Here is a 72,089-nt window from a genome sequence, read left to right as displayed (position 1 = left end):
CCACCCGCCGTGCGTCGTCCACCTCCGCCGCTCGTCACCGTCGTCCCAGCTGCCCGGGCGCCACCGCCCCAGCCCTCGTTTCCGGCTGTTCTCCCAGCAAGGCTCGAGCAGCGCCCCTCGCCGGAGCCGATCGCGCCTCCCGTCGGCCCAGCCGTCATCCTCCCCGCCGCGAGCAACCGTCGCTGCGCCTTCCCCCCAGCCATCGTCGTCCGTCCATCGTCCCGACCGAGCCGTGTCCGCCTTGTCCAGCCGCCGCGGTCAAGCTCCGCTCGCCTCCGTCGCCCGCCACCGCCGTCCAGCTGAGCTTCGCCATGCGTCGCCGTCCACCTCCGACCGTCGCCGCTGCTGTCCCAGTCGACGGGAACAGCCAAGCCACGCCGGAGCAGTCCCCACAGCGGCTGTCTCCCTCGCCGCGCTCGTTCGCCGTCGTCCGCCGGCTGCCGAAACCGAACCGGAAGCCACCGCGGACCGCCTTTGTCGCCGCCGTCGTCCTCGCGTCGTCGCCGGCGTTAGCCGAGTAAGTTAACCCCTAATCCCGTGTTTAGGGTGTTAAACTTGCTTAGGGTAGTTTATGTTAAGTTTAATTAAGGTTTAGATTAAATTAATGTTGAATTATTAGATAACCTTTGGTGATAGGTTATCGTTCGTGTGATAAGTTATCGTGATGTGGTGATAGGTTATCAATTATATTAATATTGTTGATTATTTTATTAAATAAAAATATTTTCGGAATTAAATATTATTTTATTATTTTCGGAAATTTCTAACGTCATATTGTGATGCCAATGTTGGATTTTACCGTATAAATTGGCATTTTTAGGAAATGATTTGAATGATTTCAATTCGAGGAAATATTTTGACATTTTGGAATATTAAATTATTTTCGGATATTAGTAATTAATTAATTCCGAATTTAATTTATTGTTATTTCGGAAAATTTATAATTTCAAATTATGATTTCTAGCTTGAATGTTGGCGATTTTGCCGTGTATTGTCGTATTAAATTGATTTTATGGCAAATTGTTTGATCGAAAGTTTCTGTGGAAAATTTATGAGACTTTTGGAATTAAATTATTTTATTCTGTTATGCCAAGTAATGTTAGTGATACTTTGTGATTGATATTCGTGTTTGATATCGAAGAGTGCAAGAATTGATTGACTGTTTGCATGTGTGACCACTTGGTTTGTTATGCGGCATTGTGGGAGCACTATTCATGGACGCATGGGCTAATTGAAAAGATAATAATTGGCCGGTATGCTTGTGTGCTCGTGTGGTCACACGTTAAAGCCGTCTTGCTGTGTATCGCTTGACGTTGCCCGATTTATCGGATGCCTGGGGATAATCTGGAGTGCCGATACCCCGGATGCCTTGTCGCGGCCCGAGGCCGGACTCGATGCTCCTTACGGGATACCATCTTACTGTGTATCGTTTGATGTTGCCGTATTGGAATGCCGTCATCCTGTGTATCGTTTGACGTAGCCGTGCCCGACGGGGCGGGACGGAGCCCGGTTTTTACCGGTAGACCGCCATCTTGCTGCGTATCGCTTGATGTGTGGTGGCCCCGAGGGGGCGTAATAATTGGAATACGTGTGATGCATAGTGCTTGATTATGGGGTAGAAACTGCTAGGCATGGTATGGGACGTGCCCAAGCGGGTTTTGCCTTATAATCGAGACACGCGCGACTGTGTTGCATTAATGCATGGAAAATCTCGTTAAATGCTTCGAGTATGTGACATATGCATTTCATCAACGTGTGTACCAAGGCGAGGTGAGGATGCCTGTGGTTGTTAATGATGTTGTTGTCGCCGTTTCGCCTGTTTAGGGACCCCCGTGCGAGTTGGCCTCCTAAGCGGGGCTTAGGCCGTTAACTTATTGAGATTTTATCTCATTTGTTGTTGTTAAACCTTTTTCAGGACCTTAGCTTGTCGTTGCTTCTTATGCGGTTTGGAGTACCGCAGTTTTTGGGTTGGTCCTTGAGGGTTAGGCCTGGAAGCTGATCTTTTGGATTGAGTAAATTAACCCTAACCTTTGTCTTTTGCTGGCTTTTGTGAAAACGCCCGGAGTGGGCCTGTAAGTATGTTCCCAGGGGTTAATCAAGTGAATATTAAAATGGCTTTTGTTATGTCTGGTTTTCCTCTGCTATCCCTGATTTAATTATTGTCTGGGGATTGTTGTGTTGGTTATCGTTTCCGCTTGCGTAATTCAAAGATAAAAAGAAAAGGGTCGGCGACGAGTCCTGGGTCGTCGCATCATAACGACCATAGCGGGATGTCGTGCGCCCGCGGGGTTCGGGGCGTGACACTTGTGCTTTTACAGTAAGTCTCGATGCCTTTTATTCCAAAATTCGTATAGAAATGCAACGCCATCATAATGTCTATTTAGAATCATAGAATTTAGAGTATGTCATTATTATGTCTATTTGACTAATAGAAAATTGCATGTTCTTAGATCGTCATAATGTAAGTAGGAAAATTCGAAAGCCTAGAATACGTCATTCTGCTTGATGAATAGTTGATAAACACATGTTTTAAGGACATCGTAATGTCGAAATAAGATCTCGAGTTATATAATTTGTCATCTTTTAGAAGAATGTGTGGTTTAATATTTAATTACTTTAACACTCCCATTCACGCTTAGTCTGGTCTTTTGATCTAGTATTAAGTGTTGACATATTTATCTGATGAGGCAAATAGGGTCTGGAAAGATTTGAACCCAGGACCTTGAACTCTGATATTGTAAAAGAACAAAGGTGTTTGACTCTTGATCTCCACGTACAATTGTTGAGATCTCACACATTGCACAGCCAAAATGCTGATAGAATTATGCATGTTAGTAGGTTGTCATAATGGCTGTATAGATATGGAATTAAATCGTTATGATGTTGGCTGTGATAAAAATACAATAGAATGCATGTTGTTGTTGTTGGTAATGTATAAATGGTGCTCCTAGAATGGGATATAAGGTGGTGGTCATATTGAAGTGATGTATTAGAACTCCCATTGATCTAAAAACCAATCCATTGGCCATATACCGAAAGAATTGGGTTCGAGTGTAAAATAGGCTATGACACTGCAGTTGGAAGTCAAAAGTTAATGTACATGGCGATTAAAACCCATAAAATAAGACACGATGCATGTATTTATCTTAGAATTTTAATTAGAAAAATGATTTTAAAATCAAATCACGTGGCCGGCCTAGTGTAAGGCGGGTCAACCTTGCGCAGAGTTGGCCTTGTACCGCCACGTGGCAATCGCAAGTTGGCCATTGCAACTCGCAGCAGTAAACTTTTTTTTTTAAGGGATAAATGCACTAGAAATCCTAAAATTTGTCACAAAAGTGTAATCAAGTCCTCAAACTTTCAAAAAGTGCAAGTCAATTGAGATATAAAACTTTCAAAAATGCACTTTTGTTTTATTATTTATCTCACCTAAATTTGACCATATCTTGATCCGGTATAACTTTTCTATCCAGTGTGCAATTGAGCCGATTCTTACACCTACCGAAAGCTCGCAACTCGAACTTTCTAGAAATTGGACTCAATCTTCGAAAAAGCATCAGATCGCAAATTTTCGGAAATCCAGCTAAAGAATGGTTGGGAAAATTCATGATATGTCCCCTGTTAAAATTCCATCATCCATTATTTTGGGAGCGTTAGAAAGCTTATGACTTGATCTGTATGATGGAATTAATCACACTTGCCCAATCATAAAATTCCAAACACCTCATGATCGAACTGCCGTGATTAGAAAATATTATAATTTGAGTATCTAGAAATATAATTGGACAAATTGGGTATAAGGTGGAAAGATCTTGATGAGTATGACTTAATTGTACTATTTGATCGAACTTTTTATGAAGTACCTTTTTAGGTCAATCTCGAACTGAACTTTGGTTGAAAATTAGGGAAAAAAGAACACAATAAATGTCATAACTTTCATACGATGCTAACTTTAATATCAAAACTTTGCGAACGATCATGTGAGTGCTACTTTGATAGAAAAAAAGATCACTTTGATGTTATCAGGGATTTGTGTAGCTTGAAAATATGACGTGGCAATACTTAAATACAAATCCTTCCAACATGGCTCGCCGATAAAGTGAATTAGCATAATTAGACATAAACGATGTCATTGGGTCATATATTTGCCCCAAATTAACGAAATGAATCAAAATTCATATGTTTTTAAAGAAACCTAACCCTAATTCCTCAAATTGGGGCAAATTACCTTCTGAAATTTTGGGGGCATTAAACAGATGCCGTAAATTTTGGGGGCATTACACGCACACATCCGAATATCAACAACTCGCATGAAACACTTCGTCGCGGTAAAGTGAGCCCAAATTGATGGCCTTGTATTGATTTTTGGGCTTCATGTGAGTTGATATTTGTGGAGAGAGAGAGAGAGAGAGAGAGAGAGAGAGAGAGAGAGAGAGAGAGAGAGAGAGAGAGAGAGAGAGAGAGAGAGAGAGAGAGAGAGAGAGAGTAATATTATGCGCATTATGAAATGAAGAATACATGAGTCTATTTATAAGCTTTACGGGATGATTATCTAAAATAGCATAATATCAATTACAATCAATCAGGACCAATCAAGAGAAATATACAGAATTTCCTAGATATATCTCTAACATCCTCCCTCAAACTCAAGGTTGTTATGGCTAATGATATAATCAAGAGGGGATAAGTAGGCTATATATTGCAATATGATAAATTTTTCGCAGAATAATAAAATCAGTTAATATATGCAGGAGCAGATTAATATAGAAGACTGAATTGCAAGTTACCTATGTGGTGCATCTATCAAACCGTTAAAACAACAAGTAAAGGAATAGAGATAGATGCACACAGATTTGTAGGGGTTCGGTTTAGATCAAGCCTAGATCCACTCTCTCTACTTACAGCCATCAACAAGATTGGATTTCAATAGTAATTCTTTGAATCATTACAATTGCAGCATGCGCTACTTCTATCCAACGTTGGTAGATCACGCACTATTAAAAGCGCTTGTACACTCCTCTAAAAATTTACAATTAGCGTTAAACTCTCAGTAAGTGAATCACTTGATCACAAAATAAATAAAGTGTTCTTGTAATTGTCAGAGCTCGTCTCTCTCTAATTTGGCTTGCATTGATCTCTTTTATAGTTGTCAATATTCAAGTTGACAGTTGAATGATCTTCAAGATAATCAATTTAGCTGTTGTAGATAACAATAAAATCACCAGAGATCCGTTCACCTATACAAACAAATCTTCCAGCAATCTTGTTGCTTCTACGAATAGAGACTCCATTAAGGAAATAATCCTTGTCTATCAGTGTAATGGATAACTGATTGGATTCTCCTGAAAGTGAATGAATTCGCAATTCCATTCTTGTGATTATCTATCAAATTCCTTTACAGGCATAATAGCGGTCAAAGGAATATATGGATCTTCAATCATTATATCAGAGGACCAATAACCATCTTCTCAACTTGATATAAGCAATAGCTTCTGTTAATTCTCTGCGGTTTTGCCATTTCATTCAACTTATAATATTCCATCGATTTTCTTGAGCACATAAGTGAATGAAGCTTCCACAGGCTTGTTCACCTATTGGTTCTCTAAGTTCTCGCGAACTTCCCGTTCTCTTGACTTATTCACCCTTAAGGTCCATTCGTCTTTTAAATCATTTCACTCATTGCTTATGATAGATTCAATGATATTGGATTATCAATTGATACCACCTACGTAGAGACAACACTCGCATCTATCAGATTATAAGTTACCAAAATCCTTAGAGGTTTTCTCAACAATCTTTCTCTTTTTGATAATGATAAACTATCTACTTAGATGCAAATGCGATATAAATAAAAGATTTGAGATTTGAAGGCAATAAAGTAAAATGTCGATTGCTTTGAATATTTGAGATAATGATGGTTTAAGTATGAACAAGCAATTGATATGCTCTCACAAAGGATTGATATAGACGAGTACTAGGGAAAATTACCAAAAAAGTCATAAACCTTTTGCAATTGTGCCAATTCAGTCCTAAACCTTTTGCAATTGTGCCAATTCAATCCTAAACTTTTTTTTTGGCCAATTCAGTCCTAAACCTTTTGCAAACCAGCCAATTCAGTCCTTTTGGCCGGCCGGCGCTGACGTGGCCGCCGGGCGGCTAACGTGGTGCCGGGCGGCGTCCACGTGGCAATATTTTAATATTTTTTTATTATTTTCGAATTTTTTTCCTTTTTTCTTTTTTTTTTCTTTTCATTCTCCACCCTGGCCTATCCGGCCAGGGGGAGGCTCGCCGGCGAGGGCCCAGCTCCGGCGAGGTGAGCTGGGCCCTCGCCGCCGCTGGGCAAGCTCGCTCAGCCAAGGCGAGCTCCGCCTCGCCGTAGCCGGGAAGAGCTCGCCATGGTTGGGCGAGCTCGCCATTGCCGGGCGAGGCTCCCCAGCCGGCGGCGAGGGCCCGGCTCGCCATGGCTGGCCGAGCTCCGCCCCCGCCCCCGCCGCCGCTGGGCTAGGGCGGAGCTCGCCTAGCCATGGCGAGCTCGCCCAGCTTCGGCGAGGGCCCAGCGCGCCCCGTCGGCGAGCCTCCCCCCTGGCCGGACAGGCCAGGGGGGAGAAGGAAAAGAAAAAAAAAAGAAAACAGGAAAAAATATTCGAAAATAAAAACAAATTTAAAATATTGCCACGTGGACGCCGGTCGGCGCCACGTCAGCCGACCGGGGGCCACGTCAGCGCCGGCCGGCCAAAAGGACTGAATTGGCTGGTTTGCAAAAAGTTTAGGACTGAATTGGCAAAAAAAAAAAGGTTTAGGACTGAATTGGCACAATTGCAAAAGGTTTAGGATTTTTTTGGTAATTTTCCCACGAGCACTAGGTAGAGACAGTAGAAACAATATATGATTAGAGTTAAGTATATGTTTCTGTATGATGATCTAAAATGTATACTCTGATTTAATCATAAAAATTATAACCAGCTTCAAAGCAGTTGATGTATCAAGGTAATATTTAGGATTTGGTTAAGGCAAAGTTTAAATTCAACTATAATTTGAATAGCTGGTAGCGAATAGATAGAAGCTAGAAGAAGCATTATGCTCCCCCTGTTTCGTTGTTTATCAGCTGCTTCGTCTTATAATTCTTAACCTCTAAACCAAATTTGCTTATTAAACACACCTTTCTCCCTTTTAATGTGATGCGAAATTTATTAGTGGTGCGTTTCTGGACCGATTGGACAAACAGAAGTCCAAACGGAAAGCGAAACGGTGATGCGATTAGATGGTTTTTTTTCTATTATTTTAGTATTTTTTATGAGTTAATTTTAAGGGTCGTTTTTGTAATTTTGCTATTTGATGCTTATTAACTTTCCTATTATGATTAGATTTCCTATTATAATTAGGTTTCCAATTCAGATTAGGTAACTTTCCTATTATGATTAGGTTTCCAATTCAGATTAGGTAACTTTCCTATTATGATTAGGTTTCCTATTGTAATTAGGTTTAACTTCTATAAAAGGGTGTTTAGGGTTTGTTTTGAAGACAGAACATTATTATCATCAATATTGAATTTCGAGATTTTTCTCTCTAAGCAAGGTTTTGCTTGAATTATTCGCTGAACGCTGCGTCAGGTGGTATCAGAGCCTATGGCGACTGGCGATGGTCTTCGTGACGATGCTCAGGAGACTGGAGCCCCAACCCTTGGAGACGACGCGCTGCAACGTTTGGAGCAGCGTTTAATGGAACGCTTGGATCAACGATTCGATCAAAGTGTTCGTCGTTTCGAAGAACGATTTGACGAGTTAACATAACGATTCGAAGGTCTCGGCGTTGATGTGAACCGGAATCGACGGAACGACAGAAGGCCGGGTGTAGATCTTGCTCGCGGTGATCCTGTTGATAGGCATGTTCCTGTCCGCAAGCAGAATAACCCTCTGTTTTCAGAGAGTTCAGAAGAAGAAGAAACTGAAATTTTTTGATGAGGAACGTGCTGATTATGGCGGCAGACATCGTCATGGACGATTTCAAAGAGGATATGATCGGAGAGATGGAAGACGACGTTACGACGATCGTGAAGGTAACGACTTTAAATTGAAAGTCGATATTCCTTATTTTAATGGAAGTCTGGGCATAGAAGAATTTCTGGATTGGCTTGCTGATATAGATAGATTTTTCGACTATATGGAGACCCCTGGTGAGAAAATGGTGCGATTAGTAGCCTGTAGATTAAATGGAGGTGCGTCTGCATGGTGGGAGAGATTGCAGAATAAGAGGGAGCGAGAAGGGAAAGATAGAGTTCGAACTTGGACTAGAATGAGAAGGCTGTTGAAGCAAGAATTCCTTCCACCCGATTATGAACAGATTATGTTCCAGCAGTACCAACATTGCCAGCAGGGTAATCGGACTGTGCATGAGTATACGGTCGAATTTATGAGATTGGCGGAGCGGAATAATTTATCAAAGACGGAGGGACAGCAAGTGGCCAGATATCTCGATGGTTTGAAACCCTTCATTCGAGATAAAATTAGAGTGCAGTTTCTGCGAAATTTAACTGAAGCCAAGAATATGGCGATGAAGGCAGAATTGATGCAGCAAGATAGGGGAAGAAGAGGCTACGAAAATTATCGAGGTAGTAGTTCGAGCAGTTCGGTAGAAAAGACCAGTTTCAATAATCGCTTTAACGCAGGGCGAAATCAAGAAGATAAGGCGGTAGAAAAGTGCCCTATGAACGAGCCGAGGGATAAGGGAACGCAAGCACAGAAAACTGCGAAACCTAACCCTTATATTAAACCAGCGGCGATAAAGTGTTACAGGTGTAATCAGCCTGGGCACCATTCTAATGAATGCCCTCAGAGAAAGACCGTAAACGTAGCAGCAAGAAAAGAGGAGGAAGATGGATATTGCTGTGCGTCGGATGGTGAGGACGATGATTTTGAAAATGAAGAAGAGGAGCAAGTAAACTGTGTAGTGCGTAGAATGATGTTGGCCCCAAAACAAGAAGATGATTCGCAGCGCCGTCAGTTATTCCGAACCAGGTGCACCATTCTGGGAAAGATCTTTGCTGTGGTTATTGATAGTAGAAGTATGGAGAATATCGTTGGGAAGGAGGCAGTGAAGAAGCTGGGGATACCCGTGGAGAAGCATCCTAATCCCTATATGTTAGGATGGATTAAATCTGGAGCGGAAACCATTCAGGTGACTGAACGATGCAAAATTCCATTCTCCATTGGAAAATATCATGATGAGCTGTATTGTGATGTAGTAGACATGGATGTATGTCATGTGTTATTTGGGAGGCCGTGGCAATTTGATGTAGATGCTCAGCATTCGGGAAGAAGCAATCAGTATAACCTTGTGAAGGATGGAGTGAAGTATACATTGCTGCCACTGAAGAACAAAGGAAAACAAGCTGCTGAAAATAATTTCCTTCCCATTACAAGGAAATTTAAAGTTGAGGTTAAGGAGACTCGACAGATTCACGTGCTGGTCGTGAAACAAACAATTGAGACTGAGGCTGAATTACAAGTAGAGGAGCAGCCCGAAGCAGTCAAGCCTTTATTGAAGGAATTTAGCGAACTGATGCCTGAAGAGATTCCATATGGGTTGCCGCCTATGCGTGATATTCAGCACCATATAGACTTAATTCCTGGTGCTAGTCTGCCAAATTTACCGCACTACAGGATGAGTCCAAAAGAGAGCGAGATTCTAAAAGAGAAGGTGGAGGAGTTGTTGCAAAAGGGACACATTCAGAATAGCATGAGCCCATGTGCTGTTCTGGCCTTGTTGACTCCTAAGAAAGATGGGAGTTGGCAGATGTGTGTAGATAGCAGGGCCATTAATAAAATAACCGTGGGTTACAAGTTTTCAATTCCGAGATTGGATGACATGCTGGATAGGTTGCACGGTGTTAAGTGGTTCTCGAAGCTGGATTTGAAGAATGGGTACCATCAGATTCGGATTCGGCCTGGAGATGAGTGAAAGACAGCTTTCAAAACAAAGGAGGGGTTGTACGAATGGTTGGTGATGCCTTTCAGATTTTCCAATGCTCCAAGCACTTTCATGAGGCTTATGAATCAGGTTCTGAAATCTTTTATTGGCAAATTTGTTGTAGTTTATTTTGATGATATCCTGATTTATAGTAAGACCGAGGAGGATCATCTATTGCATTTAAGGGAGGTGTTGACAGCTTTGCAGATTAATAAGATGTATATTAATCTTAAGAAGTGTAGTTTTTTTAACTAATAAGCTATTATTCTTGGGGTTTATTATTACTGCCGAAGGAATAGAGGTAGATGAGGCGAAGGTAAGAGCAATCAGAGAGTGGCCGACTCCTAAAACAGTTTCTGACGTTAGGAGTTTTCATGGGTTGGCTACTTTTTATCGGCGATTTATTAAGAATTTTAGTACTATCGCAGCCCCAATTACTGAATGTATGAAGAAAGGTAAATTTCTATGGGGAGAGGAAACCGAGAATAATTTTGCTATTTTGAAGGAGTAGTTATGTACTGCACATGTTCTTGCTTTACCTGATTTTGATAAACTGTTTGAAGTGGACTGTGATGCTAGTGGAGTGGGTATAGGAGCTGTTTTATCTCAAGAGCGCAGACCAGTTTGCTATTTTAGTGAGAAGCTCAGTGACGCAAGGCAGAAGTGGACCACTTATGATAAAGAATTCTATTCTGTCGTAAGGCCTTTGAAGACCTGGGAGCATTATCTGATTGGGAAAGAATTCGTCCTTTATTCTGATCATGAAGCTTTGAAGTATCTAAATAGTCAGAAGAGGATTAGCAAAGATATGCATGCGCGATGGTGTCAATTTTTGCAAAAATTTCCTTTCAGATTACAGCATAAGTCAGGTGTGCATAATATTGTAGCAGATGCATTGAGTAGGAGAGCTGGCTTGTTGATTACGTTGAGCTAGGAAATTCTAGGGTTCAAGCAGCTGAAAGACTGTTATGCAAATGATGATGACTTTGGAAAAATTTGGGAGTCATGTGCTGCTGGTCAACCTGTACAAGAATTTTATGTGCAGGATGGTTATCTGATGCGTGGCAATCAGCTTTGCCTTCCTCGGACATCATTACGAGAGAAGGTAATTCGCGATTTACATGATGGTGGATTAGCTGCACATCTAGGTCGTGATAAAACTATTGCTGCAGTCCGGGAGCGATTTTACTGGCCCCAGTTGCGTAGAGATGTCAGTAGGTACGTACAAAAGTGTTATGTTTGCCAGACTGCTAAGGGTCAATCTAAGAAGGTCTGTATATGTCTTTACCTGTTCCTAACAATATATGGGAAGATTTGTCCATGGATTTTGTGCTTGGTTTACCACGGACACAAAGAGGCGTGGATTATGTTTTCGTTGTGGTTGACAGATTTTTCAAGATGTCGCACTTTATTCCTTGTAGGAAGACTTCTGATGTAGTAAATGTGGCCAGATTATTCTTTAAGGACGTGGTTCGTTTGCATGGTGTGCCCAAATCTTTTACCTTAGATAGGGATAGTAAATTTCTAAGGCATTTTTGGCGGACTTTATGGAAGCTGTTTGATTCATTTTTGAATTTCAGTAGCACTGCTCACCCGCAGACTGATGGGCAAACAGAGGTGGTTAATAGAACTTTGGGAAACTTGATTCGAAGCATTTGTGGAGATAAGCCGAAGCAATGGGATGTTGCTTTATCACAAGCAGAGTTTGCTTATAATAATGCAGTTCATAGTTCTATTGGCAGGTCGCCTTTTTCTGTTGTTTATACAAAGGCACCTCAGCATACTCTGGATTTGGTACAGTTGCCTAAGTAAGCGGACAAAAGTGTAACAGCGGATCATATGGCTAAACAGATTGTAGAGGTGCATCGTGAAGTCAAACAGAAGCTGGAGGAAGCTAATCAGAAGTATAAAGCTGCAGCAGATAAGCATAGGCGGAAGCAGGTATTTGCGGTAGGTGATCAAGTCATGGTTTTTCTTCGTAAAGAGCGATTACCAGCTGGATCTTACGGTAAATTACAGCCAAAGAAGTATGGACCTTACGCTGTCAGCAAAAAGATCGACGATAATGCTTATGTTATAGACCTTCCACATAGCATAGGCATATCAAACACTTTTAATGTTGCTAATTTGTCACCGTTTCATGAGTCTACAGAGCCGTTATATCCAGATCTTGATTTTAACTCGAGGACGAGTTCTTTTCAAGTGGAGGAGAATGATGCGGAATTTATTAGTGGTGCGTTTCTGGACCGATTGGACAAACAGAAGTCAAAACGGAAAGCGAAACGGTGATGCGATTAGATGGTTTTTTTTCTATTATTTTAGTATTTTTTATGAGTTAATTTTAAGGGTCGTTTTTGTAATTTTGCTATTTGACGCTTATTAACTTTCCTATTATTATTAGATTTCCTATTATGATTAGGTTTCCAATTCAGATTAGGTAACTTTCCTATTATGATTAGGTTTCTTATTGTAATTAGGTTTAACTTCTATAAATGGTGTTTAGGGTTTGTTTTGAAGACAGAACATTATTATCATCAATATTGAATTTCGAGATTTTTCTCTCTAAGCAAGATTTTGCTTGAATTATTCGCTGAACGCTGCGTCATAATGTCATAATAAAACATATTTAAATTTGCAAATAACCACAATGTTATCACCATTATATCATCAAACTTCAAAAATAAACAAACCTAGTCAAAGTACCAATACATCCATCTAAAAAACAGCAAGAATATTCAAACCAACAACAATAAAAACAACAATAACAGACATTGATGGGTCAAGGTTGGCCTCAAGTGCATCATAGCACTTCAAAGAATGCATAATCTACTCGATTCTATACAAATATCCCGCAAAATCATTTCTCATGGTTTAAAACGAATCAATAAGCTCTGTCATTTGTTCCACTAGGCCTTTGACATCCTTCCTCAATTCAGTCAAATCAAGTGAGACTTCCCTCACATTTCCTCCTTTGAAAGACTCTCCCTAGCTTCATTATCCTTGGTCCATTCCCCTTCTCTTTTGGGAACTCCTTTTAAGTTCTTGTAACATCAGTTTCCTCTTCTACTTCCTTTCCTACAGATGATGATAGTGCCTTCTATTGCTAGCTCATAATAATAACTTTCTCAGTCTTTTTCTGAGCATATGTGTTAACATCTAATTTTTGTATATCCGTTTTAGGTTAATTACATATAAAATTAGGGGTTAATTTTTAATTCCTAAACAAAAATTATTTGCATTAAATTGCGTAGCATATAGACATTAGGTGTATTGGCATTAATGTGGTCTATTAGACATATTTTTCTTGTTAAAATAATTTAAAATTAAAATTAATTTAATTTAAAAAGTTTTAAAAAAATCGAAAAATTAATTTAAAAAAAAAATCAAGCCAATTTAGCTCGGCTCGTCAGCCTTGGTCCCATTCCCTCTCGTTTTTATTTGGGCCCAACCCCTTTGTTTATCTTTCTTTCTTTCGTCTTGGGTTTGTTCTTTTCTTTCTCTTCTGCCTCGTCGGCCCAATTTTGGCCTATTTTTGGCCCGGCACCCTGGCCCAACCTGGCCTTTCTTCCGGCCATTCAGCCCGGCCCCTCAACCATTTCCTCCCCTCACGCTCGGCCGCACGAAGACACAACCAGAAGCGACAAACCAAAAGAAAGGGGGTGCAACGAGGAAGGTTTGACAGCGATTTCAGAAAACGGAAGCAATGACATGTTGCTGCAGTGTGGTAGCACCTACGCTGGACAAAACCCCGAGAAGACTTGCAGCCGTTTTAGCCAAAAACGGACCTGATTCAGTCCAAGAAGAGGACCGGTTGCTGGCGTATGGAAAGATAGAGAAGGCGCGCTGATCAATGGCGTCTTTGAGATGGAAATGGAAGGGGAAGGTGGCTGGTATGGTTGACCAGCAAAGGCTGTTTGAAGGAGGAGACATAAAAAACCGGTGTCAATCTTAAAAGGGAGAGAGGAGAGAACACCGAGAGGGGGCAAAACAGAAAAAAACGGAGGAGAAGAGGAGAATCAGAAAGAGCGCGATGGGGGTAGCCGGAGAAAAGAGAGAGAGCAGAGAGCGGAGAGGGGTTTGAGAGAAGAGGAGAGCGCTTCGGTTCCTCTACCAAGGAGGATCGCCGGCAAATCTCCTTCCCCTTTCCAGTCGCTCATTCACCATTGCCGGAGAGTCTCTCCACTTTGCTAGCTATCGATCATACTCAAGTTTCAGAGATTCATCTCACTGCCGCTTGCTATAGTGTTCTCGGCACCTCCGACTTCGTATTCATCGCCGCCATTGACTCCCGCTTGTCTTCGTCGATAGTCATTTTCGCGGCCACAGGCCAGGTGAGACTCTTGGACCTCCCCTGTTTCCCCTCGCATCTCGGTGGGTAGTCTTACCGAGTTCAATCGGTGACGTTGTGGCCCGTCCGCTCGCTAGAAGCCGAGGTGTGATATATATTGTCGATTTGAGTCTTTGCGTATCCCTTCTATGCCGAGAACCCCCCTAAGATCAGATCCGTAGCTCGCCTTCTCAGTTGCCAACAACCTGTTCGATAAAAAAGCCCCAAAGAGATAAAATGCATTTAAGATGCCGAGTTGGGTCCTTTAGATTATGGGCAATCTCTATTGAAAAGAGATAAATTTGTTATGAAATAAGGTTATTCAAGCCTGCTGGCATCGTGGTTGGCCCATAAGACGCGTTAGATCTCACTCTAGAATGCATATTGCAACTCGAGCACCACCCATTCGTCGAAATGCCTGAATGAAGTCCGAAATCAATGTCGTGTAAAACAGTCCATGGGCTCTTCGATTCATGCTTCATTTGTCTTAAGCTTGATGATAGGTGTCTAACTTTGTGCTCCCTCTCCATTTCATGGCATATTGTGCGGTTTTCCCGAGTCGGTCGTGGGCAAATACTTACCAATGCTGCCTTGCGATTTAAAGCTTTCACGGTCAGTCTTATATTTTCTCAACGTTCAATGTTTATTTGCCTATTGGATTTGCTTGGAGGGGCGCGGGTTAAACATGGGCGTTTTCGGTTACTTTGGAGTCGCCGGAAGGGGTCCGGCAGTGGCCGGAGTGGTCGCCGTCAGGAGTGATGTGGCGGCCGACTGTAAAGAGGTGAGGCTAGTGGTCGCCGTAGGCGACGTTGGCACGCGTCGACGGTGGGACGATGAGAGGCTATGGCGTACCGGTAAGTTCGCATGTGTGGGGAGCCCTCGGGAAAAGACATTCTGGGCAGAAGATCCCAGGGAGGAAATGCTCGTGGGGAAAGAGACCAGAAAAGACAAAAGAGTAAAAAGAAAAAACAAGAAACGAAAAAGAAACAAAAAAGAAAAGTGGGAGAATAAAAAAAATAGAAAAGAAATGGAAAAAGGGGGGTCCCGGATCAGATAGTCGGGCGGATCGGGTCAGGGGACCCGGTCTGGAATTTATATTTTATTAATTAAAATATTAAAATATTTAAAAATTAAAAAAATATTTAAAAATCCGAAAATGTTTAAAAATCCAAAAAAAATTAAAAAGTCTGAAAAACATTAAAAAATTCAGAAAATTTTAAAAAAATTAAAAATATAAATATAAAAAATATAAAATCAAAAAAAATCCAAAAAATCCAAAAAATTAGGAAATGTCCAGAAATCAGTTTTTGGCTTAATTCCACTATATCTTAGTGTTTAGTTTCATTCTAGACTTAGTTTAAAACTTGCAAAAATTGAGAAAACCCTTTAAAATCTTCCAAAAAAATCGGATAAGCTATTAAGGCTTTACTTTAGGCTTTTGATTGCCTTTTCTTTTTTAGAGACGATGCTAGGTCGCTGATTGTTTATTTTCTTTATGATTATCTGGTTGCGCACTTTTCATACATTAGTTGTTATTTTCCATTTCTAGCATGGTTCGGTGGAATCTTAAGCTTCTTCAATAGGCTATCCGGTACGTTAGTTTGCGAACGATCAAGTTTAGGCAACGAAAGGGCACTAGTTAGATTGCTAGTGTAATCAAGTTCCCGATCTTTAAAATCTCTAATTTTCACGCATATCGAGACGATACTTCCACGTCTCGATTAAGGTTTCTAGCCAACCTTTGATTATGGGGGTTAATTCCAAAAAAAAACACCAACTTTAGGTCGAGGGACAATTCTGGCCCGAACTTTTTTTTGTTTCGTAAAAAAGCATCAATTTTCATTTAAATCCCAAATTTGGCCCCCCATTGACTTTCTGTCTGAAGTTACCCTTGTTTGAGAAAAAAAGTTATGGTGGTGAGCCTGGCGAATCTCTTCCATGGCGTCTGTTGACGGACGGTGGTCTATAGCTTCAAATTACGACAAAACGACGAAGTTTGGCTAGAAAGATTCAATTTGGAGATATTTTTGACTTGTCAGTGAAGTGAAGGAGACGAACGGTTTCACCGTTATTCTTCAAGCTGTGGTTCAGAGAATAAGATAATGAATAATGCTTTAAATCCAGTCAGCAAGTCACGTGGATTTATTGCTAAGGTGGAATAGTCAAGTTGAAAAATCAATGGTTTTAAGTCAATATGGGCCAAATTTGGGATTTAAGTGAAAGTTTGTGCTTTTTTACGAGACAAAAAAAAGTTCGAGCCAGAATTGTCTCTCGACCTAAAGTTGGTGCTTTATTGCGAGATAAACAAAGTTCGGGCCATAATTGTCCCTCGACCTAAAGTTGATGCTTTTTTATGGAACGCGGGCCAAAATTGTCCCTCGATCTAAAGTTGATGCTTTTTTTTGGAATTAACCCTTGATTATGGCTAGTGGCAATTCCAATCGAATGCATAGTTTAGACAATTCTTGTCGCATAAGATATGAGGCTTGGGAGCGCCTCGGTCCTTGGATTAACGAACCATTTGGTTCGTCTTTCAAACGAATCAATCGATGTTCATAGTTATCGACAAATACCTTTGACCTATTCAATCATTTCTGATCCCGCCAATCGGGACGGGGGTAGGTCGCGACAATATGCAAGCACTTTCTTCTTTCCCTTTGCAATACTAGGTGCATGCATGTTTGATTTCCCTTTCTTGCTTGAGCCTTGCTTCTTTAGAAGAGTTTTTCCAAAATTACCTTAAGCCAATTTATCATCTCCGTCACCAATTTCCACAACTTTGTTCTCGACATTTACCCATTCTCTCATAGTAGGCCTCGTGTGCATCTTCCTCATTCTCTCTATCCCGTTTTCCATGTTGTCCAACTTCTCCTTCATGAATTCTTCAAGAATCTGAAGTATAAGAGTTATCAAACCACCATAGGGCAATTTTCCATATCTCTTCTTCTTTGTTCTATACAAGTGAAAGAAAATGGTGTATGGAATAGAGAATTTAACATCAGTTACAATGGCCCATAGAATTATGGCCCTATATCACCGGTAAGGCTGCCTAGGGTCTAATGCACAAGATTCGAATCTTTTAAGAATTCTGAATTTTAAGGGCAATTGATTTGACAAACATGAACTCGTTGTCCTCTTTCAAAATTAGGATCTTCAGTGAAAATATTGTGAGTATCATCACTGGCAGAGATATGGATTTTGACAAAGGTGTGAAGATCATTAGAGAGAATACACTACAAAAAAACAAGGATTTTGCGACGAAAATTTGCGACGAAAAATTTTTCATCGGAAATTACCAACGAATTTTGCGACGAAAACTAGATTCGTTGGAAATTTCCAACGAAAAATTATTCGTCGCAAAATTCGTCGGAAATTTCCGACGAAAAATTTTTCGTCGCAAAATTCGTCTGAAATTTCCGACGAAAAATTATTAGTCGCAAAATTCGTCGGAAAATTTCCGTTCGCAAAATTCCTCGAAAATTTGCAACGAAAAATTTTTCGTTGCAAATTTCCGACGAATTTTTGCTACGACGAAAAAAAAATATTTGTCGCTACCGAACTTTCGACACAGAAAATAATTTTTATGATATCCATCCCCACTGATTCCTTATATCCCCCTCAATGTTCTTTCTCCCTCTCTCTTTCGTTTCTCTCGATTTGCCTATCTGCGCACGCGCAAATCAATCTCGGTAAAGCTTTTCCGCCAGTAAGTGTCGTGGCTAATTTCATCACTGGATTTGTATTTTTTGGTGTTATTGAAATTTTTTTTTTCTCTTCCTTTCTAGTTTGGCCGGTCGTCGGAGACATCGCCGGCCATGGGGCGAGGTCCAGCGGATCGGCCCTCGCCGACGCCCAGATGGGCGAGCTCGGCCCTTGCCGATGCCGGCGAGGGCTAGCCTCGCATGGGCTGACGGCGAGGGCCGAGCTCGCCATCCATGGCGAGCTGGCCCTCGCCGGCACTGGCGATCGGCCCGAGCTCGCCAGCCATGGCGAGCTCGGCCCTCGCCGGCCATGGGGAGCTCGGCCCTCGCCGGCACTGGCGAGCTGGCCCTCGCCGGCACTAGCGAGCTGGCCGAGCTCGCCGGCCATGGCGAGCTCGCCAGTCGCCGGTCGCCGGACCGGCGACAGGCCAAGAAGAATGGAAAAAAAATAAAAAGAAAAGGAAAAGAAAAGGAAAGAGAAAAAAATAAAAAATAATTACTAAAGCATCTTAAGTAATTTGTTTTTGTTTTAGGTATGTGTCCATTTTAAGGTCTCGCAATCCAAGTGAACGTTGCAATTCTCATCAAATTGACCACTTTCTACTACAAAGATTTCAGTCAAATACTTGGTAAGTCTTCTTGACATGGTAATTTTTTCATTTTTTTCAATGTGAAAGTAATTGTTTCATTAAAAACGAAATTTAAATTTTTAGAAATTTATGGTTTTAATTAACAATGTTAAACAATAGATATGATATTTTTTATATTTTACGAGAATTTTTTAATTTTTATACAGACACAATGCAAAGAGACAGGGGTTGGGGTTGGATGTATAATAAGAACTTACCTAGACGTCGAGGATTGACCGATGAGTTTTGTATCGGGTTGGAACTATTTTTGGACTTTGCTAGTAGTAAATATGAGTTCATGGATGAAAATAAGTTAAGGTGTCCATGTAAAAAATGCAGTAATGGAAAATTTCAAGACATTGATAAAGTTAGAGAACATCTTTGTAGATTTGGGTTTACTCCGAACTACTATAATTGGACTTGCCATGGTGAACCATTTATATCTGATAACGGATATCGAAAAAAAGACCAATTTTTAATTGGGGAAGAATGTAGCTATTATGACCAATTGAACCCATACCAAAGGATGGTGTTTGATGAAGCCGGTCATAATTTTGTTTCAGAATCGAATCATGCAAGTACTAGTTTTACTCCTACACTTGAACAAGTGGAAACTAGTCATGCATCACAATTGGATGAGGCAGGAGTTACAGGTTTTGATGAGAATGTGTGTGATCAAACTTTTCAATCTAATCAGTTCTGGGAAGTGTTGAAAACAGCAGATGAACCTTTATATGCAAGTTGTGACAACCACACGAAGGTATCAGTGACAGCAAGACTGTTAAATATCAAGGCAGAGCATAATGTGTCTGTGGATTGCTTCAACTCTTTTGTTGAAGTAATGCGGGAAACAATGCCTCGTGATAACATCATGCCAAGTGACTTTTACGATATGAAAAAGCTAGTGAATAACTTAGGTCTTCCAATTGTAAGGATTGATGTATGTAGTAGGGGTTGTATGTTATATTGGAGAGATGATGAAAATGCAGAATCTTGCAAATTCTGCAGCCAACCTAGTTACAAGATTAACAGGAGTCAGGGTCGTAATCAGAAGCGTAGACCATGTAAGCAAATGTTTTACTTGCCCTTAATCCCCAGGTTGCAAAGGCTTTATGCGTCTCAAGCCACTGCTGAACACATGACTTGGCATGCAAATCATGAAACAGAAGAGGGTCTAATGTGTCATCCTTCAGATGCAAAGGCATGGAAACATTTTGATAGAACATACCCCGAGTTTGCGATAGAGCCTCGAAACATCAGGTTAGGTCTGTGTGCTGATGGATTTGCCCCATTTGGAAAATCAGGAAAAAGTTATTCATGTTGGCCAGTTATCTTAACTCCGTACAATCTTCCACCCGGTATGTGCATGAAGACACCTTATATGTTTTTGACATTGATCGTGACTAGCCCGCAAAATCCGAAAAAGTTGATAGATGTTTATATGCAACCATTGATTGAAGAGTTACAACGGCTATGGGATGAAGGTGTCCCTACGTATGACGTTTCTACCGATCAAACATTTGTAATGAAGGCTGCTCTTCTTTGGACGATAAATGACTTTCCAAACTTATGGAATGTTATCTCGGATGGAGTACAGCTGGGATCTTAGGATGTCCGATATGTATGGAGAGATCGAAGTCATTCAGATTAAAGCACGGTAAGAAGCCCAGCTATTTTGACTGTCATAGGCAATTTTTGCCGCTAAAGCATACATTCAGAAGGAATAAAAAAGAGTTTATCAAGAATAGGATCGAAAGAACACATCCACCATTGAGGTTGACCGGTGATCAAATTTGGGAGCGAGTGCAAGAGTTTCCAACGGTTGTTGAAAACCCTCACGGCACAACTATTGGGTACGGAAGTACACATAAGTGGACTAAACGCAGTATATTTTGGGATCTACCATATTGGAAGGCCCATCTTATTCATCATAATCTTGACGTCATGCACATAGAGAAGAACGTTTTCGATAATGTCATAAATACTGTGATGGATGTCACTGGAAAAACAAAAGATAACTTGAACGCAAGAAAAGATATGAGGGATATTTGCAATCGGCCAACACTAGATGTGGATGCAAGCAGCAGGGGACCAAAACCAAAAGCACTTTATACATCGGACAAGGAGCAGAGACGGGTCGTTTGTCAATGGTTGAAATCGGTGCGATTTCCTGATGGATATGCTTCGAATTTAGGGAGATGCGTTGATTTGAATGAATGCAAGTTGACAGGTCTGAAGAGTCATGATTGTCACATATTTATGGAAAGACTAATTCCAATAGCCTTCAAGGAACTTCTACCAAACTTTTTTTGGGGCGCCATTACAGAGTTAAGTAATTTCCTGCATGATATTTGCTCAACAGCGTTGAAAGCATCACATATGAAGAAACTAGAGAGAGATATTCCAATTATTCTTTGCAACTTAGAAAGGATATTTCCTCCATCGTTCTTTGATTCAATGGAGCATCTCTTAGTTCACTTGCCTTATGAGGCCAAAGTTGCAGGTCCCGTCCAATTTCGATGGATGTATCCATTTGAGAGGTAAGTTTTTTGTTAAATAAATTTGAAATTACTTCATTATATATTATGTTCCGATAAATTTTTTTCTATTGCAACTAGGTTCTTATATCATTTGAAGAAAAAAGTGAAGAATAAGGCATGTGTCGAAGCTTCAATTTGTAATGCATATATTGTGGAAGAAGTGACAACATTTGCATCATACTATTTTGAGTCGCACGTGCAGTGCAAGAGGCGAAGAGCAGGAAGAAATGATGAGGGCCCCATTGATCCCAATTGCAAATCATTCTCTATTTTCAATTATTTGGGTCGACCAAGCGGCGCAAGTAAGTTTCGGCACTTAAAGGGTGAAGAAAAGCAAACAGCCCATACATATATTTTACTGAACTGTCCAGAAGTTGAGCCATACTTCAATTAAGTGTACATTTGTAAGTATATGTATTGTGTGTCAAATATTTGCTAATATATAAATGGTATTTGTTAATAGGATTTTCCAAAATTCAATGTTTGGACTACCACCAAATGAGTTTGACCGTTTGTGCGAGGAACAATTTGCAACATGGTTCACAACATATGTAAGTTGCATGTGGACGAAATCCAAGTTATTCGAATTTTTTATACATCATATATTAAAATATATATTATTGACATTGCGTATATGACCTTAGGTTCACAGTAATCATGATCATGCGACAGAGCAAGGATTGCTATATCATCTGGCGTGGGGTCCAAAGTCCAGAGTACGAACTTGGCCAGCATATTTCATAAACGGGTACAATTTTCACACTCGAAAATATGGAATGGGAAAAGCCACAATGAATAGTGGTGTGTGTGTTCAGTCATCCAATGGTGGCAGTTCGAAAGATGATTTTTATGGCTTGTTGGATGAAATCGTAGAGATAGAGTACCATGGACCATTAATTTTGCGGGTTGTGTTATTTAAGTGCATGTGATTCGACCTCGTCAAAGAAATGAATGTGCATACGAAGTTTAATTTGGTTGAAATAAATCACAAGAAAAGATATATGAAATATGAACCATTTGTCTTGGCACAACAAGCAATTCAAGTATATTATGCATCATATCCTAGTTTGAAACGTGACAAAGCCGATTGGTGGGCTGTATGTAAAACCAAAGCACGAAAAAAAATCGAGGAACACTGGAAGGACACAGCATATAAACAAGAGAAAGTTCGTCACACGATTTAAACTGATGAATATACCATTCCAACTTTACGAGATCCATGTGGAGCGATGATCGATGTGAATCCAACTGAAATTCGCGAATCAAATTTTGAAGTTGGTACTGAACTTGATTATGAGACAGAAGATGAAGATGAAGACGAAGATGAAGACGAAGATGAAGATGAAGACGAAGGTGAAGGTGAAGATGAAGATGAAGATGAAGAATATGATTTTTGAAACTTTTTACTATTTATGTGCAATTATTATTATTATTGCGACATGTGTTTTTTTTTTCTCATAAATTTTTGTTATTGTTGTTGTCGTAATTATTATTATTGTTGTCGTCGTTATTGTTATAATTAAAATTCGTGGCTAATTAGCCTCAGATTTAGCCACGGAATTGAAATAGTCGGGAAAAATATTAGAATTTTGCCACGAATTTGAAATTCGTGGGAAAAATATTAGAATTTTGCCACGAATTTGAAATTTGTGGGAAAATTCGTGGGAAATTTCCCACGAATTTAAAATTCGTTGGAAAATATTCGTGGGAAATTTCCAACGAATTTAAGATTCGTTGGAAATTTCCCACGAATTTTAAATTCGTTGGCAATTTCCAACGAATTTAAGATTCGTGGGAAATTTCCAACGAATCTTAAATTCGTTGGAAATTTCCCACGAATTTTCTAACAAATTTTAAATTCGTGGGAAATTTCCCACGAATTTTCTCACGAATTTCAAATTCTTGACAAAATATTGCACTATAGACTATTTCGTGGGAAAATTCGTGGGAAATTCCGACGAATTTTCCCACGAATTTCAAAAAACCCACCATTGGCCGAGGTTTTCGCATTTCGTGGGAAATTTCCCACGAATTTTCCCACGAATTTCAAATTCTTTGCAAAATATTGCACTATAGACTATTTTCGTTGGAAAATTCGTGGGAAATTTCCCACAATTTCAAAAAACCCCCCAATGGCCGAGTTTTTGAAATTCGTGGGAAAATTCGTGGGAAATTTCCAGCGAATTTTAAATTCGTTGGAAATTTCCCACGAATTTCAAATTTTCGGCAATGGCTAGCTAATTTGAAATTCGTGGGAAAATTCGTTGGAAATTTCCCACGAATTTCAAATTCGTGGCAAAAAATTTGCCTATATACTATTTTCGTGGGAAATTTCGTCGGAAATTTCGTGGGAAATTTCCAACGAATTTTCCGACGAATTTCAAATTTTCGGCAATGGCGGACTAATTTGAAATTCGTGGGAAAATTCGTGGGAAATTTCCAACGAATTTTAAATTCGTTGGAAATTTCCCACGAATTTTCCCATGAAATTCAAATTTTCGGCAATGGCGAGCTAATTTGAAATTCGTGGGAAAATTCGTTGGAAATTTCCCACGAATTTCAAATTCGTGGGAAATTTCCAACAAATTTTAAATTCGTGGGAATTTTCTCACGAATTTCAAATTCGTGGCAAAATATTTGCTTATAGACTATTTTTGTGGGAAATTTCCCACGAATTTTCCAACGAATTTTAAATTTTCGGCAATGGCAGACTAATTTAAAATTCGTGGGAAAATTCGTGGGAAATTTCCAACGAATTTTAAATTCGTGGGAATTTTGAAATTCGTGGCAAAATATTTGCTTAAAGACTATTTTCATGGGAAATTTCGTCGGAAATTTCGTGGGAAATTTCCCACGAATTTTCCAACGAATTTCAAATTCGTTGGAAATATTACACTATAGTCTATTTTCGCCGAGACTTCAGTTTTGTTGCAAAAACACCCTCGCAACGAATCTCCTCAGCGCCATCCTCATCGCTGTCCTCCTCGCCGTCGCCGCCTTCGCCGTCCACCTCGCCGTCGACGCCGGCGTCCTCGCCGTCCACCTCGCCGTCAACTTCGCCCATCCCGGTAGGTAACCCTAAACTATTCCTTGAATAAAATGGTGTCGCGGCCGTGAGGGGGTCGCCGCGGAGTTGGCCGGAGGGGGGGTCGCGGCGGAGTTGGCCGGTGGGGGGGTGGCCGCCGAGTTGGCCGGAGGCCGTGGGTCGCAACCGAGGGGGGCCGGAGAGGTGGGTCGCAAGCGAGCTGGCCGTGGGGGGGTTCACCGGCGGGCTGGCCGTGGAAGGGTGGCCGCCGAGTTGGCCGGAGGCCATGGGTCGCAGCCGAGGGGGGCCGGAGGGGGGGTCGCGGGCGAGCTGGCCGTAGGGGGGTCGCGGGCGAGCTCGCCGGAGGGGGGGTGGCGAGCGACCTCGCCGGAGGGGGGGCTCGCGGCCATGATTCCGGCACGATTGTCGATTTTTTTTAATGATTTTTGTGCTAACATATAAACTTAGGTAAAATGAAGCTTAAAAAGGGAACAAATTAATGTGCTGCATTCGTGGCAAATTTGCTTGTTGAACGTAATTTGTGATCTTTTTGGAGGTCTGTACTAGAACTTTACGAAATAGCATATTTGGGGCATAAATTTGCACAAATGTGGCATCAGAGTTGATACTTGTTGTAATTCGTTCTGCACATTTAATATGCTTCATTTTATTTTTCGTGGAATCTGATGTGGTCCAAATTTCAATAGGTTGCTTCAACGAGGGCCAAAGATTGCTATTTATCAGAGGCGATAGTCGGTTTGTTTCAATTTGTCGAGTTTATTTATTGCTCTCTGAAACAAAATGGTAAGCAAAATGACTAACGTCATTTTCAGTCCCTAATACATGTTCATATTTTTAAATATATTTGTCTAACCTTCCTACTTGTTAGTTTAAACGTGGAGGTCTCATGCGTGGTTCGGGTTCACAAAGAAGATCAACCCCTTCCGCTGCCTCGTCCTCGTGCCCGACCCTGTCCTCTTCCCCCGCCCTTTCATGTAACCCTCAACCACAACATGTTCATGGACAATACGAACACATTGGCCCATCCTTCGACCCTCAACAACATATTAGGGTAGAACCCTGGGACATGCGAACTGAATTTACTTCAGTTCCATCTCCGATTCCATCTCATTCGGTTCCACTTTCTTCTTCAGTGCAACACTCGAATGATGAAGAAGATACCCGATTCATTATATGCCCATGTGGAGATTCGTAAGTACTTTATTTTTTTACGTATATATAAATTATCGATGTAAACAAAATTGTCCATGTTGCGAATTATCCGTATGCTTCATTGTCTCATTGTCCATATTTTTATAACATGTTTTCAGATTCACGGATTCTACGTATGTTGTGAGGAAACTTAATAAAATAGTCAATAACTGTTGGATGGGCCAGTTTATTACTTTCAGCAGCGCTCCCGCAGAAGTAAAGACTTTGTGGTGGAATGAGTTCAAGGTTAGTGTTGTCTTTCTTCACAAACTAAGTTCGGTGTAGCATATTGATGGTCAATAATGAATTTTGTCACGAATTATTTGGTACATTGTAATGGATATGTGACATGTGACCCTAGTGGATAACTTTCAGTTGCTTTTCTATTGATTGTAGTGTAAGTTCACGTGGATGAAATGGAAGAGGATGAGGTTAGAAGAATTTTCAAGAAGAAAATCGGTGATCACATGCGATATGTGATAAATAAAGCGAAGAGAAGAAAAGAAAAGCCAACCTTTTTTACAACTGACAATTGGACGGAAATTACGAGAACTTGGGAAACTGAGAAGCATAAGCAAAGGTGTGAACAGAACAAGAAGAATCGAGCTTCTAGTTCTAGTGACGGGTCTGCGTCTGCCACATATGCTGGGGGCTCTATCAGCATCGGGGAGCATAAAAGAAGAATGGTAAGTCTGTTTATACATATGAGTGCATTTAATTCAATGATTACTCATTTATGTTTATATTTTGTAGGCAGATGAATTGGGGACGGAACCCACTTTTACAGTTACATTTGAACGCACATTCCAAAAAAAGGATAAGACATGGACTGGCGCTCGAGCAAAAGCTATTAAGGTATGTAAGGTTATAGTTCGGACTTTATGGAAACTAGAATGAAAATCATGAATGTTTTTAATATTTATGGTAATATATATGAATTTATTTTATTTCCATCTATAATGTTAATATAGGAAAAATATGATGAACTTTTAATGAGCACTGCTAGTGGTGATGGTGGTGATGGTGGTGATGGTGGTGGTGATGATGGTGGTGGTGGTGGTGATGGTGTTGCCGTGTCTGAGCCATCAGTTGACAGTATGGCATTATGGGTGGAGGCAGCGGGTGGGATGAAAGGAGGAAAAATATTTGGGATGGGATCCTTGTCAAGGATGTACAAAACGAAGGCTGCTGCAACTTCATCCTCCAATGCGGCTGTTTCAAGGAGGACACGACATGAGGAACATATAACCCAAGAATTGAGCCAACTGAAACAGTTGCTTGTACAGAAGGACGAAGAAATGAAGCATTTACTTGGACAGAAGGACGAACAAATAAGGGTGATGCAACAACAAATGCAAATTGTCATGCGACATCTCGACATCGATCGCAATGAGGTTCCTCCTCTACCTCATATTAATCCAATTGATGATGGGCATAATGCTGAGCCACACAATGATGCGGCGATTGGTGATGATGATGATGATGATGATGATGATGATGATGATGATGCTGATGATTTTATTGTCAGTCCTTCCTAGTTCATTTTCGAGTACCAAAGCTGCCAACGTTTTATGGTTATCCCGCGTTCTTTCAATGTTTTGAATGTATCACCTGATATTCATTAGTGCTTAGCTGCCTCTTTGTATTATGAGATTGAATATCGAATATCATAATGTGAGACTTTGCAACTTATGCATTGTAGAAATTAATATTGCTAATAATTAGATTTAAATTCGAAATTGTCGCTAAACAAAATTCGTCGCAAACTTAGCGACGAATTTTGTCACGTATAGATTTTGTTGCAAATTACCAACGAAAATTGAAATTTTTTGTCGAAAAAATTCGCGATTTCCCACGATTTTTGCAACGAATAATTAGCGACAAATTTTGCAACGAACTTTCCCACGAATTTTGTTTTCGTCAGAAATTACCAACGAAAATTGTAATTTTTGTCGGAAAAATTCGCGATTTCCGACGATTTTTCCAACGAATAATCAAGGACGAAATTCTTTTTTTTATACGATTTTTCCAACGAATTTACCAACGAATTTAGTTTTCGTCGGAAATTACCAACGAAAATTGTAATTTTTTGTCGGAAAAATTCGCGATTTCCCACGAATTTAGTTTTCGTCGGAAATTACCAACGAAAATTTTAATTTTTTGTCGGAAAAATTAAAAAATTTCCCACGAATTTAGTTTTCGTCGGAAATTACCAACGAAAATTGTAATTTTTTGTCGGAAAAATTCGTGATTTCCAACGAATTTAGTTTTCGTCGGAAATTACCAACGAAAATTGTAATTTTTTGTCTGAAAAATTCGCGATTTATGACGATTTTTCCAACGAATAATCAGGGACGAATTTATATACGATTTTTCCAACGAATTTACCCACGAATTTAGTTTTCGTCGGAAATTACCAACGAAAAATTGTAATTTTTTGTCCGAAAAATTCGCGATTTCCCACGAATTTTGTTTTCGTCGGAAATTACCAACGAAAATTGTAATTTTTTATCAAAAAAATTCGCGATTTCCTATGATTTTTCCAATGAATAATTAGCAACGAATTTTTCCAACGAAGTATTAGCGACGAATTTTGCCACGAATTGATTTTCGTCGCAAATTACCAACGAAAATTCAAATTTTTTGTTCGTCGCTAATTTCGTTGGAAATTACCAACGAATGTTGCCACGATGTTTCCAACGAATAATTACCAATGAATTTTCCAACAAATTTAGCCACGAATTTATCTACGAATTTTGCAACGAATTTTTTTGCGTCGGAATTTACCAACGAAAAATTAAAAAATTTTGTCGCAAAAATTTCCAACGCCAAATTACAGACGAATTTTTTTTCGTCGGAAATTCGTTTTGCCACGAATAATTACCAACGAATTTTGCCACAATTTTTGCAACGAATAATTACCGACGAATTTTCCAACGAACTTCCAACGAACTTTCCAACGAATTTTCCAAGGAATTTTGCCACGAATTTTCCAACGAATTTTCCAACAAAAAAATTTCGTCGGAAATTACCAACGAAAATTTACATTTTTTGTCGCAAAAATTTGCGACGACGAATTTCCAACGAAAAAATTTCGTCGGAAATTTCGTTGGAAATTCGTTTTCCAACGAATTTTGCCAAATTTTTCGTTGGAAAATTCGTTGGAAAACTCTTGTTTTTTTGTAGTGATATATATCGGCTAGTTCCTTTGCAGACAAAGTATGACTTTCATGCAGGAAGGTGAATGTGAGTTAATCAAGATTTTTTGAAATGAAGATTCAAGTAGAAATAGCCAACAACTTCAAGGTTAAAAACCTCATTCGAAGTGTAGATTTTTTCAACTGAATTTCTTCAAAATACCGAGAAATAAACAAGTCATAAAATTCGAAGAAATCAAAATTAATATAACTATGAGGCATCACTTCACAATTTGGGAGCAAATTGAAATGGTTTTCACAAGCAATTGACATAAATAGATCAAACACACAACTTTTAACTTTGTTAAAACACACTATGGGCTCAAATTTCTCATAGGTTTTACATCATTATTGTCCTACATCCCTTCAAACTTTCCTTCTGATTCTAGTTCCTTTGCTTTGGAATCATCAACCATTTTCTCCTTCCCCTTTCTCACTCTCTGTTCCCCCTCAATTTCTTACTAGAATTGAGGTTGGGGTTTCTCTAGGAGTAGAGTATGCCTCCATTTCAATCAATGGAATTGACCCAATTCCCTTAACCAGCTTTAGAATTTCTTCTTTTGATCCCTTTTTTTCTCAAACTCTCTAGCATATTATTAATCACTCCTTGAGGGTTGAGAGTACTTGAAAGAGTTGCAAAGTTGCATCCGTCACTGAGGATTTCACCATTGGTGGTAGCATTGCTCTGGAACTTCCTTTATGCCGATGAATCAAAGGCGTTTCTTGACTCACTGTTTCGGAGTTGTTGTTCATCTTAGTGAGATCAATTTTGTATGACCCTTTTAGAACTCTCGCGAAAAATGAAATGATCCTTGATGATTTTCGAACACCGAAGTATTTCTCTGAGAAATGTGCTTGTTGATGGAGCCATGGAGGATTTTGGAGAGGATTGGGTTTATATTCAGAAGATAGGGAAAAGAGATTTTTCCCAAAATAAGCTGTTCTCAAGCACAATTGAGAGAAGCAACGAAACTTTAGGGCGAGATTGAAGCTGAAGAGATGTGTTGATTTGGGAATTTAGTGTTCCAATCCGTCACTTGAAGAGAGAGAGAGAGAGAGAGAGAGAGAGAGAGAGAGAGAGAGAGAGAGAGAGAGAGAGAGAGAGAGAGAATGACTTTCTAAACTAAATATAAACAAAAAAAAAAGGCAATTATATGTAGAGAAAAGACTTGAAAATGCCCAAGTAGATGTGTTTTGGTGAAAATATCAGCACTCTATTCAGCGGATGGAGTAGATTAACATGGTAGAGGTGGAAGATGCAGTTTTTTAGTTGGGATCAACAAAGGCACTAGGGTCCAATGGACTTAATGGCCATTTTTTCCAACATCACTGGGATGGAATCAAAAGGGATGTGTTTGAAGAGGTCAAGATATTTTTCGACTCAAGTATTCTTCATCCTGAATTGAATAGCTTGGTAGAGTCAGAATCATCAATACTGATGTCCTTGGAAGTTTTGAAACTGATAAAGCCAAAAGGATCGTTGGAAGATTGATTGCATGTCAATCTATATAAGAAAGAATCAACAGACTACTAGCAATTTGCACTCCTAATCTTGCGTAAAGAATCGTATTTTCAAGTCCTGAAAGGTGCTTGTTATCTGCTCATCTAATTGGCACGCTGATCAAGATGAAACTGGCCATTACAAAAGGCTTGGAGTTCGTAGAATGAATCAGAATAGTTATGGCAATACTGACAGAAGACAGACACTAACAGGAGCAGTCTAACTGATTTGGGAAACAACCATAGTCAGTAGCCGTTCTAACGATAGAAAGTTACAAAGAGCCATTTGAAGACTGATTATGGTGTAACCAACGGCTACTTCATGGAGTTGAGTGGGGAACGGTTATCTAAGGGTTTGAAGATTATATATATTCAATCTAAGAGAAGTAATGAGGTTGGATGGAAACGAACAAATCGAGTCTATAATAGCTTTTGAGTCTTCTTCTGTTTTGTTCTTGTTGTTAACAGCTATGATGCCGATTATTTCTCTATGAGGTGCAATTGAATTGTAAACATAGCAAATAGTCAAGTTTACGAGTAAGAGCAGTGGTTTTATACTGATAGTATGATCTATCAGTTGGTAGGATTAGAACTGTTGATTGTAACTTGCTTTGCTGTTTACTAGTGGATTCCAGCCTGGTTGTGACTGTTAATCATAAGAGTGGAAGTAGACTCGGGGATAAAGCTGAACTGCTATAAAACTCAGTGTGTTATCTTCTATCGCTTTATTATCGGCACACATGATTACATCATCTGTTCATCAGCAGCACTTCTGATTACGTTAAACTGTTTTCACTTTTGGTGAAATTTAACTTGTTATATTCCGCAAAAGTTTTTTCATAGTTCTCATTCAACCTATTCACCCACCCTCTAGGTTATATTATTAGCCCCAGCAGCTATTACTCGTTTGGATAAATGGGTCTTACCGTGCTTCAAATTAAACACAAACTTGGTGTCCAACGTGAAGATTGTGGCCATTCGGTGTTTAATTTGGAAGGCACGCAATGCTTATATTTTCCAACCACGCTGGTCAGACGTGAGTAGAACAATAGACCTGGCAATTTTAGAGCAAGCCAGCTTCTCGAGGTAGAATCTCATCTCGAAAAGGAAAAGGAAGCAAGAGAAGCGATTACTTACAACTCGGCAGCCGCTAGCGAGGGACACTTATAATTAATGTCAATTGTTCCAAATCGAAGGGTTCATCAGACTCTGCCATAGTTGGGGTGGTGCGCGACCACGGGGGAACCATAATCCATGACTTTGTGAGATCATTTCTAGCTGGTCAGTAATCGCAACCAAAACCCTAGCTCTGCTCAACTATCTTCACTTCGTGGAGGAAAGATGCGATTGAGAAGACTTCCGTGCGATGAAGGTGGAAGTACAAACATATTGTACTTTGTTAGTCAATTGTCTTTTGAATGGGAGCAAAGCCCATGGGATATTCGGGCTTGGATTGAAGTGTGCAAAGCAAAGTTGGCCCAACTTGAATTTGTGAGTCTATACCATTGTCTAAAAGAGGCAAATAAGTTAGCAGATTAGGTGACTAAGGCCCAGCAGAAAAAACAAAAATCCTCCCTAATTGGCTGTCTTATCCCCCGAAACCTACGTTGGATATTTTAGTTTATGATATTAACAGACTTTCGTTGAGTTAGTAAAATTAACAGCGTTTCCGACCAAAAAAATAGTTTAGCTAGGTTCAAAATTAACACCTTGGTTATAGTCCTATAAAATTGAGAATGGAACTTGTCAGAGAAACATCTTCAAATGAATTTTGATGATACCCAAACTATCCTTAATATAATATCTATATTGTCTAAGTGTAGATATATTCAAAGGACTGAGTGATACTCATAATGTTATTCGTTGAAGAAAAGATCACAAGACTGTCTTTGACAGATCATATAAACAGCACCATCGATCTCAAAGATCAGCTAAATGACGATGTCATATTGAAGCTGAAGAGATCTAGTAATTGATAATGTTTAGGTAACGATTCATTTAATATGATCGTTATGTCACTATTGTAGCCGTTAGAACTGGACAGGCACAGCAGAAGACCCGGTAGAAAGGAAAATAGTTAGTTTGATAGATAGTCAGAATCGCAGCTATAGTACAGCAGTAGAAGCTATTTCAGGAAAGTCTGCAAAAGTTCAGGAATAGGCTGTATGAGCGGTCAATTCTGAGGACAGCAGCACCAACGACTCTAATGGCTATTTTTGCCTCTCCAGGACATCAGCAACGACTAGTTTGAAGATGTCTATAAAAGAGAAGGTTTTTGAAGCCAACAAGTTAGAGAAAAATAGAGAGTGTGCTTATAATATTCCCGAAATCTCATACTTGCTGTGTACTAAGCAAAAAGCTCCTACTTGTCGATAATATTTGCTGCATTATAATTGTGTTGAAATTTCAAATGTACCAAGTGATAGCAGCATCCACCTCCTAGTAATGTGATCAACAAACTGATAGGAGTGGTGCTTGCTGAGTGTAACTTGCTCAGCAAATTACTAGTGCAACCCAGCCCACCTTGTGGCTATTAGTGGTGAGAGTGGACGTAGACTTAGAATCAAAGCCGAACCACTATATATCCTTATGTGCAGTTGTTTATTCTTCTGTTTATCATCTCTAGCATACAAGTGATATCTCATACAGTTGGTGTATCACGATATCTCTTTGTTACACGTTGTTTTCTGCAAAAGTTTCAAAAATCTTCCAAAGCAACCTATTCACCCCCCCTTTAGGTTGCATAGTTAGTTCCAACAGAACTGTTTTTCCATCTCTGCCCAATTATATACCGAGTTTGGTGGCGGGTATACCAAGTAAACGCGGTTTTTGACAAAGACAAAGGAAACAATCATAAACGCGGTTTTTGACAAAGACAAAGGAAACAATCATAGCCTTAAAAAATCATTTCTACTTGCTTCTTCGCATTGGACCACAAATCGACCAATATGTTCAATGGTAGATTGGTCATCCTCGCCGAAGAGTGTCGACGAAATACATTTCGAACTATGGATCAATGAGTAAATTGGCGAAGGTTGTGAAGGATCCTTTTTTGATTCTTGGACAAGAAATGTGAAATATAAGAATTAAAAGTACTAAGATTGAAGGCAATCGCATCCAGCCATGTAAAATTCTTGAAAAGGTAAAGGTGAATAGGAAGATAAAATCAAACAACCGATGTTCTATTCAAGTATTTATACTACTGACGACAGTTAACAACCGTTCAAAGAGAAATTAAACACAACCCTCATGCATCCTACAATTCAGTGACTTCTATGTGCAAACAGTTATTCACAAGTAACCAACTCCACCATCCGACAGTTATGCTCCCACTACTTCACCGATCATGTCGCTTCCACCACTACGACGATTATATCTTCTCCATTTCTTCACATCAACTGCTCCTGAGCTTCTTGTCTCTGTGATTTTCTTGGCTCAACTACTTGACATTTATGTAAATTTCTCCCTTTGCGAATATCTCTCCGACGGTTGCGTTTGGAGTTGTCGGACTCACCATCTAAATGGTTACTTCATCTTCCTAACAATTATATCAATCGTGGCTTGCTGTCACTTGAATGTATCTTCACTTGTTGATGTTTAATCTTAGACTTAGCCAATTTCATTTATATCTTTGTCGGCCAAATGGGTTTTGTAATCGGTTCAACTAATGTTGCCGACTATCCTTATTAACACTTAGCCAATCTTTCTTTCACCGCATCTTGCTCAATGTAATTTAGTCTGAGTCAACGATCAATGATCAACTCATTTTTTGGTGTCAACAAGTTGGCTCAACTGGTTAGTCACAGTTCTTTAGTCCATCGTAGATAATTCCTTCTGATACTCGATTATTGTTGATATAAAACTGACTCACTCTAATTCAAAGGCAGTGAAGTGAAATCAAAATGTTTAGCAGAGGAATTTATTCTGAATTGGAGATCCTTGAACAATATTTTGAAAGATCTACGTCAAGGTGCAAAAGCTACACATCCTACCCCATCAGCTCTGGCCAATGATTCTCATGAAATTCGAAAATGACACACACAAGGAGAAATTTGCATATATTTGCAGCCTGATAAGGAGAATGTTAAGAAGAGCAAAGCAATGTCCTCCTTTTCACTCTAGAGGACAAGGATCTAACGTTGGACACTTCATTTTATCCACTGTGTTACATTGCTGACATGTAACTAAAGACCAGAACATGTAATTAATAAAACGAAAAACAGATAATGAAAAATTTACACGAACGGCCCCATTCACCCTTAATTTTGTTAGAATGTTCAATCCAAAATTTTAATATGACAGGTGAAAGGAAACCAAATGTATATAAAGAACATATAAACCCCGTAGTCAAGGGATGTGGGATACTTTGACACCCCCTTTCAAGTGCAAACAGGATTATGAATGACACGTGAAATTTAATGAACAGAGGGCTGCACGTGCGAAATATACTAGAACAAAACCCGGGTAACATAGCAAAATAATCGGCATGTGGGTTATTAAAATCCTCAAATTGCTATTTAATAACACCTTTTGTGTGAAAGCTTTTTTACCCCGCCGGTGGGTGTTAATAAACATTACATTGAGCACTTCAGTGTCGCCAGCACCTGCAGTGCGCCACTATTATTGGCGTGGGCAGCAAATTACTCACTTTTCGACAAAATGATTGTCCATTACAAGCTTGAACAGTTGTGAAATGGGATAAGGAGCTAAGAGGCCCAAACATCTCATGGGTCCTCCCATCACCCATCAACTCACTCGTTAAGACCAACCATAACTTGTGACTTCAATATATCAGCTTCTTGAAAAGTGCTTCTAGGACACCTATGAAGCTTGCTTAACGAGGAAATGTTTATTTTTCATACGGGAAAGTACGTCAGCTAATTCAATTCTAAACATTTTAATTGTGCCAATTTAATCCTAAATCCTTTGACAATTTACCAATTTAGTCATAAACCTTTTAATTGTGCCAATTTAGTTGTAAACCTTCGGACGATTTGCCAACGTAGTCTTAACTTTTTAACGATTTGCCAATTTTGACGGAAATCACTGAGGTGGCGGTCTAGTTAGTGTTGGCCGTCCTACATGGCATCACTAGTGTTGATATTGACAATTTTCGCAATTTTCCGAATAATTTCTAATTTTTTCCTTTTTTCCTTTGCTTTTCTTTTCTTTTTCTCTCCACCGGACCTCGGCAATGGCCAGTGGAGGTCGCTCGCCAGCCACTGGTGAGGGCCTCGACGCCCTCACTTGGGCAAGGGTCTCCCTCGCCGGATCTCGCGAGGGCGACCCTCCCAAGGGGCCGGCGAATTACATTGATCCCTCATTTGGTTACTTAGCAAGTGCCCCGAAAAAACCCTTTAACAAAATCCATATTAGATAAGCTGTCCTATCGGGTTGTAATATTTGAGCTGTAAAATTTAAACCGTCTTCATACACCCCAATTACTTTTACGTCTCGGGCTGATTAATTAGGCATACACACGAGCCATCAAATATATACCTCCAATTATCATGCGACAAACTTTAAATGGTCGCAAGCACTCTTTATATCAAGGCCGCGCTCCCCATCTTTACCAAGATCTTTCAGAATAACCATTTCTTTTGACTTTGTCGATAAAGTTGATCAAACCAGAAGGAAAATGCTGATGGGAAATATCCATTTGGGCAATGCGCTTTCAAAAGACTCTCAAAACGCAGAAGAAAACATCTCTTTTGCCTTTCCCAAAACTTTCAAAACCCACAGATCTGCATCTCTGGGTTGGTCCATTACAGATCCCTCTCTAAAGCATCTTTGTTTGCTCTTTACCTTATGATCCGTATCCCAACTTTTGAAGCCCATCAAATTGTTGCTTTTATCTTGTTCATTCTCTTATAGACTTTGAATAGGAGAGTGTGTAGACGTTTATATCTACACTGCACGTGCATTTGGCTGATCACGTGCGATACCCAAGAAAAAGACAAACAATGGACATTGATAGAATGGTGTACAGTACATGGTGTGGATGTTGAACAAGGGTTATGGTTCTTTTGGCAAGAGAGGGTAAAAAATCTTTTGCAATACAATGAAAGAGAGATGAGACAATACGATTTTAGTATTACCATGCTCAGTGCTCTCATTCTTAGGGTAGGCAGAATTTTCGTCATCTATCACACAGCAAGCGAAAATTTTGTCTGATTTAATGATATTTCGCATAAGTTAAATGGATACGATAATATATTTACATACTCTTTTTGACCGGGATCATAGTGTACAAAAAATGCTTTAAGTGATGAGCATATACTTATCAAATTCAATGTAAAAATTCAATTAATTTTACCTGTTTTATTTGAATGGATTCAAAAATATCCTCCCAATATATCTATCACTCTATTCCCAGGTACTTTATCTCTCTTCGTATAGCAACTTTACTTGAACAGACATTCTTTCTTGCTTGCTGGCATCGCTGCCTCACAGAGCTTTCCTTTCTTGTAATGTTTATTAATTGCATTTATGGACATGCACGAGCAAGCAGGGGGCAGATCATTAAGTAGGAAAGAACAACAGAAGAAATCAAAACTCCCGGTCAAACTTTACTTGTGTTAGGATTTTAGTAGAAAATGGAAAGAAAAGCCATTGGAGAGTGGTGGATTTTCCTGTGGCAAAACTTGGAAAGCATGTCACAGTTTCTTTCTTATTATCTACCAGTCAAGCTCTCTCTGTCTCTCAAAAAAAAAAAAATCTCTCTCTCTCTCTCTCCAGGCTTTTATCTAGAAGCAGGGAAAGAGACGTTGAAATGAGAGAAAAGAAAAGGGTAAGACGAGAGAGAGGGAGAGAGAGAGAGATGGATCCAGAGAGAGTTTTTGAAGACATCGATGAGATACTTAAAGTAGGAAAAAGCAGAGGTTTTTTCCTCTGAAGAAGAAGAAGTATGGAAGCCCCTCTTGATGTGTACATCTCAAAACCTTCATATCTTTTTTTTTCTTTACTCAGTGTTTTTTTCCCCATATGTCGCTTTCATCAAATAACCCACCCTCTGAAGTAGCCTGTGTTTTCCTTCTGCCCTCCCCTTGACTGACAGTTCATGGAAAACAAGAAATGCAAAAGCTCGAAAAAAACAAAGAGAAAAAAGAGCATCAACAATCATAATAACTTCATCAAGTGACATGATAACCTTTCTTTTCGTAATCATAGCAGCCACACTTTTTTTTTTTGAAGATTAAACGATGGGTTATATCATGTTGCAATTTTTTTTTCTCTTTTAACGAATTTCCAGTGAGAATTTGAGGTTCGAATCATCATTCTTTTGTGTCTGGTTGGTGGTACTGTGTTTTCTCTTTCTTGAGCAGTTTCCGTATAGAAATCAAGGAAAACATTTTCACCCTCCAGAGTCAGTGTCGTGTACGTATCACCCCATTAATGGGACTAGAAGCAAGAGAAAGCCCTAGAGCCCAAAAGGAAATCGTCAACAATGAAAGACAGCCTCTGTCAACTGTGACTCTCTTCAGCCTTTTTTTATCAAAGGAACTGAAGCCATAGCTATCAATGACCTCTCTCTCTCTCTCTCGCTCTCTCTCATTTATGTAACTGAACATCCAGGCATCAAAGTCAGAAGGAGAGAATTAATCAATAAGGATAGATGAATGACAGGAGAGACCATGGATGCAAGCAAAAGATCAATGATGCTGAAAGTTAAGTTTGGACTTAAAGCTTTTGATGATATCACTCTAATCAAGATATAGCCCACCTGTATTAAATGGTTAGGAGGGGAAAAAGATATGTACAGATCACAAACACCCATAACGCACGCACACACATAACTCTCATCAATATATATCAGACTCTGAGGGCAAGAAGATAATTAAAGCGAAAAAAAGGGGAAAAAAAAAAGAGAAAAGAAAACCTCTTCAAAAATAAACTAAAGGAAAAGGAAAAGACAAGAAACCTCGGCCTCAGCTTCTTCAAATAATGCACGAAAAACTGATCATCATCATCATAATCATCGGCAAGAACCTTAACAAGTTGAAGGAGGCATAAGATTCAACCCTAAGTCGTCCTTCTCCAACACCAAACGAGCCTTGTTGGTCTCCATGTAACCCACCGGACTCGAGTTGTACTCCGGGCGCAGCCGCTTCTTCGACAGAAGTGGCACGCCGAAGAGCTTCATCTTGTTCATGACCGGCGGATCTTCAAGAATAGTTAGAGAGCTCTGTGTTACGTTGCTGCTACTGCGGACGACCGGCTTGACGTGATTGCTGACGACACAATTATTATTGTTGGGAGCCGCAATGGCATTGGCGTAATTATTGTAACCAAGGAGCTGGTTCGAGGGTTTTTGCACCAGAGAAGGCTGCGACCACGAGTAAGTGCTGGGAGCGACAGGCTTCACGTGGTTCTGGACGAAGTAGATGATGTCGTTGTAGAGCTTCTTCATGTGCGCGAGCTCGGACATGAGCATGTTGTTGCTCCTCCGCAGCCTCTCGTTGTCCTCGGATAGGGCAGTGACGGCGGAGCTGCCGCAATTGGCGGCGCTCGCGACAAGCCCCACGCTGTTGTTGTGGCCGCCACAGCCGTTTCGGGGAGAAGAGAGCGGTGGTGGAGGGGGAGGGGGCGGCGAGTCGCACCAGTGGGGGGAATGCTGGTCGTCGGAGTCGGAGGGAGAGATGCTGAGGCGGCTTGGGAAAGGGAAGAAGCCCGAGGTGGGGACGCCAAGCGGGGAGGCGGAGTGCGGGTGGTGGTGGGTGAGTTGGGGTTGGGCGGTCTTGCGGCGGTGAATCTCGCAGAGCAAATGCTTCTCGCCCTTCCTGAAGAACTCGTTGGCGAATTCCCACCTGTCTGGTACTATCTTCCTAAAACCCTAGTACATCAAAGAGTCCAACAAGAGGCAACAAAAATCAGCTATAGAAATAAGACACCACTGAATGTGGCAGCTAAATCGTAATAAAACCCTAACAAAAGGACTACTGATTGAATCCGGTTTCACAATTCCAGGGTTTTAGAATGAGAGAGAGAGAGAGAGAGAGAGAGAGAGAGAGAGAGAGAGAGAGAGAGAGAGAGAGAGAGAGAACTTGCACGAATTTGTCTCTTTCACAGACAGAAAGAGAGATGTAAGAACTGAAAAAAAGCAACAAAGAAGAAGAAGACCCAGGTGACTGCAACAAAAACCCATGTCAAGAAACTGCCCAGTTTGCAAGTGCAACAAAAACCCATGTCGAGAAATTGCTCAGTGAACTTGGGTAATGAAGTCTTGCATTGCCAATCTGATATGAAACAGCGGTGGTCTTTATCAAGAACATTTGAGGTAACAAAGATTGTTTGGTTTGAGAATTGCTTAAGTTGATCATCAGTAAACACAGGAGTGCAGGGACATGGCAAAGACAGAAACATACGTAGGTGTTGAGCTGGCGGACGAAGCTGGAGAAGTTGTTGTGCTTGAAGTAGTTGGGGAGGAGGTCGCGGGCGAACTCGGGGGGACGCCACACGACGAAGGTGGAGTCGTCGTCGCCCCACGACACGATGTGGTCGGTGGCGGGGTCGTCCACCAGCTGGTATGTCTTCGTCAGGAACGGCGCCGGAACTGCCTTCTGTGCCTCCACCGCCACCAGCAAGCCCTCCCCGCACTTGTCCACCATAAGCTGCGCCATCCCTTCTTAGTCTATATCCTCTATCACCAACCCTTCTTTCTTCTTCTCCTTTAAGAGAGAGAGAGAAAGAGACTCGGTTTGCTTTGGTCGGGGGAGGTGGAGGAGGAGGAGGAGGAGGAGGAGGGAGGGTGATGATATTGAGAGAGTGACTTTGGAAGATCAAAAATGGGGGAAGAAAGATAGAGAGAAGGGAGAGGATTTTGTTTGGGGGAAGTGCAGGAGAGGAGGGAGGATGATAGTGAGTGTGACTTTCGGAAGATAAAAATAGGGAGAGAGAGAGAGAGAGAGAGAGAGAGAGAGAGAGAGAGAGAGAGAGAGTATAAAGAAGAAAAAAATGAGGTCAGACAAGGAGGCGCTGCAAAGTAAATACCACATATAATTAGTCCCATTCAAACACTCAATTTGTTTATACCTATGTTATCTTACAGACCCATTTGATAAATCCATTGGGATGTCATCTTTAGATCCATCAACGGTAAAGAAAAAGTTCTATTTCGAGCACAAATATTTTCGTACTACACACAAAAAATAACTCACGATAGCCAATACTCTGTAAACTTCTCATTAATTGCTTTTTATAGACCATAACTTTAAGTGGTCAGTTTTTATGTCTCCTAGCATTAGTATGGACTTTAGTCATGGATTTCATTTTTCATTCAAGCAACTTCAAATCAAGCAGTTCAAGTCAAGCTGCATTTGCGGTTGTTTAACATGAAAATTGGACACAGTATGCTGTAGTCTTCACTGTTCATGCAAGTGACAGCAACATTATTTCTAGAGTAATCCTAGTTTTGACTTATTATTTTCGGGTTGGGGGGCTATCCTTTCAAGGTTAATGGGGAGAAAGCAAGAAAACAAGTAGGCGATATTATTATTTATGTAGGGATTTAACTCCTCGGTTGAGGAGAGAGAGAAGGGAATATGTGTCTGGCTGTCTCTCTAGGACTGTGTATTAAGGGCATTTCAAGACAAACCCGTGACTCTCTCTCTCTCTCTCTCTCTCTCTCTCTCTAGGCTCTGACATGGATCCCGCGCATACGCACTTAAAATCAATCACAGGGACTATGGTGTACCCTAGGCTCCATTCGGGGAAATTTGTCTCTTCCACTTCCATCTCCCTCCTTTGAACAAGAGAAATCGTCACATCGAGAGCAAAATCAATTTAAGATGAAAGAAGACATTCTTTGTTTCAATGATCTGTAGTGTAAGATTTTACTAGTATTTTTATGTCTTATAATTTTGTTGGAGTGAATTTAAGTTATATCAATAAGTTCGGTCATCTGTTAATTATATGTGAAAATGAAAAAAGAAGACCACGCGCTCTAAGTAAGGTATGAAAGTGCTCAACAGAAGTATTCTATCTGTTGCCTAGCTTGATCGAATGTATAGTCCCAGTTTACTTATCATTTTCGTATGAAGCTATAGATAGGGGATCAAATTGGATAGTCTCATCTTTTTTGTTCATAATATAAACCCATTAAGTTGTGTTCATAATACGTTGGCTAAACATGGTCGTCAAATCATTACCAATGACTATTAATAACTTCTTACGACACATTTTCGTATCTCGAATGATATGATTCATCAAACTTTAGGGTTTTTTTATGTCCCACATGCTAAATTGAGTTATCCATTTCCATGGGTGATTTTAAACTCTGATTTTGCGTTATATTCGCATTGTCGCCGGTGACCTAGGTTGTGCATGAGTCCTTCCATAGCCACTTCTTAGGAGTGAGACAGTTTGGAAAGGAGCTCAAAAGGGCAATCTCGTCATGCCATGCGAACAACCCTCACATGGAAATCTGATATCGATTAACTTATTTAAGTGGTACAAAGAAATAAGACGAAGCTTCACTTCACGCCAAACCACAGTGTATGTGTGTCCTGTTCTGCAGAATTTGTAGCTTAGCCTTTGTCCTTTTAATACTATCAACCATCTTCTCTCTCTCTCTAGTCTCTTCCCAATTTCGAATCCCATCATTTTCTACAACGAAACACAACACACTCACTAGATCAAACAGTCTGAAATAATAAGGAAAAGGATACATCGAACTACGTGATGGGATTTAAAGCCTGCTTCTGTGTGACGACATTTCTTCTCTCCTTCTCCTTCTCCTTCTCCTTCTCCTTCTATTTCTTCTCTCTCTCTCTCTGTCTAGACAATATTCCGAACTTCAATATCGTCATGTGTACACAACACATGCTCTCTGGCCACTACTGACTTTTACTCACTAACTTACAACAGCTACCTCACCTCTCTAGCTTCTATTTCTTTCTCTTTTCCTTTTCTATGTCTATTCTGCCGTTTTTCCTTACAATATTTTGGTGGGCTGTTATCTTTTTTTCTCTTTTTGTTGGGAAATAGTGGGTTATAATCTGTAGACTTCTTTGAGGCAACAACTTTAGCTCTTGCCGACTCGACTGTTCTAATTTTTTTGCTGATCTGTATCAGGTGACTGCATTATTGGGCCCAAAAGTTTCCTAACATCTAAAAAATGTCTCGGCTTTTCTAATGTGTATGTGAACTTTGCTTTTTAACGCCCCAAGAAAATATTTTGTTATTATATATAACGAATAGGGTGTGTGAGGTTTTCTTGATATCTATCTGCCCTAGGGCCTCCTTTCCCTTTCCCTCCCCCCCTTATTTCAAGGAGAGGCATGGTTTTTTTCAATGCCTTTTAACATTAAATGATGACCTCTTTTATGACTAAATTGTGCTTTGCCTATGGAATTAGTCCTAAAAAGCAAGGAAAAAAAGACAGAGGAAAGAGCAAAGGATAATCAACAGGTAGGCCAGTTATTTTCTCACTTCTATAAATAGAATATGATATTGCTGGAGACTCTCATTGGAATGAGCGGTTATGTGAGGGATCCTATAAAAGTGAGAAAACACAAGATTCATTGGTGATTACTAAGTGACAAGAGGGGAGGGGGGTAGGGACGGAAGACAAAGGCCCGAAAGTGAAACAATAGGAAAATGATGACTAATTATTTCGCATAGATACTCATCTGATTATTATGATCATTTCTATGATGCTCATTATTTTTAGGATAAAGTTTGAGGCGCCCCCATTACCCCCACACCATATAATTTCTCACTCATCATTTTATCGATTGCCTCAAACTAGGGATGAATATTTCTACGCATTGTGGATCTTCTCTTAGAAGCTTTTGAGAATCTTATCCAAGAAGCCAACGCATCTCCACTTCCCAAAATCATGGTATTACACACCATGATTGATCAAATTTAGGGACTCTGGAAATAGACCTAGTTTTCTTTTAAGTTGTAATGTAAACCACAAAAACTTTTGCATAAAGAGAAATTAAAAAGAGGGCTTTTGTTTTAACCAAAAAAAAAAGAGGGCTTTTGCTTGTGAATAATCTTTTCGAGTGTTAGCATCGGAACTTCTACTCGTGAAAGTAATATCTCTCTTCTCCCAAATACGAAATGATATTCTTTTAAAAAGTTTATAGTTTATGTCCATCGTGGTTGCACGTAACAAAGTTTTTCAGATAGATAATTCTTCAAAGGGGTGTTAAAACATATTAATAGATGGAACATAGCTACCAAAAACGGTATTAGTATAACACAAGTGATATCATTATCATATTTTTTTTTAAAATATGCCTTATTAAAACAAAAATAAAAGGTATCTTCAAACTGTGCTCTGCTCTTTTATGTGATTTTTAATGTAAACCTTCTGAACTTCTACTTCCCTTTGTTCTTGTTCACACCTTCTTACCCTCCTGTGCTCTGCGCAAATGTGCAGCGGCTGACAAGGGGACAGTACTGTTTATTGTTCATCACCCTTGTTTGCCATTCTCGTGATTCTTATTTTGTTCGTTTCCTCTGAGAGAACCATATATATGATTTTTCTTTTAATTTTTAAATCATAAAACCTTCTGTTCATGTTACATGTTCTCATGTAAATTTGGGACTTTCTTCCATGTTATCTCCCTCAAAACACTAGTGCAGATGCTCCCACGAGGACACTTCTTCATTTCCCAGGAAAAAAAATTTGTTTGAAGTTGTGTGAATGAATAAAGCAAAAGTTCCAAATATCCACTTGCTAATTGTAACTAGGAAAAGAAAAAAAATTGTTATTTGGTTTGTCTAATTCAGCTGCATCTGATTGTTGCCATCAAAGTTTTATTCAAATCTAAAAGTGAAGTACAGGCCTGTTGAGTGTTTCTCATTTACATTTCAAAGGGCCAATTACAATTTTTAAAATAATAAATCACATCTTCATCTATAAGTTTAAACTTTTAGAATAATCAATAATGGTCTCACAAAATTTCAATTGGTATTAAAGCAGGAGATCTTGAGTAAAATCTTTTCGGACCCTTTACTTGCCTCATCCATTATATATTTCCGCGTTTTAGTATCAGCGAGCAAAAGTACAACCTACACGTGAGGGAGTCAAAATATTTAAAGACAAAAATAGATCTTGATCTATCAAATTAAGTTTTTTAGAGCAGTTGATAGTAATCCTACAAAACTTTACAAAATAAATAAGCAATAAACAATGTGTTTCCGATGATTATACTTTGGACGGGTTTAGTTCTAGTCATTCAAAGATTGAGAGAGGTAAAAATTATAGCTTATCAAGTTATACACTTACTAGAAAGCTGATTAAGTGAGAATCGTAGTTGTAATGTGATCCAACTTGGTATAAAAAGGTACAACAATTGTTTATCGACCACGGAGATAGTACGATGGACTCGAGTCAATTCAAGCAACACAAATATTTGAGGAAATATAGCCATTTTACTGCTTTCAATAATAGGCATCTGAGTGTAGTAATTGCAAAATGTGAAGGTTCTGAATGATTATGCACCATAAGTTCTTAATCTTCTCATGAAAGGCAAAAAAAATCATGTCACAAAGCTTTTTAGCTTCTTTGAGTGTATAATAGTAAAATCTGTCTAATTGCACTTCAGAGACAGAGAGAAAGAGATTGGGGTCAAGCCTTTCTTTTTCTAGATTTCCATAGTTGTGGAGTACTGTTGTGGACCATCTTTCTCTCTCTCTCTCTCCCTTTTACAAGTTGTCAGCAACTTCACACAGATCCTTACCGAGCCCACCACAATCACCCCCCAAGTAAAATAACTCCAAAAGGCATTCACAAACCTACCTCTCTCTATCTCTCTCTCTCTCTCTCTACAGAGAGAGGCACGAAGATTCTATTCTAGTTTCTAAAACCAAGTGAAAAGTGAACCCCACCCACACACACACACACCCTCCCCTCACATGACCCTTTCAAATTTTTGTCCCACTAAAAACCTGTAAACTGGCAAGAAAACTATATTTAAATACACATGCATCTCCTTATGCGAGAATTTCAAGGAGAGACAGCTTAAAACACAGAGCGAATACAGATAAGAATATACGCCAACGTTTCTTTCTTTACAAGAAAAAGAAAAAGGATAATGATGGATATCCTTCCCCCCCCTCTCTCTCTCTCTCTCTGATTATTTAAATCCTCTCCTCTAAAGTATGGAAGAATCAAAGACCCTTCGTTTTAAAACGACAAGCTACAAAGGTTTCTTTCTTCTCTCTGTCTCTTCTCGCACTCTCTTTTGTCCTTATCACTGCACGGCGAGGAACACAACACCACCACCCAACATCTTCATGCCATTCAAAAGACAAAAAATTGTTCAAAAGAAAAGGTTATTTTAGAAGGAGGCAGTGTTCCAGATGCATGTGCACCAGAAACAGCTCAAAAAGAACACAAAGCCCTCTCTCTCTCTCTCTCTCTCTCTCTCTCTCTCTCTCTCTCTCTCTCTCTCTCTCCATCTATCTAAATCTATGTCTAGCTAGCTAGAGTATAATTGAATATAAACTGGTGGGTTCGGTCAAAGAGGTTTCAAACTATTCTCTCTGCAGCAATTAGGTCGTTGCTTGTGTCACGAGGGCTTATGAGCGTATGGATCCCACGAGGAAATGGCATTCTGATTTTAATGGACCGGACAATAATAAAACACCCGCTTCATTATTATATTTTGTCTTTCTGGTGCATTTCATGCAGCGATTGATATGTGTTAAGGTTTGTCCTTTGGTATGGACGATGAGATTGGCATTTTATGTCCCTGCGCATAAAACCTCCACCTTTACCATGTCAGAAATTGCTAAAGGGATGGTCTTAGAACACAAGACATGTCACTGTTCATGGATTAAAAACCACCCTTCCCCTATGCACATACGTCTTCAGATAGAGATTTCTTGTGGTAGTATTATTTACGGCCGATAGAGTTTGTACAGAGGTTAGAATTAAGACCCTCCCTTTTTTCAGGAAAATATTGATAAATTGACTATAAGCTGGTACAAAATTTGAAGGGTCGGTCCAAATCTATGGTTCCGTTTTTATTTTCTTTCTTTTTTCCTCTTTCCCCTTCTTCTCTTCTTCCCCATTTTTACACTGGTTTCTGTCCATCCCATTCATTGCCACTCCAACGGTAGCGGGCAATTAAAAAAGTGACATAACATGATACCTTCTAATTGCGAAGGTGTGGAATAATATATAGATACAAACCATAACAATATGTTGTCACAGATAAATGATGTTAGATGATCATTACATAATTGTATATGACATTATAGTCCACATTTGCTGAATAACGATATTAGAGGATTATTAAAAAATTATGTTGAGTGGACTCCGCTTCAGTATATGATATAACCTCTATCACTAAATCATCTAGGGAAAAACCAATCAAGTCAAAAAGTTAGGTGTAATTTGATGAATAAGCGACTCTTTTGACAAGAGTCTATGGATATCTCATTGCCCGTAGTAATGTATCCATCGACTCTCGTCAAAACAAAAGATAGACATTAAATGGTTACCAAAAAGAGAAGGAAGGATTCCGTAAATCTTGGAATTCGAAGACGATCTTTAAGAAATCACCTTTAACTATGTATAAATAGAGAGGAGCAACCGGAAGAGAAAAGAAACCATTTTACTCTCAAGAATATTTTACACGAATAAGTTGCCCACCTTTTTTCGCGCCAAGTCAATGACACAAAGATGATAAACCTACATGATAGGGTTCGGATCCACTTCAAAATTAAATCCACGAAAACTCTAGCAAAGAACTTAATCAATGTGAACATTTATTTTGTAAAAATGTTCTGCATATATTATTCTATTTTTCTTTTGAAAATTCACGACGACACCAACATTGAGAATAATGTGATACATATAGTCTTAGACCTGAGTAACATACCGGCATCTTGGCAGTGCTGAGATAGAATGCAACCCATTCACACTCCAAATTTGTAAAACAATTTTTCAAAATGAGGTGGTTTTGTGTCTTATTTTTATTTTCATATTTCACGAGTACTAAGAAGATTGCGTGAAAATGACATTAGACATACGAGAAGCTTGTGGAGATTTCGCGTCTAAGGATATTCTTATATTAGTTGTCGCAAAAGGACATATGCCCATCCATTAGGACCATATATGACTAGTGCTTGGATAACTCATGATAATAAGCTGTTTGAAGGGGATGCAAAGGACCGCACGCAATACATTATCTTTTCCTAAATTCCTTCCTTAATTACCCCCATGTCGAATGATAAGGGAGGATTGTTATCATCCATATTTTTCCTGATGAAGGCACAAGGATTGTTCAATAAAAGGAGAATAATCTAGAAGACGATTTTGTCCAAATTCAATGAGATGTCAATTAGGTCACGTAATAAATCAAGGTGTGTAGCTCTTATAGATCTAGTAGTTCTTGGAGAACTTCTTTATAAGCCGGTTCAGTGCAAGAAAGTAGTTGATGTCTAATTAGCCCACTTGCCAAAGTTCTTTTCCTTCTCTTCTTCTTTGGGCGTCCAAAGCAACCGCCAAAAGTTGATTCTTGAATTTTCGAGACACTGCAACCTTACTGGGTGTATTTGGATCTTGCCATTATCCAAGTTTTATGTCTACCTTCTCAACATTTTTGGAAATTTTCAAAAGCAAAAATGTTTAAGAAGTTTAATACCCAATTAGGGTAATTTGGGCAAATGGGTACGTGTGGGTTGTGAATAACAAAATATAGAAAAGCATGAAGTTAGGCGTTAATGGGTAACCCAGACCAAGTCGAGAGTACGCATATGATAAAACAATTTATTAGACAAAGTTGTGGTTTTGCATATTTTAAGAAAATTAAAGGGAAAAGTAGGGTTTCATTCCATGCAAAAGTTGTAGTCGTCGAATAAAGAACGAAAGACTATAGAAAGCAGCTTCCTCTAAGCGTAATCTATCTTGCATGGGTTCAAAAGTGTTTCTTTATCACTAAAAAAAGGGCATTTGCATGGACTATAGTTTCTTATCAACAAAAGAAGAGGAGAAAAGAAAATTTTAAAGCTCATTTTAACCTAACTTTAGAGATTTCATTAAAAGGGGAGAACAACAAGAGACGTCTTTCCTCCATTATCTTTTCTTTTCTTTGTGCTCTCCTTTTCCTTTTCTTTTCTTTTCTTTTCCCCTTTCTTTCCAAAGTCATCAATCCAACATTCAACTTCTACGCTAAAAAGAAACCCTAATACTATAAACGTGAGACAGGACGTGACATACCCATGAAAGAATTAGTCGTATATTCTACGAAACACTGCCTACACTTTAAAAAGGAAAAAAGAAGAAGATAGAAAGAGATGTTCCAATTTGTATGATCTCCCTTTTTGATGTGATGTGGGAATTGGACCCATCAATCCCACTAGTAAAAACAACCCCCCTTTTCTTGATCGGTGCGATGATCAAGAACATGGCCGACCTAGCATGCATAAATCAAGAGTGGGACCCAGTTCGAAGTTTTGGTACTAACACAATGTCTTCTTTAATGTTATGACCTAGACATGATTAACCAATAAAGTGTGGTCACCGAATGTCAAAAAAGACACAGATAGAAATGGTGGGTTTCTTATGTGTTTCTAATTTTCTGTCTTCCTTTTTCTTTTTAACTTTTGTTTTTTCTCTTCATGGGGGTCGAGAAGAAGGGAACATAAAAGGCTGTTGGATCACATGCACATCACATTCTTTTTTCTTACCCCCCCTTCTTCTCCTTCTCTTCTTTTGATACTGTGGCTTGATAAAAACGTTAAAGAAAAGGAGGAAAAAATAAAGGTTGTTTTTCAAGGGTGGGGGGAAAGAAGGGATCGACAAAAAAAAAATCCAAAGGAGTCCCCCACGTTTCAAGGCTGCTTCTGCAACTCCTCAATCCAAGGGATTCCGTGTGATGATCAAGACCAACTGGGTCCCTCCATCATCTTCAACACTATCATTTCATGCATGTTTTAATCTGATGACCCACCTCTCTCTCTCTCTCTCTCTCTCTCTCTCTCTCTCTCTCTCTCTCTCTCTCTCTCTCTCTCTCTCTCTCTCTCTCTCTCTCTCTCTCTCTCTCTCTCTCTCTCTCTCTCTCTCTCTCTCTCTCTGGGGTTAAAGTGGCAAATTCTCTCCATTTTCTTTTTCACTTGATGATGTGGCTGATATAGGGAAAGTGGGGATGAGGTCTCATTGAAATTTGTTGGGGGAATTATCATATAAATGATCAGATGGTGATCCGTTTAATATTCTGCATATATCATGGAATCATAATTTGCTGTGTTCCTTAGATCCAGACGGTGTCCGGGAATCTGAACTGATTTTTGTTTATTTCTTTTCTCGAGATAAGGAAATTTTGTAACGTTACATAATTCAGGTAATGATGATGGAAATATTATTGCCAACTAATTATCCACTGAGGAAAAACCCTTTTTGGCAATTCAATCATGTCAGCCAAAAAGTGTCTGTGTGAGTTGATGCAGATCATTCAACTAGAGCGCACAAACTGGACATTCCACGATCTGCATCTCTCTCTCTCTCTCTCTCTCTCTCTCTCTCTCTCTCTCTCTCTCTCTCTCTCTCTCTCTCTCTCTCTCTCTCTCTCTCTCTCTCTCTCTCTCTCTCTCTCTCTCTCTCTCTCTCTCTGCTCTGGGATGAGAATAATCAGGACTCTGCCTTTGCCAAAGGAAAAGGAAAGTATTCGTGGGTTCAATCCCACGCGCGCCCAATGCTTGTAAGCATTCACGTTCGATCATATTGGACCAAATTTCAATCATGTGCACAGTGAACATGTTTTTGTGAGCAAATGGTCATGGCCAGCAAATCCCAAGACAATGATATGTGTGAAAATCGGTGGTAAAAATGATAGGTTTTGTGAATGATTAGTCAATTTATATAGGCATCAATCATCTAATTTTGGGGGGGAGAGTAACCGACTCCAACTACTGGTCAAGTGCAACATGGTCTTTGACTGCACGGATAATACTTGTATGAGCTTAATCTGTGATTGATATGATTAACATTTGGTGGATAAATTCAATTATGATGAGATAATGTACAACCCGCTTGCTTTCTTACGAGGACCAAGTGTAAATCCAACGTAAGTCCATGGTGTGAATAGCTGCGTACAAGCGCAAAGCACCGCTTAAGGTTGACAGGATTTTGTGAGATAACAATAAAGCCATTGATATTTATGGTATCAATTATTGGGCGATAAAAGATCAACATGTGCACTAATTGAGTTTGGAGGAGTTGGAATTGTTTCGTTGGATGTGTGGACATTTGAGAAAAGAAAGGATTAGAAGCTATTCAAGGAAGTGTTCAGCCTCAATTGAAGATAAAAGAGGCTTATCATCGGTGGTTTGGATATGTCGAACGATGATCTACGGATGCACCAGTCAGAAGATGTGGTCATAAGATAAGGACGGTGGGTTAAAAATGGGTGGGGAAGATGGAAAATAACATGAAATGAGATCATGCGAAAAGATATGAAATAGCTATATCTTAAATGATTCAATACAAGATCAAACACAATGATATAAAAGGGTGTATAAAACCCAACGTATCTTAGTGAGATTAGAGTTAATTGTTATTGTTGTTCTTGCTTTTAGACCATTCTAGACTAGAACATTAATGTATCAAATGATGTATAAATATAAATGACTATGTATCTGTGTGTGTATTATATATATATATATATATATATATATATATATATATATATAAGGTGATGTTGACTAGGTCTTATTCATATAAGTCATATACTTATTGGATCGGCTAAGACTTAGTCTATCCGCGATCCATACACTTACTGGAAATCCTATCATGTTACCATCAATAACAAGTCAGACCGATTCACATAAATCAAGCCCCCAAAAGGAACACTCGTTATGGTAGCTAGGTTCAGAAGGTGCGGGTTAGCTAAATGTATTTGTACCCACATGAAAGTTGAAAGAGAGGCCTATTTTCATTAACATAAAAAATATATAGTCCAAAATCACCAAAGTAAGTAGTACAGAGGTGTCATGACATGTTTCCATATATAATAATATTAGAGATGCAAGATGGTTCACAAAATTTGTTAGGGGAATATTTTCCTCCGCATATCCTGATTGGAGGAATAGTGCCTCTAACTGTTAGGTTATAAACTAGCAAGTTATGAACACCTCTTGCATGCTAACTTAATAATATAATGTTAAATATATGTGATATTCATATTTGTAACTCACTAATCATAAGCATAGAGATGGAAGAAAACATGGCCCGGTTTTTGTTGTAAGCTTATGTGGTAGAGTCTTCTTGGTGTTCGAATAAGATTTATGTAGAACAGACAATCGGTGTTTGTTTATCTCAAATGCTTTAAATTAAGACACATGTCTACTTATACCCTTCTTAGTACCACATACATATGCGTACATATATGCCTTGATCTCAAGAAAGTGCTTGTAAAAAATAAGTTATACTACCAGTGCACGATTTACTTTGTTAAATCAATTTTTAGTAGATCTGACTGCATATAGGTATTGTTGCTACTCTTCCTCGTATGATCTAAGTACATGTGGGCACTCATGTATGCAGTTAAAAAATGGAATGACTATGACCACGTATTTGTTTGGGACTCCACCAAAATCCAATTCAAAGGGAATTGTACGACACCTGATGAAAAGAAAGGGGAGTAATACAAAGTGAAGGGAAGCCCCTCATGGAGATGCGGCAGAGACCCCACTGATGAGGAAAAGAAGAAGAAGAAAAAGAAAGTAGAACCCCCCCAAAAAAACCAGCTTTATAGGGAATAAGGGAGGGTCTTTTGTTTTTTGGCATGATTGAACTGAACTGAAGCAAAGTGCTTCTTCTTCAGAAATTCTTGAAATGGGGCAGTGCAAGAAAACAGTATTATAACTAGGGCTTTAGATGATTCTTTTTACGATAAAAGTGAGCGAGTGAGGGGTGAAATGGTGAAAAGAAAAGAGAGGAAAGAGAGAGAGAGAGAGAGAGAGAGAGAGAGAGAGAGAGAGAGAGAGAGAGAGAGAGAGAGAGAGAGAGAGAGAGAGGGCATTACATGAAAAGACACTGAGATCGGCTGAGGGTTTTGCGGTGGGGAGGTGGAAGTGGAGGTGGGAATAATAATCGTCATAATGATAGAGATTGCAGATAGTTGTAATCATGGAGGAAGGGCATATTCACTTTCCTCTTTGTCATCACTTTCTAGGGCATGATTAGAAAAAGTTGATCCATCTTCTCCTTTCCCATGAAGAAAAAAGCACTCTCTCTCCCCCCTCTCACCACTCTCTCTTGCTTTTTCTCCTAATACTTCAAACCAACCCTTACTTCCCACGACCTAATCTTTCCCCATTTACTGGTGAATTCAAAAGAGTGTGTTAAGCAAGCTTCATTAGGTGTAGGCCCAGCTTGACCTCTCTTAATGAATCTCAAAGATTTTCTATTTCGAATAGTCGACGAGCCTCTTTGAATATTAAGGTCCTCTGACAGTCATTAAGGGTTCTGCAATGGACCACCAACATGGGTTTCGGCTTGCCTTCTAATCCGTGAGGATAGTGACACATTACGAAAATAAACAGAAAAGTCCAGAATATTTAGCATTGGCTTGTGAACTTACTCGTCCTGGATGAAGGTGGGGCAAATCCTAATAAACATGCACAAGGGAAGACTATCCCAATCGCCACAATCAATTCCATGACTCAGCTTCCTGATATTTGATTTAGGCACAGCCCTTGTATTCATCTACCCTATTGGAGCTACAAAACCTCAAGTAGTTTCATTGACCAATTAAGTCCAATAAGAGTTTGATGTTAGGAACTGATAGAGGTTTCGATTTCGAATTCTGTTTGTGTTGAAATGGTGTGCAGTCGGACAATGAAAATTGAAATGACATGATCAGAAGTGTCATTCACATATGTCATATTCAACTACTACAAGTCATCAATACATGTCATATTCTACATCAGGCATCAGGCATCGCATGTTTCAAAATATACAGTAACTTATAATGTAGTCACTCCAATGCGGGAGATGATGGTGCAATCTATTTTGCATGATTGGTTGTTAACAAAATTCATTGTTTTTAAATTAACCAAAAGAAAACATACAATAGATGCAATTGAGGACTTAATGAAAGAGTTGTGGTACCAAAAGGGCGTTAAAGGGTATTGAATCCGTCCCAATGCATCATAGGGTATTGAATCCGTCCCTATGCATCATAGGGTATTGAATCCCTATGCTTAACTAAACACCCGATTGTGCATATAGACTAATCACCATACATAAGTCGCTTATTTTTTTAATATCCGCTTAAGTATTTTAGGTCTTAAGACCTACGTTAAATACAACCACTTGATGGCGACTCCTTACAGTTTTCGAAATTTGAATATCCAATTTAGTAGACGACTTGAACATAGGGTTAGGGAAGATAATAGAAATTGGGGAGCCACAAACGAGCTATGAACATTTTAGGGATCTTAGTAAATTTTCCAATAGGATATGTTGATGGGTTCATACTTGAGTTTCCTTATGGTGATCTCCTCATATGAAGTATCAAGAATCTGTTATGAGTCCCAAAAATTTATGTCAGAGCCGATGGTTGATTTGCGATCCACTCCATATATATATATATATATATATATATATATATATATATATATATATATGTATGTATGTATGTATACATGTATGTATGTATGTATACATACATATGTATATTGATGTTTGGTAAATATCTCAAGAAAGGAATCTCATGATGTGGTTTTCGGACAACCTTCATGGTTTGGTTTGGTGAAAGGGACCAAAAGTGAAGGTTGTAGTTGTGTAGTAATGGTCCCAAGGCCAAACTTCATGATTTGGTCTAGCGGAAGAGACTAGAGGGAAAGGTGAGTTGTGGTTGTTGCGCTACCTTTCACGTAACTTGGTTGAGATTCAAGCTTTGGGACATGTTGATTTAGGAGGATACATCGATAAGGGGGAGTTAACCCGACACTAGAGCTTCACACACGAGGGGAAGATTGTTGATGTGCACTAGTGAGAGGCATTAGTAAAATCCCATATTGCAAATTTAATTTGAGGTGAAACAATTAATGTACCATAGTTGGCTCATAATTCATAGACTTAAAGTTTCTTAATGAAAATAAGTCCAACTAAATATGTTGATGTCTCCATACTAAATTTTTATTCTGCTCCGATCTCTCACATGGAGGTCGACAATATTTTAAGTTTTTGAGACTCCTTGATAGCATCTATTTTTATATTAGCAAATGGAAATTGCTCCATTGCGGTGCTATTAGTTCCATTTTTTCTTAGAGTATACTTGATCGAGGTGAAATTCAGTTGAAAATTTCTATAGAAAAGCGCTCTGATGATCTTATAAGAAGTTATCGCATCATCTTTACGAAAGCAGTTTCAATTTTCCCTTATTCTTCGAAACATTTTGCTTTTGATGTTTAAATGTGCTTATAAATAGGAAGTTACTGCATCATTTTTCTTTGAGATAATTAAATTACATGCTCTCTTTCTTCATTTGGTTTCTCTTTAGAACTATTTTTTTCTCTATAATATTTATATCGTTTATTATATCAATGCAAAATATCACTGTCACTATTATTATCTTAATATTCAGATAAAATGACGAAAATCTTATTAGGTTGACCTAAGTCTTAACCTCATGATAGAGAAAGTAGAATCAAATGTTCTACCCATGAGAGAAGGTAAAGGTATAGCCATGTGGGTATGTTGGCTCCCCTTTTTTTTCATCCTTGAAACTAAATTAGAATTTTCTCAATATTACAAAACCATTTTTTCTCAATGTCATTCAGACCAAATATTGATAACAAGAGAATTACCAATACCAATATTAAAAACTTAATATTGAGAAAATGAGGATATTTTAATTCTATTTTCTACTCAAGATGATAACTTTTTTCCTTCAAGACAAGCAAAAGTGTACTCGAGTTGTGTGTATGTGAAAAATTAAAGCTTCAAAGATTTTTAAAGCCATATTATAAAATATGCAAATTATATAAAGGGAAATAAAAAGATTGAACATATAAAGAAGTTGCACACATAAATGTAGAATTCGAGATTTGATCTTTTTTTTATATGCTATTTATAAGACAGAAAAAATACAAATTTTTAAAATTGAAATACATGAGAGATAAGATGGAGTTATTTACGCATTTGTCCATTAATAGAATATTTATAAAGCAACTAATTGAGGATATTTGAGGAAGAAAAAAAGGATTGAGATCCCTTGACAATAGGAGATCCCCTTTGCTTTATATTATAATGTAGATAATATAATCAATGTAAAGTACATAAAGTTTTACTAGTGACATACTTAATCTAGAAATATTTCCACACATATATATATACACACACCAAGGAAGATGTATGTCATATTTTGTTAATAATCACTAGACCAGCTAATCTTATAATGATAACTAAGATATGTATGACCATGCACAAGTGTTGTTAACAGTTAAACAAACGGAATTGTCCAAAAAGTCATAAACCTATCGTACGACGGCCAATTCAGTCCTAAACTTTTCAATTTGATCAAGTTAGTCCTTAATCTTTTAACAATTTGCCAATGTAATCATTCCAACCAATTTTAGCAAAAAATCGCTGATCTAAACGCTACCCACCCTATGTAGCACGATCAGCACTAACATTGATGATTTTTGCAATTTTTTTTAAATTTTCAGAACTTTGTTCCTTTTTTCCATTTCTTTTTTTCTTTTTGTCCTATTTCCCTCTGCTAATTCCCGGGTCCTTGGCAATGGCCATCGACCTCACCATATTCGAAGAGGGTGACCCTAGCCAAATCCAATGCCCAGCGACGTCGTCAACCATTACCGCGGCCCAATGACCAGCGATTGGAAATAAGGAAAAAAGAAAAAAGAAAAAGGAAAGAAAAAAAAGGAAAAAATTCAGAAAATTTTAAATAATTGCAAAATTCGTCCACATTAGCGCCAGCTAATCATGCTACATAGGACGGCCGGCATTAACTGGACCGTCACGTCAACGATTTTCGGCTAAAAGTAGTTAAAATGACTACATTAACAAATCGCCAAATGGTTAAATTCTAAATTAGCCAAATTTCGACCCAAAAAAAATTAGCCAAATTGAAAAATTTAGAGCTGAATTAATCGTCATATAATAGATTTAGGATTTTTTCGATAATTTTTCCGTGAAACGGACTTAGGGGTAATGCTTTGCATTTTGTGATACAAACTCAAACCTAAGATCTTACCAACAACTGCTCAACCATTTAGTGCCGGAGTAGATGCGTCATCATTAAACAAGTAGATTAAAAGAGCTTGCGAGAACATTATGTACAGTAAAAGATAGATTTTTTTTACCAGAAAATAATAAGATAGATTTCATCTTTTCATACTCTCACAACTAACAAATATATTTTAAAAATGCGAAATATGTAAAATACAAATACATTATGATGCTATACCTTGCTGACGATGTCAGAAATTCATTGGGCCTAAAGTTCCAATCTCCAGCAAAACTGCAGCACCTACGCACATCACCTTGAGGATCGACATATAGTAAGCTAGTTACATCTCTCTGGCCCAAAGGAAAAAGAAAAAGGGGGAAATACAGACTAACATCTTAAGCATGTAATTTGACTAATTATAAAGAATACTAATTTGGTGCCACCTTCGTATTTACAAAAATTTCATTGAATTTCCTTTTTTTTTTAATTATTTGTTGCAAGCCATTATTGTAAATTTAACTCTTATCGCTGGCTATATAGATTAAAACGGCTAGACAAAACGCATACCACTTATCCACTAATTCAAAAGAGCAGGAAAGTAACCATGCACATAGTGCGTACTTCAGAGCTAGTAAGCTATATGTCGAGGCATAACGCATAAGTTCGTCCAATTTCTTAATGAGTTTGTCTCCCGTTTGAGACCTGATAAGCAAAATTTCCCAACACGTCTTATTACCCTTTCCTTCAGACCCTTTCCTTCAGACCCTTTCCTTCAAGTAAGAAGATTACTTATCGATCTAAAATGTTTTTAAATTCTTCAAAATAATGCAAAAATACATAAAGTTTATATTTCACCATCTATAAGTTGTGGAAAGTTTTGAGTTTTTGCATTACTTAAAAATTCGAATTATAAGGGTCATAAAACTTAAAAAAAAAAAACAAAAAAAAATAACAATTCCAATTAGGAAGGTCCAATGAGTAATGCTCCCAAGATGAGGAAAAGACGTAACTCATATTGCATGCGTAAGAGATACGGGGCTTCATAGAGATGAGGATAGTATCAATGTCAAATCCATTGCACGGCCCCCTAATATCATAACTTTTAAGATCAATCACTTTGATATCGAAACTTTTCAAAACCATTCGCGTATTTTACTCTGGTGACTTACCTTGCAAGAGAATCCGATGCAGCATTATTTTGACAATGAATCATTCAACGTGGCTCGCAAGTCACTTGAATGAATTAAAAATTTGACAAACCAACATCATGAGCCATAAGCCAAAGACTCGAAACAAATATTCTAGCCTTATCACCATTGTTCTTTGTTTACTTAGGATAGCAAAATGATGGAGCAAACACTTACTCTCCCTCTCAAAAACATCAAGCCAACTTCAGTAAATATAGGTTTCAGATATTTAACCAACATATCACTCAAAAATCCACCAGAGAACCCAATTATGTAATTCGTGTTTCATCCAGGTTTCACTACTTAAATATTGAGATGACTTTCTGATAACTCTTGAGGTCCTTCAAATAGAAGTCCAAGATATATAGGACTACAATTGAAATAGGAATTGTGTCGTCACATTGAAAAGGAAGTGGAAATATTTCCAGACTACCGAATAAGAGAAACCACATAAGAACAAACATGTGCCATTGCGAGTCTGTTCTAAGGACAAGCTAACAGATAAAAACGTGCAACTCTCACTTACAAACAGAACAGGCAAGTTCTATGAGATCAACACATCACATGCTAAAAGAAAGGATCAAGATACAAACAATGCAGCAATTTCTAGGGTAGTGTAACACTTCCACATCATTTATATCAGCAGAATTGTGAGACCACTATCCACTTATCTGAAAGCTTAACTTGTTAGGTGGAACTGTGACCATACTCTAAATGCTCTAACATTTTGGCCTAAATTTAAACCGTGGAGAGGCAAATAAGGATATGAAGATCGATTCAAACACTAAATCTTGTGCTTTGATACCTAAAAACCTTGAGCCATTAGCTATCAGATGAAGGTATCTAATATTCAATTGTTCTAACACTATCATGACATATAGACCTCCATGCCATGAAACTTAGGTGACTGACATACAGGACAAACCTGAAGATTACTCTCACAGTATCTACAAAGGCAGAGATGCTTACAAGGTAGCAACAACATGCATACTTCATTGACTCTGCAAACTTTACAAATCATCTGTTTTATACCGTTGGCGCCGTTGCAAAGCAGTTGACTGTCCGTTGCACGAGCATTGCAGCAAGAAGCTGTATCATGCACCTCACTATCACCACAACCTTCTTTACTATCTCTACTTTGGGCATAGATTTGCTGAAGATTAAACTTGAGGGTGGTGATAATGTTCTCACTGTATCTAGCCTGCTGTTGCCAAGCACCTGCTTCAACAGTGAGCTGTTCCATCTGTTCCTTGAGTTCCTTATTTTTCTTGTTTATGCTTTCTATTTCTCCTTCTTTCTCCCGGATTTTCTGAAGGACTTGGTCCTCAACAAATGAAATAGACTGAAGTTGGCTACTTTGAATCTTCTGTAAAATATTTTTCTGAAGTTGATCAGCCTGAAATTGGAAGAAAGACAGAGTTACCAACTTAGCCAATAGTCATTTTATAGATGCACCACCTCAGAGCAGCACACACGAAACTGGTCAGTTCAATTCAACATCAGCTGTAATGTCCAAGAAACAGAAAGAACACTTAATGCAAGCAAAGAAAAAGCAAAACTGAAAAAGAAAAAACGAGCCAACTTAGATAGGATGCTCCAAATAAAGACCATCAAGTAATGCTGTTGCATCCGCTTCTTCTATGTGGAACAAAGTTTTCTTATAATACCATAAAACTTCCACATTGGAGAATAGAAGAAACACTGTGCAGGACAGAATAAACTTGAGTTTTGACCAGAGTACCAGAGTACTGACAACTTGCCACTCCAAGCTTGACACATATCATGCTTGCCCACATTTTTTATGTGTTTCCCAGGTGTCAAGACATCATAGTCCCCACACTCATAGCAGGTTCACATTTACCTATTTCTCTAATGCATTGTGCCTGAAGATTGATATGTGGAAGAACAAGTGTACATGCACATCCATCCAGTGTTATTTTGACTGGTTCCACATCTGCATTTGACCGGTATGTAAGTCCGAACATTGCTTTCTTGTGCGCATTATATTTCTCTAATGCATTGTGCCTGAAGATTGATACGTGGAAGAACAAGTGTACATGCACATCCATCCAGTGTTATTTTGACTGGTTCCACATCTGCATTTGACCGGTATGTAAGTCCGAACATTGCTTTCGTGTGCGCATTATATTTTGCACTTGCACATTGGAAGGACTAGATTGCACTAGGTATGTATCAATCACATGGAACCCATTTCTAAATGTGAATTTCAGTGGCTCATAAACTGAACATGTACATTTATTTGATCTACTAGGTCTTCCTCAAAGTATCTAGAGCACATCATACAACATCAATTCCTCCACAAGTCCAACAAGATAATACACTCAGTCCCTTAATCCCAACTATAACAATGGCAGACCCATCCTAAACATATTTTCGGGGCTAGTGCAACTTTGTAATTTGCAACAAGTCTATTAAGTGTTCTAATAGATTTTTTTTAATAGCATTCTTACTGAGTATTTTTAATCTTCCATATTATATACATATTGCATGAGTCCAAGGAAAAAAAGTTAAGTCACTGTGCAGATTAAATTCATCTAAAACTATCTAGACTCCATCTATAAGATATCTTGGACTGGTTATAGTACAAAGATAAGACTATTCACACAGATTAGATCACTCCACAAATTCAATATCCTTTCTCCGCACATAGAGTACTCGGGTCTCACCCTAAATTTAAGAAGATAACATATTATGCTCTGTAAATTTAGATCTACTTACAGGTCAAATAGTTTCAATACTCTAGGTCTACGTTACTTGGGCTTGGATGCGAGAAACAAATTCAAACACTATCCAGTTGTCAAACTTGCCTAACACTCGATGTTGATGACAGAAGACTTAACTCAAAAGTGTTAAAAAATCGGACATGAGTACAGGACATGTCTATATTAGAGAAGAAAGAGCCAATGTTATGCAATACATCGTGAAATTTATTGAGTGAACTAAGTGATAATTTGGACCTATTCTTTTTGGTACAGTACTGGGCTACTAAAATGTTGGCAGGGAAGGCTAAGCCTTGAAACTCTTGCATATTTCAGAATATATATGGCCATTGTCCTGGAAAAGAAAGGTACCTAAGCCCCAAGGCTGCCCACATGAAGTTTTTATCCTCACAAATGGAACAAATTTGGGACCTCCCTCCATAACCACCCCCCACCCCCCTCCCTCCTCCTCTCACTCGTAAAAGAAGCTTCAAGAGGCGCAGCTTCCAGGCAGGCCCAAGTTATATTTGAGGTGCCACCACACATATCTTGTACCCACACCAGACAGTAAGAGACAAGTCTGGCTGACAGAGAACTCCAAGATCTGTTCTCATAGTATCTGGGACTCTCCATTACTTTTATTGGGGAATGATTCTCTCTAACAACTCAAGATGCTGACAGAAACACTTTCAAAAGGTAGTTTTATCAGTCTAATGATTCCTAAGAGTCATAAAAGTTGTTACTAATACCAGCAAGTGCGAGTTTACTCAGCAACTCACTTCAAAACAAAAACCCAATGCAACGAACTTCTCCAAAATCCTTGGAATTTGAGCACCTAATCTACTGGAAAGACATTCTTACAATCTAAAATATTGTCCACTAGTTTACCGAGTACCAATCCAGGTGATAGAAATAAGGACAAGATCACTTCTTTCTTTTTCTCTTTCATATGGGAAGGGAGAAAAGACCGGAGCATAAGATATAATCATAGCCTATAATTGGCATTCACTTATCAAGAAATGGCAACATATAATCCTAGAATACTGAAGCAAGATTTCCTTCCAGAACTAATCACTCATCTAATTGTAACCAAATGTCAAAATAAAACAACCAACCGAGAAAATATATAAAAATACACATAGGTGAGATCAAAATGGAGACAAAATGAAAGATTTACATAGAACAACAAACCTGAAACTTAAGAAATCTACCGATCTCTGCATCCTGTTGCTGCAACTCTCGATCAATATCATCAGTAAGGAGCGACAACAAGGCAGAATCTCCAGAAGAAGCTAATTTGCTGTTATCAAGGGATAAAGCTAAGCCTGTAGAGACCGATCTGGCTTGCAAGAAATCAATAGACGACACTTGCGAATTGTTGTTCTCAAACAGATCTTGCTCTTCCAATTTTCTTCTCTTCGGCTCCAGCCCAAAATTGAACTGCAGATCAGCTCCGCCATCATTCCCATCTGCAGCAGGGAGAGTACCAGGCGCCACCCCAACAACATTAACTAAACAAAGAGCACGCAACACCACGGTAAGTGGGAAATGCCCATTATTCATGAAGATAACTGAGCAATCAATCAACATTCGGGTCCTAAAATAGTTAACGTTGTAAGCAGAAAAACCAGTAAGAAGTCCTTCGCATTTCGAAAAAACTTTAGCTTCCGAGAAGGGCGGATTGATCCCGATATTTCCTCTAAAAGAAAACGATGAAACCCAGCTGAACTCCATTTCCACAATTCCTCGAGAGGCACAATAAACAATCACAAGTAACCTTTCTCAATCTAATTCATCTCGCCATTCCTACAGTTTTCTACCTTCCTCCCCACAGAAAACGGAGAACAAACGAAAGATAGGGTTAGGGATGGAGGGCATTACAGGGAGGTGCGTATGGAGGGTGCTGCGGCCGATCCTGCGCGGGACCGGGGCCGTACAGCGCGACCAGCGGCGGAACCCGACCGTCGTCGGCGTAGAAGTTTCTTGCAATCACAAGCGAGGAAGCCAAGAAGAATCAGATTGAATCGGACAAGGAGGAATCGGACAAAGAGCAGCTAACGTAAGCGGCGCGCAAACAAGTCCGATGATTGCTTCTGTACGAGGAGCGGATACCTGAAAGGCGACGACTCCTGCTGTTGCTGCTGCTGCTGCTGCTGAGGTTGGTACAGAGGTTGAAAGAGGTTCTGAGGCATGGCCATGGCTGCTTCAGTTTGAGAGAGAGAGAGAGAGACAGGGGCTTCTGCTTCTGGGGAAGAGGGGAGCTTGGAGGAAAATTTCTTCATAATTGTTATTTGACCCAGAAGTTGTTTATATTTGTACATTTGGCACCTTATTTGGTTGCAAGTTTTAAATGAGTCCCTGGGCCATTCTTATGGAACCCGTGGGCCCTGTGAAGTAAAGCCCACTTCTGGGGCTCAGTCTCTTGTACCGAGAGTGCATGCTTTGCAAAAATGAAAAATTCGAAAAATATTTTTTTAATAATGATCACTTGTACCGATTATAAAACTGAATAAACGAAAAATATGTTTAGTGTATATAAATTATCGCCGGTGATGAAAACATTCTTTCCAGCTAAACAAACGGAACATAAGTTTATGTCGTAAAACTATATATTTCCTTTTAACTTAATTAATCATAAAGAGTGATTAGTAGATAATCTAGTTCCGAATGTTGGTTAATCAGTCTCAAGTTTCACTAAAAAGAACAAACGATCCTAAAGAGTGGACCTGTCTTTAATGTACAGGTGACAATAGTCGAAAACTTTTATAAAAAATTACATAAGGATTCCCTTTCATTTTATGTTTTTTTTTTCAATTAAATCGAAAAATTGTGAATTATTAACTCTTATGTACTTCAAAGTTTGTATAATTTGTGTTTTTTAAAAGGTAATTATTGCATAGAGAAGAATGTGACATACAAATAATATGAACTTTGATGCGGCATTGACCAGAATTTTTTTTTTTTGATGTGGTAGAAACTCTCTTGGGATGTGTTTATTCCACGAAAAATAAATAATCAGAAACATATTTTTCTAAAAATATCTCTTATATCGCTTACAAAAATGAATGAAAGAAAAATATTTTTGTCATCCACGAAAATGTTTAGACATAAATTGTTGTCGATAATGAAAACATTTTTCATTGATTAATTATTTCAAGTGATACGGACGATCAATTTTAGAAAAATATTTTTAAAAATAGTTCATTTTTCGCGAAACAAACGGAGCCTTATTCTTGCCCCGTTATACGGGGTGAGGGTGTACACACTTAATATACATGAGAATCTCTAGAATTTAGCATCTTGTTGCATAAAATCCAAGTCACAGTCTCATACCCCTAATATGGTATCCGAGTCTCGTATCTTGCAATTATGATTACACTATTGTGTTATGTTTTGACCATCTTGTTTCCTATGGTAGACTAGATGTGGACGAACACTTGTAATTTTAGTGTCACTATCTACATCGCACGATCGTGTATGTGGGACCAGCTCATGTTATATGACCCTTAGAGAGATCACCACCGCGTGAATACGATCAAATCAATCTCATTAAGCAAGTATTTGAACTTTGAAAATCTCAAATTGCATCATAAGAAATCACTAGGGATGTCAATTGGTCGGGTCTGGTCAAGTTTCAATGCTACCCGACCCGACCCGACCCAAACCGTAAGGGATATATGTCCTCTTCCCGACCTAAATTGTATATGACCCAAGTCGAAAACACAGGTCGGGTTTTCAGGTTTGTGTGTGTGTGTTTTTTTTTGGGCATGGATTTCATAACCAAAAAATCATGGCTTTCCATTTTCTTTCACAAGAGTATTTGCAGGGAAAATAGAAGTAAAAGATCCAGCTTCTTCAAACCGACCATTCCTATCAATAGAAATATTCTCACTGAAAATTGACACACAATTGTCTAACCTGAGCACTTGACTGAAAATTAACTAATAAACAACCTACTGCCAATCGCTACGCGCATTTGCCAAATACCAAACCCGTAACTTCAAGTCAGAAAGAGAATTCCAGGAAATGCAAAGAAAATTTAAAGGAGATCAAAGTAAGAAGGCAGATTTCATCGGGAATTTTCACAAACACTTACGACACTGCATATACTCATCTCATTCTTAGCCGACATAGCATATATTCGGGGAAATTGGGCCAAGCGTAGCAAGAAAACAAAATCTGAGCAAAAACAATCAATGCAAGCTCGAGCTGGGTTTTCCCCCAACGCACCACTCACGCGTAGCCTGGAGACGGCATCCTCGTTGCTGACCATGTCGACGGCCTCGTTCGGCTGGTACTTCTCCACCCACGGCATGTCACAGTGGCTTGCTCCGGCACCAGATGAAGAAGAGGACGAAGCCATTTTCGCGTCGGTTCCAGTTTGCTTATTTCTTTCTTTTCCCAGATCTGAACGATATTCATTTAGCTTCGGTTCAGTTTGGGTCATTAGAGTAACCGGACCGAGCCGAAATGTCAAAATACCCAGTTCTTTTCAAGTTTCCTGAACTGGTAAAAGACCCAACCCGAAAAGACACTAAAAATTCAGGTCGGGTTGGGTCGGGTCAGTTCGAGCCAGGCCGGTGTGGGCTTTTTTGACGCCCTTAGAAATCATGGAATAATAATATTTAGTTTTGAACTTTATAATAAAATGTTCTTGATTACAATTTTGTCTAATGATAGTATCATACAAGCGCTGCATGAAGGTATGTATGTTTGAAGGTATTTTTGTCTTTACTTCATTTGTCCCTAGCGATAAAATGTTGAAGCTTCGTCCGTCATTCTCGTTAAGTACAACATGCATAGTCTATTGTGCAATACTAAATGCTGAGCATGTTTGAAGCTAGAAACCTAAAAAAAAGGTGAGGGCCATAATAATTTATATGAATAATGTGGCATTAATTCACTTACTTTTTCATGTTAGACCATATTTCATTTTTACCTTCATTGTAATGGGGGCATGTACACTTTAGAGAATTTATTCATCCAAATTTAAGAAATACTAGTTAGATGTGTCTCATTCGATAGAGCGGCATTTGATTGATCGATAAACTATTTAGTTCTCATTGTTTGTTTCACGTGACTTTCACTTTAAATTTTTGATTTATTTCAGAGGGTGAAAATAGATTTTTAAAAATTTTAAACACACATATATAGATATATATACACACTTAAAAATTCTCGTATCTAAGCAATTAATCACCTCGATTTTGTCGTTTTTCCCTTTTGCAAATCAAATTATAATGTTTGCTTCATGAAAATGACTAGGCCATCAAACGATTCGATCTATCCACAGTTATGTCTCAATCTTGAAACTCTGTCATTGCTTTCGAGAAATTACCAAAAAAATTCTAAACATATTCTACTTGTAACAATTCAGTCTTAAACTTTTCAATTGTACAATTTACAAATTTAGTCCTAAACTTTTTAATTGAACAATTTACCAATTTAGTCTTAATTTTTTCAAATGTGCCAATTTAATCCTAAACGTTTTAACCTTTAATCAATTTAGTCAACCTGACCAATTTTGACCGGAAAACGCTGACGCGGTGATCTAGTCAGCACCAACCGTCCTATATTGCATGGCCAATACTAACATAGAATATATTTTACATTAGTGTGGGCGTGCCACATAGTGATGGTGCTAATTAGATCACCATGTTGGCATTTAAAAAGTGTATATTTTAAATTAGCACAATGAAAAAGATTTATGATTGAATTGACAAATTGTCAAAAGGTTTAGGACTAAATTGATCAAATTAAAAGGTTTATGACTGAATTGGCACAATTGCAATTGGCTTAGGATTTTTTTGATAATTTGCCTCATATTCAACTATCATCACCATTTTAACAAAAATAAAAAAAAACTATGATCACCATTTTTAATTTTATTTCTTTAAAGTGACGGCCGGCCACCAGCTATATCCGAAGAGGGTCGGGCAAGGCCACCTTTGAAAGCCACAGGTTGGCTTCGCCTCGCCTGGGTGACCCTCGCCGGCCATAGGTAAGGCTAACCCTCACAAAATGTAGGTGAGGATCGCCTCGCCCACTGCCAATGAGGACCTGGGTAGTCGCCAGCAACCGATGAGGGCTTGTAGGCCCTCCGCTCATATCTAATTTTCTAATTAACTTAGGTTAAAAATCCAAAATTTTTCTATATAAAAGACAAACTTATAAAAGGGAAAAAAAAGGCTAAAACCAAAAAAAAAAAAAATTCGGCCGTCCGCCGTATCTTTTTTTTGTTTAATTTTCTCCCTTTTAATCTAATTTAATTAAAATTTATGTTAAAATTATCTTTGGACGAAAATGGCTTTGACCGGTCGGAATATTTAGCCGGTTGGTGAGGTCAAACCCTTATTTGAAATTGGCATGACCACTTCAAGCCTTTATTTAAAACTGTCATAGCCACTTCAGGCCGTTTTTTGAAATAAAATCCATTTCAAACCCTTATATGAGAAATTGAGGGCATTTCATGCTCTAATTTGAAATTTTCCCTCTTTTGCATCGCACGAGCTTGATCCTAGTTAATTATTACGATGACAATTAATCTCCTCGGACGACGTCGTTTATCCACCCTCTCATCTCATCTCGTCTCCTCTCATCTCCTCTTTCATATTCTTAAACCCTACCAAAATCCTCGGTCGCCCAAACGACTCGCCACGCACGAACATCCAGCCAGTTCACCGTCGAACGACGTCCCGCAGCTCTGCAACACCCGAAAATTTTGATGGAGGTGGTGATCGCCTCCTCCTCCGTCGGCGACGCCGGCATCGGCTGCTGGGACCTCCGCACCGGCGCCGAGCAGCTCCGCCACAAGTCCTGCGCCTCCACCGCCCGCGGCCTCACCTCCGTCGGCCACCGCTTCGTCGCCTCCTCCCAGCTCCGCGACCCCTCCGCCACTTCCGGCACCGTCTTCTACTGGTCTTGGGATAGAGTCAGTTCCCCTTTACGCGAAGTTTTACACAAATTTTTTTTTTGCTCGGTTTTATGTTTAGAGACTCGTGTTATTGGTGCGGCTCATGTGTTTGATTCTTTGCCTCAATGAGTAAATTTGTTCATTCTGGCGGTTGCCCCTTGAATGCAGCCCCAAGTCGAAGTTAAGAGCTTTCCCGCCGAGCCGATTTTGCCGCTCGCGGCGAACAGCGAGGGCACGTACATTGTTGGCGGGGGCGTTTCTGGCGAAATTTACCTATGGGAGGTGAATTTTTTTGTATCGTTTGTCTTTTATTTTTTCTCGATAAAGACGGGGAAGAAGGATCTTTTCTTTTGGGTGTTACAAATTGATGTGATTTTGGCGTGGTTTTGCTGATTTATTGTAGGTTCCAACTGGTAAACTGCTTAGAAAGTGGCATGCTCATTATAGGGGTGTTACTTGCTTGGTATTTTCGGACGACGATTCGCTCATAATCTCCGGGTCGGAGGACGGCTCTGTTAGAGTCTGGTCCCTTTTCATGTACTCAGCTTTATCCTTTTTCCCACCGTGTTAATGATATTCAATTAAATGGAAGACGAGAGTTTAATGTCTATCCTTAAAGAGGTTTTGTTAATTTGCTCTCTCTCAAGGACTTTTTTTTCGCAATCAGGATATTTGATGATATGAGGAGGCAAGAAGCAACTCATCTTTATGAGCATAGTTTTACTGGGCATGCACTGAGAGTAACTGATGTTGTCATCGGTTATGGTGGATCGAATGCAATTATTGTCTCAGCATCAGAGGATCGAACATGCAAGGTGTGTCGTTTTTTTTGTCCCCAACATTTGTTTCTGGAGAAATGTGGAAATGTTATAAGTGGACACAATAAATGTTGCCCTGTCTTTGGCATGTTAGGATCTTAATATAAGATCTCTTATGTAAGCACTTTCTGCTCTTTTTTACAACTGCTAGTTTGTCCATCTGATTCCCATAATTTACTGCTGCCCAAGAAATACTAGGAATTTAATTATATGGATCAAAGGTACCTTCAAGTGTGGGTTAAAGTCATTTACTATGGTCAACAGACAACGGAAAGGATGAAAGATATATTTTCTTGGAGCAAGACGTATCTAATTTGTCATGGATGTTCATTTTTATTTGCTGATAAATGCGTGCTATTTTATTTACTACTTTCATGAACATAATGTTTTTCTGTTTGTTGTTTATGTAGGGTTTTTTTCCATTTTCTTTTTTTTTTTTATAAATTTTTTTTGTGAATTCTTTAACAGTTGTGTGTCAAACTACATCTTTAAGGCAATTATTCTGATGTGCACCTTGTTCCAGGTATGGAGTCTATCTAAGGGGATACTGTTAAGAAACATTGTGTTTCCATCAATGATATATGCAATTGCATTGGATCCTGGGGAACATGTCTTCTATGCTGGCAGCAGGGATGGGAAGATATATGTTGCTGCTCTAAATGCTGAGAGCAGCCCTAATGATGCTTATGGAATGTACATAATTGGTTTGTTGGCTGATCACAGGTTTGTCATTATCCTATGGAGCCTTTTTCTTTGCTTTTCCACATCATAAGATATGATAGAAACTGTTGTGAACCACTCGGTACACCTAGAATATCATCTTCTATGGGATCAGCTCAAGATAATTATTTTGGGTTTCTGTGGCATTCATGTTAATTGTTTGAGATATTCAAAAACTTGACCATGTCGATACGAACCTCACAAGTAGTGTGTACCAGTATTCATATAAAATTGCCATTATCAAGGATTCTTTTGGTCTTGGATGCATAGGACTTCTTATCAATTTGTATCATAAAACTTGTGGAGCCTATTTGAATTGTGTACTGACAATTCTCTCCACTGCTTTTGAACAGCAAAGCTGTCACCTGTCTGGCTTACAGTAACAGCTTAAACCTAATAGTTTGTGGCTCAGAGGATGGTATGGTTCGAGTTTCGGACCCTAAAAGTGGTAACGTCGTACGGATGTTTCGACATTCGAAAGGTGTAATTCTCTAATTTTACAGCTATTTCATCGCTTTCAGATGTGTTTATGCGCTTCAACTTGCTATAAGTTCAAGATTATGTGTTGTATAGTCTAGTCCAAACCTTCTATGTCCAATTATATTGCATATTCTATGATGTTTATTCATGTACTCAGGTCCTAAATATCTAAGTGGTAACAGTCCCTTGTGAATAAAGAGCAGATGATCCTTCTGCTGCCTTATCTGCCTTGGAGATTCGAGAATTGTTGTTATCGACATTTTATAGTTCTCTCTGCCTTGACACAGGACCTATTAACAATGTCCAAATTGTGAGGAAGCAATTAGGTTTCGGCCCTCGTATAGTTGCAAATCCACAGGGCTCCTCAAGAAGGCATGGATCCTTGTTATCCCCACCTCTAGAAAAATACACAAATTCAAGTGATGATGATTCAGACTTCAGAACAGTGGTTAGTCTGCATGGCGCTAGCTATGAACCTCTAGAGAGTCCACACATCAGTTCAAATGCGATGGATCAACAAATTGAAGAACTACAGGTTTGATATTCATGTCTATTCTTAAATTGTTAGGATGAGAGGTTTCAGGGTTGATATATAAACACAACCACAGTTGCACGTCATGGTATAAAGTACTTTTCAGAGTGACTGCTTATGCAAATCGGGTATGTTACAAACGTGGTAACTCAACTTTCCACCTACTTTCAAATAGGTCACTAAACTTCCAATTTTAAAATCTAGGTTACCCAACTTTGATTTTTCCTTTAATCAGAGCACTCTAATGATTCATTGATCAAAATCTTGCCAGAAATCTGAGTGGAGGCTTTCTTCGCTTGTATCAATCTTACGTGTTCACTGAAAGTGTCTCGATGGACGTGTGACTCTATTACACTTTAAATATTCAACTCTTAATAATTTTCATTGCAGCCCATTCAATTTTAGTTAACTTATAATAAATTTCATGACGTACCACAACACTTAAGCTTCCAAGTCAGTTCAATGTTAACTTAGATTTTTATCAGCCACACAAGCTGCTGAATCAAACTAGTTTTTGGTGATTAAAAGCAAAACCTGGGTCAAGACACTCATATGTTGAAATTGAAAGTTGAGTGGCCTGTTGAAAGGAAGTTAAAAATTGGGTGACTTTGAATGAATTTACCTGCATTTATATGCTTTGGTTAATTAAAGTGATCACTCTAAAGGAGAATTCTAGTGATAATTGATCGGTCAAATTTATTCATCATGGCTGATTTGAGGTTGAAGTTTTGGAGTAGGAGAAGATGGAGAAGGAATCAAAACTGTGGATATTAACAAGGCATGATGTAAAGAAGGATACTTCAAATTATTGTGCTTCATAACTTCCCAAAGGCCGAAGTATTCCTTATCCAATGTCCATAGATTTGACTCCTTATTAATTGTCTCTTTAGAATTTTCAATCTCAATGGGTCAGCCATAATGAACTAATTTTTTTAATGAATCACTAATATTCTCTGAGACTGTTCACCTATAATTAACCATATTAATTTGGGTAAATTTCACTAAAAGTTGCTCATTTTTTAACTTTTTGCCTCTCAATATTGAATTTATACTTAAAACTAACTCAACTTCAATTTTGCTTTCAGTTAGGTCACTCTAGTGATAGGTTGACCAAAACTAGTTGGAAACCTGATGTGGCCTACTTGAGTGGTTGATTGTAAACTTATCTACTTCTAATTGGTCGTTGCCGCTTGAGTGCATTGATATGTCATTGAACTTAAGGAAAGTTGATTGGTCTATGATGACAGTTATTTAAAATCGAGTGACCTACAATACTAGTAATCCAAAGTTGAGTGACTAACAGCTACAGTAAAAGTGCAATTGAGCCTTACACATCCACCTTGGCACTTCTGGCGTACACAAAAATGAATATAGGCCACATAAGCTGCCACTTAATTTTGTGTTTCTAGATTTTAATCAACTGATCACCAGTGATATAATTGAAAGTAAAACTGAAGCTCAATGACCTAGATGTTACAACTAACAGTTAACAGTTGAGTGACTACCAGTGAAGTTTCTCCCAGGGTAATAGTATCATGCGATGTACATGATTGAGTAATTCTTTTGAGCATAATCTGTTATTAGATGCATTGGAGGATATGGGCTCAAGTGTTCTGTGATGTACTTAATTAGTTCACGTGAGAATAAAATCTGTTACGAGTTATGAGATGCATTGGCACTCCTCTCTAACCTCTTGCCATGGCTTCTTCAGAGACAATCTTCTTCCTATGCTGCTGAGATGGAGCTAGAGAGGCTAAAGGTTGATTGCAAAAGATCCTTCCAAATGGTTGAAAGATGGAAGCAAATGTATGAAAACTTGCATCAATTTTGTGTAGACGAGCTTTTGGACATAGATCAAGCTGAGCCAACTAAAGCAGGTTTTACCTGAAACAAAATTTTGTCCCTTTTTTTTATACAATTTTACAAAATTTCATGGGAATGATAGGATCGGCATACGTAATGAGAGGGCTTTCTCTATTACGCCCTGCTGCGTATTATGTTATTTGCTGTGTGTTCCTCAAGGAACTATGCTCAGCTTATTGTTTTGATTTCTGAAGATAGAAATGCTCTTCCTCATAAATTAAGGTTCTCGGTTTCTCTTGGGAAATACACTGTATCGAAAAGAACTGAAGAAATTCCAGTGTATCGGGCCAAAGATTTTAGTTCGGTTCATTTCAGTTTTATAAAAGAAATCCATGTCGAAATGAAAAATTAATAAAAAAAAATCTACATAGAATGACACTCAAATGATCGATGTTACTTCGATGTGGCACTTAAGTGAGCAGAAAAAAAAAGTAATAGCACTCAAGTGAGCGTCGTACGAAAGTTATGGCACTCCTGCTATTCTTATCCCAATTGGCATAATGATACAAACAGTCCCTGAACTTTAACTCAATATGCAATTTGATCTCTGAACTTTTAATTTGTTCAATGTAGTCCCTAAATTTTAGGCTAATG

The 72,089-nt window shown here is 38.9% G+C and overlaps 3 protein-coding genes across 4 annotated transcripts; 1 reads left to right on the top strand and 2 right to left on the bottom strand.

The window, feature by feature from the left end:
• Window positions 1-37,770: 37,770 nt before the first annotated feature.
• Window positions 37,771-39,992, bottom strand: LOC115680901 (heat stress transcription factor B-4-like). The gene is made up of 2 exons (XM_056312024.1): window positions 39,463-39,992; window positions 37,771-38,930 (listed from the first exon to the last, which is right to left on the bottom strand). Exons 1-2 carry the CDS (start codon window positions 39,715-39,717, stop codon window positions 38,088-38,090), a joined length of 1,098 nt encoding a protein of 365 aa, XP_056167999.1. The 5' UTR covers window positions 39,718-39,992; the 3' UTR covers window positions 37,771-38,087.
• An 18,233-nt stretch (window positions 39,993-58,225) lies between these two features.
• On the bottom strand, window positions 58,226-62,420 carry LOC115680859 (probable BOI-related E3 ubiquitin-protein ligase 2). 2 transcript variants are annotated; one of them, XM_030604704.2, is made up of 4 exons: window positions 62,282-62,420; window positions 62,051-62,151; window positions 61,361-61,680; window positions 58,226-58,845 (listed from the first exon to the last, which is right to left on the bottom strand). In XM_030604704.2, the coding sequence occupies exons 1-4, from the start codon at window positions 62,365-62,367 to the stop codon at window positions 58,318-58,320; spliced, it is 1,035 nt and encodes a 344-aa protein (XP_030460564.1). In that variant the 5' UTR covers window positions 62,368-62,420; the 3' UTR covers window positions 58,226-58,317. The 2 variants fall into 2 exon arrangements, with proteins under 2 accessions (XP_030460564.1, XP_030460565.1); XM_030604705.2 differs by having other exon boundaries at window positions 61,361-61,638.
• Window positions 62,421-66,754: 4,334 nt separating this feature from the next.
• Window positions 66,755-71,571, top strand: LOC115680858 (protein ROOT INITIATION DEFECTIVE 3). The gene is made up of 8 exons (XM_030604703.2): window positions 66,755-67,100; window positions 67,251-67,364; window positions 67,486-67,619; window positions 67,750-67,897; window positions 68,424-68,623; window positions 68,974-69,101; window positions 69,388-69,635; window positions 71,344-71,571. The coding sequence occupies exons 1-8, from the start codon at window positions 66,894-66,896 to the stop codon at window positions 71,518-71,520; spliced, it is 1,356 nt and encodes a 451-aa protein (XP_030460563.1). The 5' UTR covers window positions 66,755-66,893; the 3' UTR covers window positions 71,521-71,571.
• Window positions 71,572-72,089: the final 518 nt, after the last annotated feature.

Source organism: Syzygium oleosum, unplaced genomic scaffold (genome assembly GCF_021117445.2).
Source record: "Syzygium oleosum isolate NSW1041296 unplaced genomic scaffold, Sole_v2.1 Sole_v2.05, whole genome shotgun sequence".
Classification (NCBI taxonomy): Eukaryota; Viridiplantae; Streptophyta; class Magnoliopsida; order Myrtales; family Myrtaceae; genus Syzygium; species Syzygium oleosum.
The sequence above is the reverse complement of the archived record's forward strand: the minus strand, read 5'-3'. Positions and strand labels throughout refer to the sequence as shown.

Bases quoted from the DNA above. Each gene is read 5' to 3' on its own strand.
- LOC115680859 (XM_030604704.2), bottom strand. From the start codon at position 62,367: ATGGCCATGCCTCAGAACCTCTTTCAACCTCTGTACCAACCTCAGCAG. The intron at 61,681-62,050 runs GTAATGCCCTCC...CTCTTTGTTTAG, and splicing joins CCCTCCATACGCACCTCCCT to TTAATGTTGTTGGGGTGGCG. The intron at 58,846-61,360 runs GTTTGTTGTTCT...TTCCAATTTCAG, and splicing joins GTAGATTTCTTAAGTTTCAG to GCTGATCAACTTCAGAAAAA.
- LOC115680901 (XM_056312024.1), bottom strand. From the start codon at position 39,717: ATGGCGCAGCTTATGGTGGACAAGTGCGGGGAGGGCTTGCTGGTGGCG. The intron at 38,931-39,462 runs GTATGTTTCTGT...TTGATGTACTAG, and splicing joins TCCGCCAGCTCAACACCTAC to GGTTTTAGGAAGATAGTACC.
- LOC115680858 (XM_030604703.2), top strand. From the start codon at position 66,894: ATGGAGGTGGTGATCGCCTCCTCCTCCGTCGGCGACGCCGGCATCGGC. The intron at 69,102-69,387 runs GTGTAATTCTCT...GCCTTGACACAG, and splicing joins GATGTTTCGACATTCGAAAG to GACCTATTAACAATGTCCAA. The intron at 69,636-71,343 runs GTTTGATATTCA...TGGCTTCTTCAG, and splicing joins AACAAATTGAAGAACTACAG to AGACAATCTTCTTCCTATGC.